Source organism: Pezoporus flaviventris, unplaced genomic scaffold (genome assembly GCF_033815535.1).
Source record: "Pezoporus flaviventris isolate CSIRO_AGI_PZ_B2104156 unplaced genomic scaffold, CSIRO_AGI_Pfla_v1 ptg000007l, whole genome shotgun sequence".
NCBI classification, from domain to species: Eukaryota; Metazoa; Chordata; class Aves; order Psittaciformes; family Psittacidae; genus Pezoporus; species Pezoporus flaviventris.
Genome location: NW_026892555.1, coordinates 877,657 through 947,016, shown reverse-complemented (window position 1 = coordinate 947,016; position 69,360 = coordinate 877,657). Strand labels below are relative to the sequence as shown.

General features: G+C 47.1%; 5 protein-coding genes across 6 annotated transcripts in view; all 5 read right to left on the bottom strand.

Annotated features, from left to right (window-relative positions):
* Positions 1-5,875, bottom strand: part of LOC133266286 (ly6/PLAUR domain-containing protein 2-like) — a 6,627-nt gene extending 752 nt beyond the window's left edge. Inside the window, exons 1-2 of the mRNA XM_061447518.1 lie at positions 5,414-5,875; positions 822-941 (exon numbers count right to left, since the gene is read on the bottom strand). Of these exons, the coding sequence (XP_061303502.1) occupies positions 822-941; positions 5,414-5,465 (172 nt within the window). The 5' untranslated portion in view covers positions 5,466-5,875. The remainder of the gene's footprint in view (positions 1-821; positions 942-5,413) is intronic.
* A 14,889-nt stretch (positions 5,876-20,764) lies between these two features.
* On the bottom strand, positions 20,765-27,120 carry LOC133266451 (lymphocyte antigen 6E). Its single transcript, XM_061447598.1, has 3 exons — positions 26,962-27,120; positions 22,650-22,769; positions 20,765-21,588 (listed from the first exon to the last, which is right to left on the bottom strand). The coding sequence occupies exons 1-3, from the start codon at positions 27,011-27,013 to the stop codon at positions 21,380-21,382; spliced, it is 381 nt and encodes a 126-aa protein (XP_061303582.1). The 5' UTR covers positions 27,014-27,120; the 3' UTR covers positions 20,765-21,379.
* Positions 27,121-41,827: 14,707 nt separating this feature from the next.
* On the bottom strand, positions 41,828-48,068 carry LOC133266463 (lymphocyte antigen 6E-like). The gene is made up of 3 exons (XM_061447629.1): positions 48,017-48,068; positions 43,705-43,824; positions 41,828-42,327 (listed from the first exon to the last, which is right to left on the bottom strand). The coding sequence occupies exons 1-3, from the start codon at positions 48,066-48,068 to the stop codon at positions 42,116-42,118; spliced, it is 384 nt and encodes a 127-aa protein (XP_061303613.1). The 3' UTR covers positions 41,828-42,115.
* A 4,829-nt stretch (positions 48,069-52,897) lies between these two features.
* On the bottom strand, positions 52,898-59,346 carry LOC133266285 (lymphocyte antigen 6E-like). Of its 2 annotated transcripts, XM_061447517.1 has the most exons (4): positions 58,915-59,346; positions 55,244-55,363; positions 53,820-54,067; positions 52,898-53,205 (listed from the first exon to the last, which is right to left on the bottom strand). In XM_061447517.1, exons 1-3 carry the CDS (start codon positions 58,964-58,966, stop codon positions 53,859-53,861), a joined length of 381 nt encoding a protein of 126 aa, XP_061303501.1. In that variant the 5' UTR covers positions 58,967-59,346; the 3' UTR covers positions 52,898-53,205; positions 53,820-53,858. The 2 variants fall into 2 exon arrangements, with proteins under 2 accessions (XP_061303501.1, XP_061303500.1); XM_061447516.1 differs by lacking the exon at positions 52,898-53,205 and having other exon boundaries at positions 53,434-54,067; positions 58,915-59,344.
* A 3,679-nt stretch (positions 59,347-63,025) lies between these two features.
* LOC133266450 (lymphocyte antigen 6E-like) lies at positions 63,026-67,143 on the bottom strand. The gene is made up of 3 exons (XM_061447597.1): positions 66,936-67,143; positions 64,362-64,481; positions 63,026-63,508 (listed from the first exon to the last, which is right to left on the bottom strand). The coding sequence occupies exons 1-3, from the start codon at positions 66,985-66,987 to the stop codon at positions 63,300-63,302; spliced, it is 381 nt and encodes a 126-aa protein (XP_061303581.1). The 5' UTR covers positions 66,988-67,143; the 3' UTR covers positions 63,026-63,299.
* Between the last annotated feature and the right edge of the window lie 2,217 nt (positions 67,144-69,360).

Below are 69,360 nucleotides of genomic sequence, written 5' to 3'. Positions count from 1 at the left end.
ACAGAAAGAAAGGAGGAACAGTTAGGAATGGAAGGAATGGAGAAGTGCCCTTGTCCCTGGTGAAAGACTGGGTGCTTTCACCACCACGGTCTTAGCTCCACTTCAAACACAATTGGTCTACTTCCTATCAAGAACACAAGAAACAGCTCCCACCGAGTGGCCACAAGCTGAACAGCACTTTGCATCCTCTGAGTCTGGATCAGCTTTACCCCATAAAAGGTCAATTAGGCTCTTTTTCCGCCCTGCTTTGACTCTACATACAATCTCCTGCCTCTCCCATGCACAATCAGAGCATGACCATGCAAAGAGAAAGCATCCACCTTCACAGTGCATTTCTTTGTCTGGACAGGTTATGACCAGTAGGGTCACCAGTCCAACTGATGATGCCTTTCTGAGAGCTGTTTGGCCACCAGATGACCAGAAGTTGGTGTCCCTGCTTTACCAAGCCTTGCTCATCTCTATCGGCCTCTCTACTTCAACCAGCTTTCACAAACAGATCTTGGGTCAGGAGAGCACTGTTTAACCCACAACCATGTAAACAGCCTGGAGGGCCAGAACTCTTTGTCTCCATGTCTCAAGCTCAAGTCAACATGTGTTTTCTAACCATGCTCAACACTGAGCATTAGCTATGAGCTGGCATTCACTAAGTATTCATGCACATGAAGACTGCTTTCCACAGCAGCAGAAGGCTGCTCTATGCCTCAAAGAAGTTCTCTTCCCTTATTGAAGGGAGAACAGGGTCTGCTCCCCACATGGGCAGTTTTCACCTTAGAAACACTGACTTGTGTTAAAAATATGGATAAAGAAGTAATTGCCCTTACCATCCTCCAGGGAATACATAGTAGTCTTGCACATGGTTTCGTTATTCTTGCAGGTCTGGATTGTCTTACACTGATCGACACTGACAGGTTCAAGGCAAGTGTAACATTCCAAGGTTTGCCCTGCAAGGAGGAAAAACATAGGTTGGCATTATGTGGACCACCATATGCTGTCTGTGTCCCTTCAGCTACCTCTGGGGAGGGTATCTTCCCAAAATTCTTATACCAAGAACAGGGATGGAATAGACATATATATTTGTACCAATGGGAATGAGAAAATCAGTAGACTGGTGGTCAAAGCGCAGCCTCAGATGTGGGTTCAAACCCATTGTAACAAGTCAAGCAAGACAGAGTCACGCACATAGAAGTCCCCATGATTCAGAATAGACCTTGTAGCTGATATACCTCTACTCTGTTCTCACTTTGCATCTGTTTTTCTTCTTGCTTTTGCATTAGAAGAGCATCAGAAAGAGATCATAGACTCACAAACTCATAGAATCACAGAATGATGAAGGCTGGAAGGGACCTCTGTAAGTCACCTAGTCCAATCCTCGTGTTCAAGCAGAACCACCTAAAACCAGTTACCCAGGTCTGTGTCTACAAGGGTTCTTACTAACTCCAAGGATGGAGACTCCCCAACCTCCCTGGACAACCTTCCTGTTCAGTCACCGTCGCAGTAATAAAGTCTTTCCTGATGTTCAAAGGGAACCTCCTGTGTTTCTGTTTGTGTCCTGTGCCCATTGCCTCTGGTCCTGTCACTGGGCACCACTGAAAAGTGTCTGGCTCTATCCTCTTTGCACCCTCCCTTCAGGTATTTATAGTCATTAATAAGTTCCCCCCTTGAGCCTTCTCTCCTCCAGGTTGAACAGTCACAGCTCTCTCAGCTTTCCCTCAGAGGAAGTGGCTCTTCACTGAATTCTCTCCAATCTGTCCATGTCTCTCTTGTACTGGGAAGCCCAGAACTGGACACAGGACCCCACATGTGGCCTCACCAATGTTGAGGAGAGTGGAACAATCACCTCCCTCTACCTGCAGTGCTTCATCCAATGCAACCCAGATACCAGTAACCTTCTTTGCCACAAAGATACATGGCTGGTTGATGTTCAACTTGGTGTCCACCAGGACCCCCAGATCCTTCTGGCTATATGGCCCCCAGCATATAGTGATGCATGGGTTTGTTCTTTCCTATGGGTAGGACTCTGCACTTGTCTGATGTTCCTGTCAGCTCAGTTCTAAAACCTGTCAATGTCCGTCTTGATGGCACCTCTGGTGTATCACCCGCTCCTGCCACATTTGTGCCATCCACAAGCCTGCTAGAGATGAGCTCTGCCCTATCATCTGGATCATTAATGATGGTGTTAAACAGGGCTGGACCCAGCATTGACTTTTGGGGTCAATACTGGGTTAAGTTACTAATCTTCAAGTGGACTTTGTGCTGCTGATTACCACCCACTGATCTTGGCCATCCAGACAGTTCTCTATCCACTTCACTGTCTGCCCATCCAGCCCATACCTCTACAGATTGTCTATGAGGATTCTATAGGACACAGTGTCAAAGGTCTTCCTGAAGTCCAGATAGAAAATATTCACTGCTCTCCCCTCATCTACCAGGCCATACACTTCATCATAGCAGTTTATGAAGTGGGTCAAGCATGTCTTCCCCTTGGTGAAGGGTCTGGATACACAGAAAAATCAGACTTGAATGTGAGTTACAGGAGAGAGAGGGAGAACTTCATCTGCTGCTGTCCAGTCTGTCAGCCCTTTCCAAGACTAGGAGCTATAAAATAGGAGAGTGTCCCAGAGAGAAGGAATTGTCTCCATAAGATTTACTGAGCCATGAGAACAAAGTAAGCACAATCCTTCCTCTGTGCTGAGATTCTGGTTTTGTGCAAAGAATGTGTAAGAAGTCATTTTAAAAAGATGGCAGTGACCACAGTATGCATGGGGTATGTACTGCTCTCAGCAGAGACTATAGAAGCAGACTTTGGTACCCAAGTCTCCAAAGCCAGTCCAAATCCACCCTGCTTCATCCTTCATCTACGATCTTCACCAGTGCAAAGATGCTCTTCATCACCTCCCTATTAAGCTGCAAAGGCCCATGCAAACCTGCAGGTGCCACTCGGCTCCTAGACACGCAGAATAACCACAGCCCAGGTTTTTCAGTACCTAAAGTCTTTTGAGATGGAGAGATTTTAGACAGAGACACTGAAGAGTCAAGTTGGTTGTTATGCAGTATTTCCAGAGCACTCCAAGCTAAACATATCAAGCCAACACATCACCAAGCCATTTTTGGACAAGCTTTTCAGGGCACTTTGCTTTTCTTTCTGAAGAACCCATCAGCTGATCTGGGTCATCTCTTCCATCACCCTAGCAGATACCTGCATGTGTGCGCCTTACAGGCATAGCAATGCATTTTGGTACCCTCACAGACCAGCAGCCCCTCCTTGTTCTAGAAAGCAGTTCTTACCCCATCTATGTGACATCCCTGCTGAAATCCCTTTAAACCCCATTGAAAAGGAGGAACAATTCAGCTTATCTCAGCACGCCTAAAGCGGGGTGTCACAACAGCAGGCGCAGGCAAGCAAGCCGCCTTATGAAAACAGCAATGCAACTTCACCCTAGCTAGTAAGCCAGAAAGAGCCCTTTTCTAAACAGACACAGCAATTCTCTTCCTTCTATTCAAAGCAAACTTTCTGGTTCTGTTTGCCCGTTGTGAGCTGCTGTTTTGTTTGCATTAATTCTACGTCTGACAGCTGTCAAATGCAGCTTTAAGGAGCAGGCTTCATCATTATTCTCAGATTTCATTATATTCATCACTGGATAAATCAAAGCCACAAAATTTGTGTTCCTCTTTAGAAAGAAAATGATGCTTGTCCCTCCCCTGCAGAATCAGCTTTCAGGCCAAATGGTGGAGGGGGGGAAATGTCCTTACATAAGAAGGAAAGAAAGACAAAGGAAAAGGTCCTAGCATTGCTCCACATCCCAACCAGGGACAGATAAAATCACACTTTACAGTGTGTGGACCTGGAAGAGTTGTGTGGAGCACTCACATATAAAATCATAGAATGGTTTGGGTTGAAAAGGACCTTAAGATCGTCCAGTTCCAAACCCCTGCTATGGGCAGGAACACCCCACACTAAACCACGTCACCCAAGCCCTGTCCAGCCTGGCCTTGAACACTGCCAGGGATGGAGCATTCACCTCTTCTTTGGGCATCCTGTTCCAGTGCCTCACCACCCTCACAGTAAATAACTTCTTCCTTATATCTAGTATCTATCTATCCTTATATGTAATATCTCCATTAACAGTTCCTGCACTGACCCTGCATAGGAGTTACCTTGGCCAACCAGGGTAACACTAACTCTGAGATTGGGATCATCACTATAAAATAAGGGGTTTGTTCAAGAAGTTATTCTGGTGGCAGCATGGAGGGATGGGGAGTCTATGCCATGATGCCCTTTCCACTGTGCAGTCACCTTCCACCAGTGGAGGTTATGGCATCACCACTCATGTGCGTCTGCCTGAAAAGAGGGGATTTCCTGCTTTTTTAGGGAATAAAAACACCAATATCCCAAACATCCTCCCATGCTTGGCTTCATGGAGGTGGTGATGGAGAAGGAGCAACTGAATCCCACTGATGGAAACAGAGGAGTAAGATTTGCATGGCATCCCTAGATAGCCTAAACTCATAGGGCTTCATCCCTACCTCCACATCCTGTATAGGTCACCCTCAATATCAGGGGTGGTTGCCTACCCAACCTTGACTGTGTGCTTCAAGCCTACCCCCTCCAGCAAGGAGATAGGGAGAGAAAGGAGGGAGGAAGGATGGTGGGAGTCACTCCTTGTGGTGACAAACTCTTAAATCCTCCTGCAAAGAGAAAGTCCCTGAGGAAAGCCCATAAAATGCTTCACACTTGATCGTTTCCCAAGCTGAAATTGTCTTTGACTTCATGCGAACCACAGTGTGTTAACTACAGAGCTAGAAACATGAGCCCTGCACTACCTGGGCCACCAGCTTTGTGTCCCAGCCCATCTTTCCTACTTCTAAATGGTTAAAGCTTAATAAACCACACGTACAACATATAACACACACTGCATTAAAGTGGCTGGATGAATTTCAGGGTTAAGTACCAAAACAGGAACAGAAAGTTAAATATTTATGGTTTACATATTTTTATTATGAAATATATATTTAAATATTTCTAAAAATGGATTTCTAATTCCATTTATATTTATACTTCTATTTTTATTTATACTTATATTTATATTTATATTTGGTTTTGTATTATCAATTTATATAATTTTATAGAAAGATGAGAGTGAAATGGAGCAAGAACACAGGAAATGAAGAGCTGAGATTTGTATCAAAGAAATTACACGGTGTAATTACACTTTGCCTTGTAACACTTCCTAAAGAGCCTGATCTAACAATCCCAAAGAGACCATGATGGTCCTTAACACGTGACAGGCTGGAGATATTCCAAAGGCAGATTGCATTGCTGAAAACTGATCCAAATGGGAGGCATGGAGAAGGAAAAGGTCGATCCCATCCCATCATGCTGCATCTCCGCGGATAAATCAGAGCAGGAACTTACCAAGCTCCATGCAAGCGATGGCAACCAACAGAAGAGACAGAACCACCTTCATCTTGCACAGATCCTTGTCTCCTGGTCACTGGGCTGCCACCGCTCTTCACCTGTGGCTTTAACGGCTCACGTCCTGGTGGCTTGCCATATACCGATTCTAACCCCCAATCCAATTCTGCTGGAAGAACGAGTCTGATTGAGCTATAAATGAATCAAATGGGTTACAAAGCAGGCCCCACCTCCTGCCATGCCGTCATCTCTTTTCATGCTCCTTGGAGAAGAAAATGAGGCTTTGTATAGTGGACAACTTGTGAGATGTGTTTAAGCCAGGTGATTTGTGGTTAGGCACGATGCGTAAACCCAGGGGTGTTAAATAATCCCAGTGGCTATGCCTTGCCTTTCAGCTTGGTGATGTTTCTTCTGTTTTGCTGCTGTTTGAGCTACATCAGTGGTTTCCACGAATTCTGGGGAAGAAAACAATCTGTGAACAGCAAGACATTGAATCTCATGTACTTTTCTCCTCTGGGTTTTTACACTCAGTAAGGGCCAGAGGTTATCAAGAGGAAAAGAAGTGGAGAGCTGATTTGCAATCCCTTACTCACTGCAAACACATGCCTGGGGTTTTGGCACTCTAATACCTCTGCCCAAGCTATGGGGTCAGGGGGCTGAGGGTTGGAGTGCACTGCCTCCCTCTCTCCTCTCTCTGCCCTTTACAGACCGAGGTGGTGGGAGTGCTTAGAAGGCAACACAGAATCATAGAATGGTTTGGTTTGGAAAGGACCTCAACATCATCTGTTTCCAGTGCCCCTTCCAGGGATGCCTCACACTAGACCATGCCACCAAAGGCTCTGTCCAACCTGGACTTGAACGCTGCCAGGGATGAAGCATTCACCACTTCTCTGGGCACCCTGTGCCAGCACCTCAGCATCCTTACAGTAAAGAACTTCTTCCTTATCTCCCCTGTTTCAGTCTGAACCCATCACCCCTTGTCCTATCACTCCAGTCCCTGATGAAGAGTCCCTCTCCAGCATCCTTGTAGCCCCCTTCAGATACTGGAAGCTGCTCTGAGGTCTCCACACAGCTTCTCTTCTCCAGGCTCAACAGCCCCAATGTTCTCAGCCTGTCTCCATGCAGGAGCTGCTCCAGCCCCTGATCATCCTCATGGCCTCCTCTGCACCTGCTCTAACAGCTCCATGTCCTTCTTATGCTGAGGACACCAGAACTTCACACAGTGCTGCAAGTGGGGTCTCGCAAGTGCAACAGAGCCAGGCCATGAAAGTTTGGGCCAAGGGAGCTCCTCAGGTTCACTCTCCCAGTCCATTCAGGGAAGACAGTGCATGAAGAATCCCCTCTGTTCTGAGCCAACCCTCTCCACGTGTGACAGCTTGCCAAACAGTTTGGCTTTCCCATTCCTTGATCTTGCTGCTCCAGGCATCTTCCCACTTTTCCTGTGCCTCAGGCCAGCCCCATGTTAGTAAATCCTTCTACTGTGTGTGATGAGCAAGTTTGATTGTGGAACTGCAAAAACTGAGAAAGAAGAACTGTGGTTATGCCAAGTACCCACCCAGAACACACTTTTAATGAGGAAACACAGGAGGGAAATCTGAAACAAAGAGGGTCTTGGAGACATTCCCACCACCTATGCTATGTATTACATCAACTTTACTCGAGGTTAGTATGACTCAAACTCTTGAAACATTAAAAGGTCTTCTGCTGTTCCAAGATAAATAACCCCATCATCATCTCTCCAAACCTAAAGCTCTTGTGGCAGTGGTCTCAACCATTTTGGCAAGTTCAGCCTCATTTACTTCTGTGTGATCTACCTCCTCACAAATTTGGACCCATGTTTTCACACTTACCTCCATAATCACAGACTGGTTTGGGTTGGAAAAGACCTTAAGACCATCCAGTTCCAACCCCCTGCCATGGACAGGGACACCTTCCACCAGACCAGCTTGCTCCAAGCCCCTGAGTCCAACCTGGCCTTGAACACTGCCAGGGATGGAGCATTCACCATTTCTTTGGGCAACCCTTTTCCAGCACCTCATTACCCTCACAGTAAAGAACTTCTTATCTAATGCAGTCATAATGTTGATTATGAATGTTTGCCAGTTATTTCCAGCCCAGAATCATCTAGAGAAAGGCATTTGGTGTATTCTTGGTTTGGAATTTCTTGTGTTTGGCAGAGAACTTCATAATCTTATCAAGAAAGGAGAAATATGCTGATGGTGTCTCCTTTGCTCCTAAGAAAAGAAAACCCTAAACATGCAAAAGGGTGTAGTTTCTGGTTTCTGGTATTAAGTGACCTCAAGTAATATGTGCAAGATGATTGGTTTCACATGCACATCTGAAATGTGATCTTCATTACACTGTACGATTTGGGATGGAAGAATAGATGCCAACACCCTACTTAAATCCCATGACCTCCTTCAGTGTGGAGGGGTGTTTCTGGAGGGGGGGGTGACAGCATATTTCACTTGTTTATAGTTTCACTTGATCTTATCTGAGTCTTTAAGCACGGCCTGAAATGTTTCCTCTTTTATGCACACCCTATGCAATTGCCTTGCAGTGCTGGCAAGCCACCAGAGAAATAACAACAATTAATGGGAACATCCAAACAGTGCTTTGTTGAATTCCTTTTGTTCTTTAGTGGGTAATCACAGCCTGTTGTGTTGGGGGTTTTCCATTAATTACATAGAAGAAAAACCACAAAGACACAAGCTGTATAAATCTGCTTCAACAACCCACAACGCTTAGCAGCCTTTGAGAAAAGAAGACATTTTGCGGTGTATCTGTTCAAAGGAAAACCAGGAGAAGAAATCTCTGCATTTCAGAGGAGTTTATTATAATTTAGAGTTCAGAGTCAAATTTTTACTTTGAGCCTGAGAAACCTGTGCTGATCTCCTCTCCTGTTCCACCTGGCCAGCTGAGACAGTCTCTGATGGAGGCATCTTCATCTGATGTGCAGTTCTGCAGCAGTTCCATCCACTCTGGAAATAGTCTTCAATCATAGAATCATGGAATGGTTTGGGTTGGAAAGGACCTTAAGATCATCCAGTTCCAACCCCCTCCCATAAGCACCTCACACTAGACCATGTCACCCAAGGCTCTGTCCAACCTGGCCTTGAACACTGCCAGGGATGGAGCATTCACCACTTCTCTGGGTACCCTGTTACAGTGCCTCATCACCCTCACAGTAAAGAACTTCTTCCTTATATCCAACCTAATCATTTTAAACTCTCCATTTTCTTGATTCTATTCAGCTCTTCATACATCTCCTAGGAATTCCACAGCTTCCCAGTGCAGATTGATGTAGGAGCAAAAAGCTATGACTGGATTCAAAGGTAGATGTAAACAGGCGCCGACGTGACAGTATCATATGCTAGTGCTGAGCTTTGGCTGCACACCTCCAACTAGGTTAAACCCCAAACCACTCCTGAACGATGAGTAAATATGATTATCTCGTCTCGTATCTTATTATAAAATCAGATATCAGGAAGCTGAGATGCAGAGAGGTTAATTAGGCTTGTGGAGCAAGGCAGTAGTGTCTCCAGAAACAGAGCCAGCATTGTATTCCGCATGGTTTAACCATAGTTAATGCTCCTTTTTCATCACTGCTCTTCAGCTCTTTTGCAACGCTGATAGGAGGTGCATGAGTTACTACAAGCAACAGTGCTGGCCTGAAAGCCACGTACTTAGAGGTTTATCCTAAGCTCTGTCAATTATTTGCTACCTGGCCTTGGAAAACGAACCAGGGTTGCTCCATTCTAGGTATTAAGTTGGTACATGTTGCAAGGTTGATCGTAACTACAATATTAAGATAGGCATTAGAAAGGCTAAAGAGATTTGAGCAAACAATTCATGCTTTTCTCCTAGTGGCTTCAGAATAGTGTCAGTCACAGTAACCCAGACTGGTTTGAAAGGGACCTTGAAGCTCCAAGCCCTCTCCAAGCAATGATGAAAGCCACTTAAAGAAGCCAGCAGCAAGGATGGGTCAGTCTATTCAGCAGACCTGCTGGCATGAAATGTGCTGGGGATTAAACTACCATGAACTTCACCTCTGATGCATCATGTCCCCCATCTATCCCTTATAAAAATCACAATTCTCCAGAGATGAGAGCCACTTTGCACCAAAAAGAGAGAATTAAACACCTGTCTTTGCCCTCCTCCATTTCCTCCATTGAGGAGAAATGTCTTCAATAATTAAAAGAGAAACCTGAAAAAGCAAAGTAAAAACTAAGCAGTGCCAAGCCTGAATGTGGCCTATCCCTATGAATAATGCATCAGGAATCCAACCCTGCAGCTCTTTTAGGGCCGTTTCCACTCAGGCATCACTCATTAGCTCATTAGTCACAGCAGCCTTACTCCTACTAATTGATTTTACTACAGTTCCCTACAATGTATGGCCAAGATCCAGCATGTCTCTGTCTGGCTTTAAAATCATTACATTGGCACAGCTTTGCAAGACACTTCAACCCTTTTTCAAGCCTGTTGAGCATGTAAAGGTCGGGTGATTCCTGTAACTGAGTTGTTGGAAGGTGTCCTTGGGGAAAGGGCATGTGTTCCCTCAATATGAGGAGCAATAGGCTAAATCATCCTGCTGAGCAGAGAGTTGTGATTGTCAAAGTCAGTAGTAGGTCAGTCTGCTATAGATTGCAGCTGCAGGTGGGTACAGGAAGCTTGGCAGCTCTCTCCACATTGGTTTCCATCTTGGTACTGGAGTAGGACATGAGGGATGCTGGTTAGTGCAGGGCCTGGAGCACCGATCAGACCAGACCACAAGTACAAAGGGTTTCTTTAACTCTGATGCTCCTCCTATATTCCCACCAGACCTCACTGTATGTACCCCAGCCATGTGTTGCGTGCTATACCTGACAATTACTGATGCTTTGTATAGTCACCAGGACAGGATGGAAGGAAACAAGATGATTTCTTTCTCTGAGTCCTGTTCTTTGTATGTAATGATTCACCTGCCTTTTTTTTTTAACTTCCCAACCTGTTTTTTCCCTCTTTGAATTCAATGCAGGCACCTCTTATCTCTAGGATGTTATTTAAACTAACTCTGTGTAGCACTGAACTCTTTCCAGGTGGCACCTTCACATTTATCTCTTGCCTGGCCAGTGGCCATCATACGGACACAGTGGTCCCATGGGGGAATCCTACAGGACTTAATAGCTGTTAAAGCGTGTTCTCCCTCTCTGTTCATAATGCAGATGAAAGGATTGATCCTGTATTTATAACTAGTGAGAATTTGTCTTCCCTGTCAATGTCTTCTAGTTTCCTTTGTTCCTTTTGGCTTCCAAGCTGGTATCTTTCCCCTTCCATCCACCATGACTGACTAAGGCAGTAATCACTTGCCTTGAGATTATTTGTTCCATCCAGCTTTCCAAGGCATTGTTAATGGTGAAGGAACTTAAATCACTTGCTCAGCATAGCTGTCACCTGCTTTAATTATCCCCTACCTCCCCTCAAGACTTAATCCAATGAACAAGGGATACTTTCCTACCCGAGTCACTTCTCATTGACCCAGAAAGAGAGAACAAGGACAACACATGTAAAACAGTAAAGGAGGCAGCTTTGCCTCCAGGCCCTTTTCATCTTCCTTTAATACTGCAGTGTTTGGCATTGAAGCTGGAAATATCCACATTTGGACTGGTACGAGCATGTTCTCCTTTGCAGCATTCAAGGCCAGGTTGGACAGAATCTTGGGTGACATGGTCTAGTGTGAGGCATCCCTGCCCATGGCAGGGGGTTTGAATTGGATGATCTTAAGGTCCTTTCCAACCCAAACCATTCTATGACCCTATGATTCTATTCTATGTTCTCAGGTTCACTCTGCCCAAACCAGGAAAGAACCCAAGCATCTTGAAGGTATCTCTACTGCCCATGTGATAGGCTCAGCTTGATTCCCAACAGCAGCAAGACACATTCCAGGTTTGGCCTCCACATGGAAGATGCTTCTGACTTAAAACTTCTGGTTCCCAAAGCATTTGTGCCTGGTGAAGGAAGCAGCCCTATCGTGATGTTTCCCAGTCAGGTGAGCAGTGATGGTCCTGGAAAATGGGCAAAGGATGGTTCATGGGACACAAGAGCGCTTCATGGGCACTTGTCACAAGGAGAGGAGCACAAACGCCCCCAGCCTTGCAAGGACCACTGGAGATTGTCTAGTCCAACCCCTCTGTTCAAAGTAGAGTCAGTACAGCAGGTCAACCACGGCTGTGTCCAGCTGGGTTTGAACATCATCAAAGATGGAAACTCCATGATTTCTTGTCCTGGCACTGAGCACTGCTGGAGTCTGACTCCATCCTCTTTGTACCCCCCCTTCAGTTATTTATAGGCTGGTAAGAGGTAAGATCCTCCCTGATCCTTTTGTTTTCCATAAGGAAAAGTCCCCATCTCTCAGCCTCTCCTCTAGCCCCTTCCTCACCTCCATGGCCCTTAATTGGGCTTGTCTCCAGTATAATGATGTACCTTGTTTGCTAGGGAGACCAGAACTGAACATAGGATTCCAGATGCGGCCTCACAAGTGCTGAGCAGGGATGGAAGGATCATCTCCATTGACCTGCTGGCAATGTTCTGCCTAATGCAGCTCAGTGGCCTTCTTTCCCTCCAAGAAACATTGCTGGCTTATGTGCAACTTGGTGTCCACCATGAGCCTCAATTCCTTCTCTGCAAAGCTGCTTTCTATACTACACAGCTCACAACCTGTCCTAGTGCCTGGGATTATTGCTCCCCAGATGCAAGGCTTTGCATTTATATTTGCTGAATGTCCTGAGGTTCCTGTCCATTCATTTCTCCAACCTGTTGATGTCCCTCTGAATGGCACACTTATCTGGTGTATCAGCCGCTCCTGATATCATATATATATCCTTATATATATATATATCTCTCATATATCTACCCATATATCATCTATACCATATATGTATCCATATATCATCTATACCATATATCATCTGCAAACCTGAGCTTTGCCACATCACCAAGGTCATTAATGAAGGTGATGAACAGTGTAGTCCTGTGGTACCCCACTAGTGACTTGCCTCTAACTGGACTTTGTGCCACTCATTACAAGCCTCTTGGACCAGTTACTCCACCAGTTTTCAGTTCCATTTCACTGCCATTTATCTAACCCATACTTTGTCAGCTTATCTATGAGGTTATTGTGGAAGACAGTGTTGAAAGCCTTAAGTTAGAGATAACCAACATCCAAATCTGTCTCATCATACACCAAGCTGGTCAACTCACTGTTGAAGGCTCTTAGACCAGTGAGGCCTAATTTCCCCATTGTGGGAAACCCATTCTGACTCCAGGGTTGTGATGCTGCCTTTTATCTTGTTCCCCACTCTCAGCATCTTGGACTCCACCACCTCATGGCCACTGCAGTCAAGGCTGGCCCCAGCCTTCATATCCCTAACAAGTTCTTCCTTGTTTGCATGTATGATGTCCATGAGAGTACCTCTTTGTGTTGGTTCCTCAGTGACCCGTGTCAGGAAGCTGTGGCTTCAGAAAACACCTATATAGCTACTGCACTGTTGTGTTCCTCCTCCAGCAGATACTGGGATGGTCAAAGCCTTCCATGGGGACCAGGACTTCTGAATATGAGGCTTGTTCCCGTTGTCTGAAGAAAGAAGACCCCGTCTATTTCTTCCTGATTAGGTGGTCTGTATCAGACACACAGTACAACATCACCTATGCTGACGTGTCTGCTCATCCTGACCCATAAGCTCTCACCCATCCCTAGGCAGAGCTTCATCCCTTCAGCTGAGCTCTCACATATAAAGCAATTCTCCTTCCTTACCTTTCCTGCTTGCACTTCCTAAACAGACTGTAACCAGCCATGGTAGCACTCACTTATCTGAGCTATCCCACCATACCCCTGTGATCCCAAGTTTTCATGTGGTTTGGACAGTGGCTTGACCACAGGTAATACAAGGATTTGTGCAGTTCTGGTGTCCTCAACATAAGAAGGACATGGAGCTGTTGGAGCAAGTCCAGAGGAGGCCAAGAGGATGCTCAGGGGCTGGAGCACCTCCTGTATGGAGACAGGCTGAGAACATTGGGGCTGTTGAGCCTGGAGAAGAGAAGCTGCGTGGAGACCTCAGAGCAGCTTCCAGGGTATGAAGGGGGCTACGAGGATGCTGGAGAGGGACTCTTCATCAGGGACTGGAGTGATAGGACAAGGGGTGATGGGTTCAGACTGAAACAGGGGAAGTTCAGGTTGGAGATAAGGAAGAAGCTCTTCCCTGTGAGGGTGCTGAGGTTCTGGCACAGGGTGCCCAGAGAAGCAGTAAATGCTCCATCCCTGGCAGTGTTCAAGTCCAGGTTGGACAGAGACTTGAGCAACATGGTTTAGTGTGAGGCATCCCTACCCATTGCAAGGGTTTCCAACCCAAACCATTCTATGATTCTATGACCTACGAGCTTGCATTGCTCAGTCTGGAAAACAGGCTGAGAATGGGCTCAGGCAGTCTAACAGCATCTGACATACAAAGGGATTAAGGAGGAAGCTGAGCTGGACTCTCCTTGAAGATTCCCATTGACCACAAGTTGCAGGAAGGGAAATTCCGATCACACGCAATGAAAAAGATTTCTCCATGTGAATGTTCAAAAACTGAAACAGGAAACCGGCACTGCTGTGGTGTCTCCATGCTTGGAATGTAGTGAAGAGCATGCTGAGCTAAAGCACCTCTTCCTCATCTCCAGGCTCCAGATGAACTTCTTTCTGCATCATGTCCCTTAGTATAAGGGGCTTGTTGTCTCGACAGGTCAACACACCCACCCCAGGACATCCTTCAGGGATTGCACTGGGAAATCTGGGGCCTGCCGCTGCCACCTTCCGACAAGAGAAGAAAATGCAAACGCCTCGTCCCAGCCCAATTCCCAACGATGGAATGGAAGAATTACCAGGATTTGTTTAGGTAGGGTTTAATTTCTGCTGTTTCCAAACTTCGGGATCATTTGCTTCCAACCAGCGTTAGGATGAGATGCCTCCATGTGGAACTAAAACAGGGAGAAACAATCAGAATCTAAATTGCCTTGACCAGACTACGAGTTGAATTCCCAACTTGAGCAACTACACCTCGCCCTTACAAAGAACCTGAGCCCTGCAAAGGCTTTTAACACTGTCTCCCACACGAACCTCATACACAAGGCACCATCACCCCATATCTATTCACTGCTCATATTTGGTTCTTTGCCACCTTTAATAGTTGGACCATGATATTAAATGGGTGCTGTTCCTGGAACCAACAGGTTTAACTGGTCTGAGCTCAGCGAGGGGTCATGATGCAAAACTCAGTCTCCTGTGTGAGAACGGGTGACTGAATCCCTGCTATTTTAGCCATGAGAATAGAGAATCAGAGCCAGGAGCACCTGGTCATGAGGGCATGAAAAGATTCTGGGCGTAATACAATACACCAGTTGTTGTGTTTCGTGATTGCATGGAGAAGGAGAGCAAGGCAGCTACTCACACCTCTTCCCTTATGGGTTTGATGCTGTGTGTTGCCAGTCTAACTCGTTTTACACAAAGGACAAGAAGAATTCACTTGTCAAAGATGCCAAGTGTCACAGGAAGCGCCAGATCACCAGTCCCAGGGAGACCAAGGTACATTGTACATTGGTTTAAGTCCCTTTTCCTTCTGAAATGGTGAGCAGCAGAGCCACACAAAGCAACTCCCATCGTTCCACCATCCTCCCTCCCATTTTTGCTGCTGATCAGGTCAGCATTGCAGCCTGGAGGTGGCATCTTTCCCCTTGCTCCCCATAGCATGTGGACCTCAATGCCCATGAACTGGGAAGGAAAGGAACCAGGAGGAAATGGAGAGGGTTAGCACTGGCAGGAAGGTGGAGCTCTTGCTTCAGTCATTTATTTCCTTCCTTTAGCGCCACTCATTTTCACTTGCAAACCATCTCCCCATACACATTTCCCTTGCCTCCTCCACGTCAAAACTAGCAAATAAAGCCGTTTTCTGGAGGCTCACCAACCTATTTCTCCCTCCAGAACCTGTGTTTGCCGTGGAGTCATGACTCCATAGACTGGACGCATGTCCAGAGGGACAGTAAAAGGAAGGGACGGAGAGGAAGGAATTCCCCAGCTTCAGTCCCATTTGCTAGCACAGTGTGTCTCGTACCCTGAGATGATCTTCATGGCCTTGGGATGACAGTGAGAAATGTCCACAGAGCCAAGTGAAACAGAACTGGCAACAGCCTGTGTTGGTTAGTTCCCAGAAAGACCTTCAGGCGTGGGGCATTACTACATCTCTGAACAGGATATGGACCCTAACAAGGGAAGTTATGGACCATAGCAAGGTCCATATGAAAATGGACCTTATATACGGACCTTAACAAGGGAAATACGGACCTTAACCAGGGAAGCAGCTCTATTACCTCTGCGTTCTAGCATCGGTGGTGCTCCCTCTTAGACTGGGAGAAATGGCACCATTTCCCTTAACTTTCTGAACCAGAAATGTGGGAAAGCCCATCCTGGGCCTGCCTAGGGACAGACAGGTCTCCATGGAATAGCAGGAGCAGGGAATAGAAAGGAGAGGAATGCCAAGCAAGAGGGAGGTGTAAGCTCTTAGGAACAGGTTTCTTCTTTGATCACCGCAGTGCAATGCCCTTCAGTCCCCAAAATACTCCCTGTCACCATTGATGCCCTCCCATCCCCAAAACCACTTGCACATTGCAATATACAGATTGCAAGGAAGGAGAGCAATGGAGAAGACCCTTTCCCAGGAAACAGATAATCCAGGCTGGGGTTATCCAGAGAAAAGGAATAAACACCTTTCTGCCTTTATTTCAAGGCATAAAAAGAAACCAAGAAGCTCTTGAGAGCCATCGCTGTTATTCTGCATATGTCTCACATTCCCCAGGGAACATCATCTCCTTCTCCCACAGGATCCAACCGTGCTCCCAGAAATAATAAAGCTTTAAACAAAGATCAGGATGACACATCTTTACAAAGCAGCAGGTATTCTTGCTCCCAAATTCAGGAGCATGGGGTAGGCGGGGGGGTGTCTCCAAAGCAACCAGCACCATATCTGTGCATCCGTGTGTGCATCTGTCCACAGGCAGGAGTGGGAACAGGGAGCCCCAGGGAGCTCAGGAAGAGGAGCAGCTGCCCATGGACACCCACACAGAGGCCATTATGTGCCCAAAATAGCCGCCCTCTCCAACGGGAAGAGCAGAGGCTCGAAGGACAAATCCCATCTCCATTCCCTGTAAGGTCATGGACAAGTCAATGGTATTAATGAGCATGCCTATTGAAGGCAAAGACAATCCCTGTTCTTTATCCATCACCAGGAAGAGACTCCAGTGGCCTTGAGATGGCATGTATGGATTTATCCCTCACTGTATCCTATAGGAAGGGATAACTGTCTTCCTTTTGGCCTGCAACCCCCAGCCCTGGGCTTTGAATCCAACCCAAGTGCTTTGTTTTCACGCAGCTAATCCATAATATCTATAAAACCATCCAAAAACATTGTTCCAAGTGTACCTTTTTTATTAATTCCATATATTTTTATTAGAGTATAAGAAACAATATGTAACATACGCTACACTTATACTGGTGTTAATATATTTAAAGGAATCAATGCTGCTTTATTCCGCTTATTGTGTTACAACAAAGGTAATACACGATTACAAATCTCACATACATGTATTAGTAAAATCGATGTTACAGTGGAGCCATCTCAGTGAAATGAGATCATCCAACAAAGCTGAAATAAAAGGTGTCAATCGTTTTCCTGCAACACTTTATTTGCCTTATTGTATTTTTATGGAGCGTTTCAGTTGTGATGAAAAGGTAGGGTTTGGGCTGGAAAAAAAAGTGTTCCTTCGGAAGATGCTGGACTTGGGAAACCTGTTTAAGCCTTTCATGTCACAATTTACACTATTAAAGCTGGACGAAACATTCAACCTCATCCTGATGTTGCTGATTCGCTGCATCACGTGCAATTATCTGGTCAATGGTAGCTTGCCCTCGGCTCCCTATTCCCTCCTTCATATGCTAAGGGTGCTTCCTTGTGCAATCTGGGCTTCAAAGCTTCTCTACCAAGTCTCCCATAAGCCAGTAGATGGCAGGACGGACCCAAGGCTTGGCTTCCTCGTGCACCACGACACTCTCACAATGCAAGATGGGGTGTGTCTATTCCCATTCCAGGTTGATAGCCTCAGACAGCAGCCTTCCAGGTGTGAAATAACTCCTCCGGGATCAAGGAAGGAGGCATCTTCACCCCAAACAGCCAAGACCCACAGCATGGCAATGAAAGCACATCCCAGGCTATAGAAGCATACAGATTGAAGCTTGTGACAGGGCCCTAAACCACCAAGCATCCAGATGTGCACCACACCTGCCTTTCCCATAAACAGGAGACCACGGATAACTATATCTCATTCCTGCATGAAGGCACAGCCACCCGGACCAGAGCTACCAGGCTTCCCAAAGGCATGGTGGGACCACAGCCTCCTTCATGGCAAACAGGGATCCTGGGTGGCAAGTCATTTCAAACAACCCACAACTTGAGTACATTAACACCAAGCAAGGACATTCTTTGAATAACGATGTGGATCCTTTGAGTAATGATTAAGCAACTCTGCCTTATTTGTTCTGGCTGTTTGTGCAAGGAAGTCACATCAGGTTTGTGTTATCCAAAAGGAGAAAAACAGTTGGAAGAGCCTCGTTTCATTTTTAAGCCCTCCTTTTTGGCAAACAGCAAACCCAATGGACATGGATGGAGAGGGCTGGTGCTGCAGTGAGCTTTGAGCATGTACAGACAATAGACAACAAGAGCCCTTGTAACGCTGGCGTAGTGGTAGACAGCAGCAGCTGCCGTTGAAATACAGCCATTTCCAGGACAGAAGCACAGAAACCATATTCTCATTAGCTCCAAAATAGGCAGATACTTGACTTAAGGTCTTATTTCCCAATGAAAACTGTTCCAGGATATTTTATGCCTGTTTGGAGCAAAGCTGCCTCCCTTCACAACCTCTCATCTTGTCAGGAAAGATGAAGATCTAAGTTCTCTGCTGAGATTTCCATCTCGAATTCTACTGACCAAGTAAACACATTCAAAGCACTTAAGGGCTGTCCCACCATGGTCCTCAAGTTCCAAAGCAGGCATTTCGTTTAATAAGCCACCAGTTTCAGTGCTCTATAAATCCTGGGGTCTTACTATTTATTTCCTTATTATTATTAATGTTTTTAATTACTACAGCTGCATTTTCAGGCCTTTTACTCCTGGGCTTTAAAGGTTCTCACATGTTTTCTGGTGCTGGGCATTTGAGGGAAAAGAAACATCCTCTATAGTAGGACCAGAAATGTGATAGTTGGCAGAAATTATCATAGGATGCTTTGGATTCAATTGCTGAGTAACTTCTCTTGCATTTGACAAGCTGTCATAGCCTCCTGCTCTCTCAAATGTACATGTATCTGTCAAAGAGATCCTTGCCACATGTTTGAAGTATCTCCTCTTCCATCTACGAAGGGCACAGGAATATAGCACATGAGGAAGACAGAAAAAGAGTGAAGAGGGAAGAAAAACACAATCTATTCATCAACTATAGGCTTAGAAACACGTGTGAACTGACCTTCAGATCTGTCCCCTGGCAATAACATGAATATAACTTATTATTCGTATAGGGCAAGTAGCTTGCTGAATGCTCCTCCCACCAACCCCTGCTCCCTTGTATAACCGAGCCCTTGGCATGAGCAAATTTCTAGTGCTGAGATAGGAAGGAGATGGCCATGAGAGGAGACAATCAAGTCTCATAACCCTGCTTGTTGCTTTAGCAGAGGGTTCTCCAGTGTGGCATCCTGAAGAGCCTCATAAAGGCATGAAAAAGCATCAGGACCCAGCTACGCTGAGGCATCAGGACATGGTTACACTGATGGCTTTTAAATTGCTCACAGCAGAGATGTTGCGAGTTCAAAACCAAGATACCTTTTACCAGGTGACTTAGAAGAGTTACAGCCTCATTACAAGCAAGGTAGAGTACTTCAGGTCCGCCTTAGTCTCACTACAGCATCTACTCACAGCTAATGGCAGGGAACAAAATAACCCTGCAAATGAGATTTGTAACCCTCTTGGGAGAAAGGCTCAGGCAGAGGAAAACTAGGGAATATTTACTGCATTTCTATTCATGTATTCCCTAGTCTTCCCTGCTCTCCAGGTGCACAGCAGAGGTTGGTGGCACACCTCAAGCCCTGTGGTCCCAGCAGGCAAGGGAGGATGTATTAACCAGAGGAAGGCACATCCAAGGAACCAAGGAGGCAAGCAATGCATTCTTACCGAGCTCATCACCTAATTGTGGGTCATGTCACGATGGGACCAGTCCCTCCTGCTGTAAAGGCTGTCATTAGTATGTGTCATTTTAATTAAAAGATGGGGAGAAGGAGGAGGAAAAAGCATGTAACCACTTTTGGTGCTAATATTTCCATACATCTGCACCCCATTTTCCAAAACAAGCTGTTTAACACTCACTTAAGCGGGGATAAAGGTGTAATTTATCAGCGTGTGCAGCTTTTGTGGCTTGCTTGACAGAAAACAGAACCACATACAAGGAGGGCATGACTAAAGAGTGCCAATGTTACACCTCATTTTTGCTGTTAGATGAAGCAAAAAAAGCCCAGAGCACCTCTGATCCATCCGTGGAAGTGACAGCAAGCTTTCACCTGGCAGTTTAAGGCTCAATTTTGGCTTGGTTTGTGTTAAGCAGGTCCACAGGTAGGCAAAGCAGGTAGGAAACCAGCAGAAGTGGCAGGACACACCTCCCATGGGATGGCTGAGAACTCTGAGGAGCAACGTTGCTGGAAGACCTGGGAAGATGCTGGGAGCTGAAGGACAGGAGTGGCAGGGTTGGTGGTGAAGTCACCTGCTGCAGTCCATGTTGCACCATCAGCCAGGGACTGCAGGTTGAACCCAAGGATCTTTGCCATTGACTTTGCTATGTTTTGCAGACCTGTTGCCCTGGATCATTTAGGTATCGATGTCATTGTCACCATCATGAGTCCTAAGTGGGGAAACTGAGCCACCAAGTCTTTGTATCATGCACACTGCTTGTTAGAGGCCCTGTTCTTCATAGACTTGCTCCTTTAGGAGTGACGGGGTTGATTCAGACCACGATAACTGGCATTTGCCACTGAATCGCACCTGGAAAAGGTGATTCCCAAGAGAGGTGAAGCAAGGTGTGGATCAGAGACGGACTTGCTGCTCAGAGGTGAACTGGAAGGAATGCTGAGATGAAGCCACTTGAGAAGGTAAGAAGCCCTCGTGCCAGGCATAACATTTGGGTTTTCCATAAGGGCTTTTCTAATCTCTGTGTCCGGAGCAAGGAAACACACACAGCACACGTCCCAGCTCAGGTAACAACAGGAGCATGTTTATTCAGGTCTGGTACTTACAGAACTTGGAAGGACAAAAGGACATGTCATTTTCCAGAAAAGTCAGCCCAGGATCAGAAGAAACAATAGGATTTTATAAAAAAGAGACTGCAGCTGCAAGGGGCCGGGAATGTGTCTCCCTTTGGGTCATGCATTCCTAATCCCCGGGCCATCCATGCGCTGGAGCACGCCGGTGCCAGGCACCTCCATAGAGGTGAGAGGCAGGAAGGTCTGAACGCTTTGACCGGGTGGTGTCTGGGGTTCAGTCGGTCCTCAGCGAGTCCCAGCTTTGATTTAGCCAACCTTAGAAACGAGGGTGAGGGGGAGTATTAGGTATAAAAGCAGAAACCCTTCCAAAACGATCCACCTTTGCCAAGGAGGTGTGAGAGTGCAGTGGAGTATGTCCACAGAAGAGAACAGCTTGGCCAAACTGCCCAGGTCTCCAATGCTGGAAGAGCATAAAGTCTGGGAAACAATCACCTTGGAAGCCTGTTGAGAAGTAGAGGATCTCCTTGCAGACAGCAACAGAGAAGATATTGGCTAATGAGACCTGCGACAGCCTATGGAAGACGGCTCTTCCTCGGCCAGCCCCATCACTCGCGAGCCCTGAGGATATAGATGAAGCTAACGAGGACCCCCAAGGCCAGGACAGTGTAGCTGGCTTTCACGCTGCTGGAACCACTGATGTTGCAGAGGAAGGAGTCGCAGCAGTACACGGAGGCAGCCGCTATGCCGAGGTTAATCCCGGCACTGGGGCAAATGGGAGAGCATCCTTTCGAGATGGACTGGCCAGACTTGCCTCCTGTATTTAGGGTGAGGTAAGAGGAGGAGAAAGAAAAACAGGAGGAGATTGGGTTTAGAATGTTTCACTTACTCTGCAAAGGAAGTAACAGCACGGAAATAGCCAAAGCATCACATGAGCACAGAGAGGATGAAGTGCTTCTAAGCATCAGGCTATGACAGTAACCTCAGCCAGCTCAACACCCGTGATAACCTCCCTTACAAACACTAGAAACCCACGCAGCACCCCAGGGACAGCCCTTGCAGGCCATCAGCCAGAGTTTGGCCACAACAGCTCCAGTGAAGAATCTCAAGTATCTCAAGCTTCACCCTGGGACTCCTCAAGCGAGACACGGGGCGTAAAGCACCAGGGAGGCAGAGTAAAGTCCCTGTTTCAGTCGTTGGCTGCGAGAGGCACAGCCTACACTTAGCAGCAAGAAATAGGAAACCATTAGCACTGCGCTAAGAAGACAGGTTTATAAAAGCTCCCTGCCTCCATTTGTACACGCACAAGCCACCCACATCAAGGGCTGCGCGACTCAGACGTGCAGCATCCCTCCCTCTTGCAAGCTGGGCTCTGAGCTCTGCCATGGTGCTTCCTTAGGAGCAGCATTCAGGAAGCACAGACCCCACCAGATCTTTCCTGTCTCTTAAGGAGGAGACCTGCAAACCTCCCTTCCTGGCAACCCCACCTCATCCACAGGCAGCGAAGAAGCAAAGGCGGGATTGAGGGATGAACTAAACCCCAACACAGGGCAAAAAGCAGGAAGGGCAACCCCGGAGCTTCCTCCAGAGGAAGCCAGCAGCATCCTCCACGCTTTCACTTACTCATCAGCAAACTCCCTGCCCCCATTCCGGAATTCCCTTTGGATTCCCTGCATCGGTGCAGGCGTGTGGACTTTAACATGACTCCGTCTGGCAGCATGTCCCTCCTAAATCCCTTGGGCTGGTCCGACACTCAATCTGACCACAGAACTTTTCCCCTTTTCCCACCCAAAGGAAGGAAAACCTCCCCGCAGCTCACAAGGAGACCCGGGAGAGCAGCCAAGAGGGGCAGAAGATGCCGGTCCCGTCAGCACTCACCGATTCCTACTCCGACGTATGTTGTCACACAGTGGTTTTCATTCTCCCCGCACTTGACAGGCTTCAGGCAGGCCCAGTTGGAGGATGCATCCGAGCAGGAAAAGCAGATGAGTGTGTGGGCTGCAAGAGAAAAGCACACAGCAGTCAGGGGATGAAGGCAGGAGCTCTTGACATGGTGGTCCCCATCTCTGACACATGGCACACGGCCACAGCCACACTTGCTATTTCGGCTGTATCAATCTACCTTAGGTTTTCCCCCCCAAAAAAATGGCCAAGTGAAGGGTTCAAGCACAAGCAAGGGGTGATGGGTTTAAAGTTAAACAGGGGAAGTTCAGGTTGGAGATAAGGAAAGAAATCTTTACTGTGAGGGTGCTGAGGCACTGGCACAGGGTGCCCAAGGAAGTGGTAAATGCTCCATCCCTGGCAGTGTTCAAGGCCAGGTTGGATGGAGCTTGGAGGAACCTGCTTTAGTGGAAGGTGTCCCTGCCCATGGCAGGGGTTGGAACTGGATGATCTCAAGATCCTTCCAACCCAAACCATTCTATGATCCTATGACAACAGATGCATTTTGAGCTTTTGCAGGATCAACTGTCAGCTAAAGCCTCAATACAACCACAGGTAAACCTTTATGGCACGCTCCTGTTTGCACCACACATGGGTTCAAGGTACAGCTACCAACCTGAAGCTAAACAGCAGAGGTAAGTTCAGGCTTGTAACCTAGAGCCTGAGATCTGGGTTTATGCAGCTCAACTGCCACGGGCATTGATGGGAAATGCTGCAGGCATGACCACAGGTCTGAGCTTCCCATGACTTTCTTTTGGCAGCAGGGTACAAAGCTCAGGCTATGCCTGAGTTAGTGCACGTGGTGGAAACAAGTAGCTAGAGCAAGGCAGCACTGCAGCGTGACCTTCAAGGACCTGCCCTGTCCTGCTCCCCAGGGAGTTATAACACTATGAAGGCAGCATACGCAGCCAAGCTTTTAAGTTGGAGTAGAGGGATAGCAAAGAAACCCATTCCTTCCTCTATGGAACTGGCTTATCCTATGCCAGCAGGACAGACTAAACCAGCTTCTTCCCATCCCTCAGATCTACCCAAGGAAGAGAAAAGATTGGAACATCCCATTCAGAGGTGGGAAATGGTTGCAGAAGGAGCCTGGACCTGTGACTCAGCAGGGACATGTGCACTCTGCAGTGGCCGGATGCTCTTGTCTGCATTTTACATACAAGAACATCACAGCCATGCTGCAGTTGTTGACCTACATATGAAGACAGATCAGGTTTGTTTTGAGCACTCAGACAAGCCCTCCCATGAGGCACTGCCTTTCTCTGCTGTGTTAACAGGATGCAAAACAGAATGGGGGCTCATTCAAGATAGGAAGTGCAAGGCAGCATCATTCCTGCTCTTCCTATCTCTTCTAGCCCCACCACAAACAGATTATCCTAAGCCCTGGGAGAGCTCACTGCGGCTCAGCAGTCCCTGTCATGGAGTATTTGGAAGAATAGATATACTGGTCAGCATGACCAATGGGACTGAATGACCTCTTGAGGGTCTCCCGATTACCATTCCTATTGGGAAAATAAAGCTTTTTATTGGGAAAAAAATATCAATATTTTTTGGAGGAATGACTTTTGGGCAGCCATGGCCAAGGCAGGGAAAGAAGACTTAAAACATAATCTTAAGGAAACAGATTAAAACAGGTTAATGGGAGATCCTGAACATCACATCAGGACAGGCAAACGACTCTGCTTTGGAGACAAGGCCAACAGCACAACCCCCTGAGCAAGAATTTCCTGGGCTGTCCCATACATATTCCAATGATTATCAGTGTGCCAATGACCCTTGCAACAAAACCGGAGCATGCCAATGAAGCAGCCACAACCCACACACAGCACCAGGATTACAGGGCCACCCGTTGAGTCAAAAGCCCCAGGAAAGATGCATCAAAATGAACCTTGCCTCTGGATCTATGGCAGAAGAAGGAGGATAGAGCCAGGCATTAAGTCTACAGCCTGTCATTGTCCCTGGGTGTCACCGCCCATGGGTTGTCGGGTTGTCGTTGTCCATGGGGTGTCCAAACCTCAGTTCGGAACCTCAGAGCGAAGGCCAGCTCCCTGCTGCTCCATTGTCCCCAGCACGTTTCTGCTCTCCAGTCTCTGGAGTGACCTATCCCAAACCCTTCTCCTTGCAACCATCCTGAGGGCAAACTGAGGAGGCAAATTGACTCATCCCATTGCACAGGAACCCCGCCTGCAACCAGGAATGAAGTGGATTACAGGCTTCCTGTGGGCATTATGGCAGGACATATGTTCCCATATGCATTTGCTCACTACGCTGAATGCACGCATCGAGGGGTGCAGGGCTATTCATTGAGGCTTAGACATTCCAGATACAAACACATCAGAAATACTTGTACATGCACACAAAGGCACCTTTAGGCATGAAATTTGCTGCCACGTGACTCAATCTACGCTCCTACCACAGCATCTCCTACCTATCCCCATGTTTTCCTTTGTCACCCTGCACATTACCCCTTAATATAGACAATATCTTCCCAGGAGAAGCAAGTCCCTCAACATCGTTAAAGAGGGAATAACTCAGAACCAGTGCCACGTTCTGCCCCAGCAAAGCACACCACTGCATAACCCACCGCAGAGTTAAAGAGAGCAAACAGGCTGAGTGCTTTGGACAAAAGGCACAAGAGGGGTGGGCAGGATTGTGCCCCAGCCGGAGACAGAGCAAAGAGCTGGAGTTCAAGGCTATAAGGAGGAAAAGAAAAGGGGGGAAATAAAGGCCCAAGACTGAACAATGCGAAAGGGAAGCCTCATATCCACCAAGTGCACAAGAATCCATGTGTTTATTCCTTTGCTGCTCGGCTCCTCCGAGGAACAAAGAGCTCCCAAAGCAGAGCGGATCAGTTGGGGGAATTCCTCAGATAAGAGTTTGGATCCATTCTCGCATAGAGCAAGGAGAAAAGGGAAAAGAAAAGCCTTTAAAAGCCCGCTCTGAAGCTGAGCAGCAGTGAAAAACGCTGTTGCTTCGGGAGCTCTTCCATTCAGTCCCTGCGTCGAGAGCTCTTTCCTTTTCCATAGCTCTTAGAAAAAATCCTTATGTATATGCAAGATCTTTAGGAGACTTGGAGCAGGGGGTAAAGCTCATCTACAATAACTTTGGATGTGCTGGAAGCGTTTGGGGTTATAGCTACCTGGAACCAACTCTCTTGCCTGGCTAAGAACTTACTTTCAAGCTGAAAGGGGTTTTTGGAAGGGGGGGAAATGAAACCTTTTAACAGCCTTGGCCTGGACAGCCCATTCTCCCTGCTGGAACTGAGCACACGCCAGCTGGCCTCAAACCCAGACCCAACGCTTGGATTACCAGTTGCTTCCCGGATCCCAAAGGGAACGGGGCATGGGAAGGGCAGCAAACAAGTAGTTTCTTCTCACCGGTATCCTCAGGAGACAAGGGGAAGCCCGTGTTAGAGCAGGGCCCAAAACTCTCCCGTTTGCTCTTTGTTTGGCTTCTCCAAACATCGACATATGGAAACAATATGGGGGTTTAGACCGCCCCATGGAGTTTGGATAGTCAGAAATGGAGTCGATGGGAAGGCGGGGATTGCAGACCCTGCAACTCGGATAACTTGCGGTTTAACACCCAGCAACAGGAAGCACGTTCTCCCCAGCGTGGCTGGCAGCCCCAGGATGCTGCTCCACGGGGCATGGTCCCTTGGGGGTCATCGCCCCACATGTTGGCCACCACTGCCTGCCCCGAAGAATGATGGGGGGGGGGGGGGTTGGCAGCAGAGCCAGAATCGCGACCGGCTCTGGCCAGACTTTGCTCCATCAGCCATTGCCGGGGCTGGGCTCCATATCCCCTCCACCCTCCTTCCCCTTGGCTCCATCTCTGCCCGTTCCGGCGCCGTTATATCCCGGCTCGCTGCACCGAAAAGGGGGAGCGGAACCGGCCCTGGTCTTTGTTCGAGCTGCAACCGGGAAAAGCTCCAAAATACCTCCATGCACAGCTGGAGATGCGCACTTACACAGGCACAGGAACCCTGAAGTTCCTGCTTCAGGAGGGACCCTGCTGCGAGGCAGGTCTTGGAAAGACACCCCCGAACCCCGCGCTAAACCCCAGCACGGCTCAGCTCCATCCCCCGCAGCTCCTTTACAACCCTCAACTTCCAGCACCCACCCTTTAAGACGCAGCACACAAACACAGCCCCATCTGCTCCCAGATCCAGGGTTGGGGAAGGACTGGGGCACCTCAGGAAGAACTGATGATTGTGGGTAGGTAGCGTGAGCATCCCTCTCCCCCTTACCTCTCTCCACGCACAGCACCGCAGCCAGCACAGCGAGCAGAAGCGCCTTCATGGTGCGGCGGTGGGGCCAGCGAGATGCGCAAGGCAACGAGCGGCGCGCAGGGCTCGCAGCAGAGGGCGGGGAAACGACACAGGCCCCGCCCCGCGGGCCGACCCGCGGCCCGCGCCACCTCCCCCCCCGCCTCTCCCGGCCATTCCTGGTTTCGTTTACCCGCTCCGGAGAACCGGGGCTGGAGGACAGCCACCCCCTGGCTCCGGGTCGCCCGAGGCGGCTCGGCTTGGCAGCGCCTAGGCCTTCAAAAGGGAGGTTAGAGCCTCGATTGAGCAGAACCAGCTCTCGTCTCGCCCCGAAGACTTTTTCCATCCCCATTTTATGGAATGATAGAAAAAAAAAGTAGGTTGGAAAATTATCTTTAAGCTCATCCAGTCCAACCATTCCCTGCTAAGGCCACTGCTAACCCATGGCACTGAGGCCTCGTCTCCACGGTGTGTGAGCACTTGCAGGGACGGTGACTGCAGCCCTGCCCTGGGCAGCCTGTTCCAATGCCTGAGAACCCTCTGGGGAAGGAATTGTTCCTCAGCTCCATCTAAACCTGCCCTGGTGCAGCTTGAGGCCGGTTCCTCTTGTCCCATCCCTTGTTCCTTGGGAGCAGAGCCCAGCCCCTCCTGGCTCCATCCTCCTCTCAGGCACTTGTAGGCAGCGATCAGGTCCCCCCTGAGCCTTCTCTTCTCCACACTGAACCCCCCAGGTCCCTCAGCCCTTCTCCATCACACTTGTGCTCTTTCAGGTCCTCTCTGTTTGCCTCAGGGAAGTGACAGGGGTAGGAGGACTCCCTGCATGCTGGACCCCAATCATGCACAGCCCTTTTCAAATGCATCCCTAATTCGCTTCACCTGCAAGTGATGCGCGGATTGACTCCACAACTCGTTAAAAGTTGTAAAGTAGGTATGCTTTTTATTCAGCGCTGAGGCTCACGGGGATAATTCCTCAAAGTCATGCGTACCTCAGTGTCGTTTCCCTGTACATTTATTCTCTAAAGTTATATATATTCATAAGGTTGCACAATACGCCTATACGTATTCATGTCCTATCCCCGCTTCGTATTATAATGAGACAGAAGGTCCTCTGCGCCTGCGCAGTGCCCCCTCTGGTCATGGGCAGGGGTCTCAAGATGAAGTAAATGAGTCTTCCTCCTCTGGGTAGGGGTCTTCAAGATGAAGTAAATGAGTCTTCCTCTTCTTGCACTTTTCACCTTTTTACTCTTTATGTGTGGCCTTAGAGTTTGGTCAGTGTCCCAGCCGTAAATCCTCTACTTCTCCCCTTTATCAGTAGAGTTTGATCAGTGTCCCAGCCGTAAATCCTCTGCTTCTCCCCTTTATCAGTAGATTCAGGCGTCTGCTTATTAACAGGACCGGAGGTCTCTGTTCTGCTTAGCAGGCATTTACAACAGATAGTCCTTTTGTTTAAACAAATTCCTCTAACCCCCTTGTACAACCCCCCTGTACAACCCCCTTGTACAACCCCCCCGTACAATGGTCAACCCTCTGTATCACAAGGATCTGCTGCATTCATGCCTCTTCTCCTCCTCTGTGCATTTTCATTCACAGATCCCTCGAGCACTACCCCATCATACATTAACAACCACCCTGAATGCACACATCCTGCATGTACAAACCCATGTGTGCAGGACTCCCTTTATGCATGGATCTCCTACATGCAAGCCCCCTGCATTCATAACACCCCCTCTTCATGTGTAACCCCTCTGCATGCACAGCCCCATCTAAGACCTAAGCACACAGAGAACCAACTTCCCTAGCTGTTTACCAGAGCCTAAATGGGATTAGACATACAGGATTGGGAAAGCTTAAAGATACAAGGGCTGTGGTGCATGGGGCAGCCTGCGCTGCTTGGTAGGATGAGTTTCAGAGTGTAATACACCAGGAAGCTTTGTTGAAGAGGCCCAGGTTCAGTAGGTCCCATAGAAATAGCTGAAGTCCTCTAGGAAATGAGCTGCAGGGCATTGAGGGAGGGACCTTGGCTGTCAAGGAAGCCTGGGAGTAGAGGAAACGGCTGGTGAGCCAGCAAGACACGAGCAGGTTTGACGAACTGCATGCCACAGATGGGTTTAATTCTGCATAATCAGCATTCCCTGGCAAATGCATCTGTCAGAAGAAATCCCAGCTCCTGACTTGTCAGAGTGCATTCAGAGTCCTCTACGTGGAAAACAAATCAGTGCCTGCACCCCTCCACTTCCGTTTGTTCTTCTATGGCTCAGTGTTGTTTGCCATTGCCAGGTATTCCCAGCAGGAACTGACTGTGAGTGTTTCTGTGGTCTAAGATCACTGGAACAAGCTGCTGGGCCCATTTCATTCTCTGGTTTACAAATCAAACACCAAGAAACTGGGAAGTTTCAGCTTTGTGGCGCACTCATAGGACCCCGCTTTCAGACCAAGGTTGTGCCCATAAGAGTCAGTCTGGCTTTTTGTAGCCTATATATGAGCAATGACACAGGATTTATCTCAGCTTTGAGGTGCAGCGCCTGAGATTTAACATCTGGGTATGAGGAAAGCATAGAATCATCGAGACATGGAATGGTTTGGGTTGGAAAGGACCTTAAGATCATTCAGTTCCAACCCCCTGCCATGGGCAGGGGTGCCTCACAGTAGAGTAGGTTGGTCCAAGTCCCATCCAGCCCGGCCTTGAACACAGGGATGGAGCATTCACCACTTCTTTGGGCACCCTGTTCCAGCACCTCAACACGCTCACAGTGAAGAACTTCCTTATCTCCAACCTGAACTTCCTCTGTTTCAGTTTGAACCCATCACCCATTACATGTTCCTTCAGCTCTCCTGCTCCTCCAATGTCCTGTACACTCCCCTCATCCCCATGAGATGCGAACAAGGGCCTTGAGCTTTCTGGTTTTCTCCCCAGCACAATTTAACCTTATCAGCTCCACTGTTTCCTGGAGAGGACCTGTGTGCTGCTAGCAAGGAAAAGAGAGGACCTAAGATTGTCACAGGGGACACAGCTGGCCACGGGATCAGGAGTCATCCCGATACTGCTGAAATGGCTGGGTGGGGACAGCATTAATTACAGGATGCTGCAAGAAGAATGGGTGGGCAGAGCAACTGGACTATGGTAGAAGATGCTCCAGGTAAAGGAAGCCCTTTGAAAGCTTGCTGGTCTAAGCATGCATCTCCCACCTCCTTACCAAGGCTATGGTACAAAGCTCAACCCCCTGCCTCTGATGTCTTTCTATTCTATTCTAGACCATCACACAGCAAATCACTGCACTGAATGCTCCAGCCTTTCTTCTTGCACTTTGCTGGAGGGCTTCATTGAGCCATTGGCTTCATAGTGTGAATGCAAGGCAAAAAAAGGTCTCTTCACAAGAAAGGGGAGGCAGCAGGGGTGGAGTCCAGCAATAGGAATGTGGGCTGTGCTGGGGAGAGGTGGACACAGGCACATAAACACGCTTAAGGGAAAAAGGGATAAGGAAACAGCTGGATCATAAAGCAGACTGGTGCTAGAGTGAATCATGCAAGGTTTTCTTGCATGATGAGGTGAAATGGCTTGTTCTAAAGTCAGGAGATGAAGAATATGGCAGCTCCATTCGTGGATCAAGTAAGAAGGGCAGCAGAGGGGTACAGCAATTAAAATTAGGCTTACTAGGCCTGCAAAGCTTCAGTGCTGAGTTTGAGCTTGAAATATGGGCCCACTAAAGGCTTGGTCAGCTTCGAAGGAGGTGACTCTGCCCCTCTACTCTGCTCTGGTGAGACCCCACTTGCAGCACTGGGTGCAGTTCTGATGTCCTCAACATCAGAAGGACATGGAGCTGTTGGAGCAAGTGCAGAGGAGGCCATGAGGATGAGCAGGGGCTGGAGCACCTCCTGCATGGAGCCAGGCTGAGAACACTGGGGCTGTGCAGCCTGGAGAAGAGAAGCTGTGTGGAGACCTCAGAGCAGCTTCCAGGGTCTGAAGGGGGCTACAAGGCTGCTGGAGAGGGACTCTTCATCAGGGACTGGAGTGATAGGACAAGGGGTGATGGGTTCAGACTGAAACAGGGGAAGTTCAGGCTGGAGATAAGGAAGAAGTTCTTTACTGTGAGGGTGCTGAGGCACTGGAATGGGTTGCCCAAGGGAAATTGTGAATGCTCCATCCCTGTCAGTGTTCAAGGCCAGCTTGGACAGAGCCTTGGGTGCCATGGTCTAGTGTGAGGTGCCCCTGCCCATGGCAGGGGGGTTGGAACTGGATGATCTTCAGGTCCTTTCTAACCCAAACCATTCATGATTCAGTGCAGCCAGGTGCCACGCAGTTTCCTCTACCACCACGTTTCTGTTTCAGGGCTTGGGTGAGACTTCCTGATCCCGGCCAGGGCTGTGCACGTGGGTCTCTTTGGGGCACCAAGACCCCAGCTGAATTTGCAAATGAGGTGTTTCCCCCGTTAGTGGAGCAGAGCTGGTTTGTGGAGTAAACCTGCTGACACAGCCGTGCAGAGATGCCATGGGGAGGGGACAGATTCAGTCATTTTCAATAGTTACATCGTTCTCTGGAGATGAGAATCATTCAGACTCTGCTTCTGCTGGAGAAGACGGGGACTGCTCTATGGAAGAGTCCTGTCCCACCTCCCAAAGCTGTCTCACTGTGAAATGTGGGGTGTTGTTTCTGCAGAGCAGAGGAGCAGGAGGACATGTTCTTCTCCAGCCTGAAAGAGCAGGATCCCAAGATCTCCGTCCCTGCTGTGAGGTGTGTTTCCTCTCAGTCTCCTATGAGCAGAGCAGTCTGCTGCAACGTACTCATGGCCTGAAGGCCCTCACTACCCCAGGTGTGGCATAGCCTTCTACACAGCAAAGAGTGCTGGAGTTGTGATGCACCATCCCTGAACCTCCTGCTCATACTGTCCTGCTCCATCTGCCTGAATGAGAGGGCTGACAATATGCCATCCCACCCCTGGATGTTTCTCCTCCTGAAGCCTCCTCTCATTGCTCTGGATCAGTGTTGCCCAGAAGAGCTTCAGGAGCAGTCTTGGATCACCCAAGGATGCTCCAGACACAGGTTTTTTCATGGGTTCCTGAAAAAGTGGGCATGTTACCAAGTGTACCTTTGGGCTGCACCCTTTACTGGAACAGGGCTTTCATCTGCCCACTTAAAGCACAACCTCCAGTCACAATCAGGCTCTCAGATTTATGTACTTTCATTTCTGTTTGACATGAATGCTTTCGTTTTCCTTCTCTCCCAAGAGCTGTTAAGGTGATGGCAGTTCACTGGCTGGTGCATGCTCAGTCGGTACCCAAGACATCCATATTCTCACACCTCCTCTGCATGACTCATCCTGTCCTACTTGTTTATTCCAGGCTTTCAACAGGAAAATGATTATGAAGCTTTAAGGAGGGGTCATTAGGCAAAAGGTTAAACTCTGGTTGCTTCTGTGATCTCTCCAGGCTTCTGGAAGTGTGCTGGAAGATCTGGATTGAAAGGTCGCTGAGTGTGATCCAGCATTATAAGATTATAAGAGATAATCGCATATAAACTGGCTCCTCTATGAATGGGCTCATGTGGATCCGTAGACCTTAAATGCCCTGACCAAACTCACCAGGGATCTCCCTTCAGATTATGCCCATGGGTCCAGGAGCCCCATTTAAGCTCAGCTCTGAGCCTTTTGTCCTTGCAAGGACTATGCTATAAACGTGCCCATCTCCAGCCACCTCCTGGATGAACCTTGGACCTGTGCTGCAGGTAGCTTGTCTTCAGGCTCTGTTTCTGGCCTTGTGATAGCCACCGGACTCTGGTTGTGACCTTGTCTGCCATCCTCTCAGCTGATGGCCTTTGAACTATACAGTGGGTATACCTGTCTCCAGTCCCATCTCCATCTCCTGGGTGAACTTTGGACCCATGTTGTAGCCCTGATTCCTGTTCTGGCCTCTTTTGACCCATCAAAATCATTTTGCATTGACCTGCAAAGGTTCCTGTGCCCAGGGGCATCTCTCTCACAGCAGTGACCACTAGGTTGTTTTGGGGGGGAAGAGGCTTTTCAGGCCTTTTCCCATCCCTTCCATCAGTATATGTGCCTCTCTGTAAACAAGGAGCTCACCAGGCTCCAGGGAAGCTGCAGGCAAGGTATTTGTAGTACAAATGTTAAGTTTGGCATGGAAGACATAGGAGTGGGAACGTGCAAGTATATTAAAGCATGTGGAAGAACCAGCAGAGCAAGGGTTAAAAGGAAAGGCATGTGTTGGGTGCTGTAGAGCACCCTCCATCTGACTTCATTCAAATAAAAAGGAGGAACAAACTGACCTTAGATAAGAGTCTTCAGAGCACAAAGAACAGGGTGAGAGCCATAAAAATCGTGGAAAAAGGAAACAAAAGGGCTGGGAGAGTCAGGAATTTCCCCGAAGAGGAGCAAAATTAAAGGGAAAGAGAGCCAAACCAGCATCCTTTCTGTAAAAGCTGTGGAAGACAAGCCCAAAACAAGTTTGTTGTGCTCTGCCAAGCACCTCGTGATGAGAACCGCTTAGCTTCTCATCCTGGCTACCTGTGGCATAGAAGTGATACTGGCCCGATCTTGGTGCTTGTGAGAACAGGGGTCAAATTAAGCCTGTAAGGATGAGTGTAAAATGAACTTTGTTTGAGATTTGGTAGGATCAAATTGCTTTCTGCTCCCGGAAGATACCGCAGTCAGTTTTATTGCACTCATTTCCTGCAGGCTGCAGAAGGGAGTTTCTACTTCCCAGGAGCAGTGTCTGCACGTTATCTAATTGCTGATTAATGTCTAATGGTGGAGCAGGCCCTGGAGCTGGAGGAAGGTTCCAGATGAGCTATCCTGAGCACTGGGCATAGAGCCAGTGCCTGTTACTGGCCTTTGTGGGCTAAGGAAGATCCAACCCCTGTCACCCCTTTGTGTGGTGCCTGGGGACTTCCCTGGGTAAGAAATATGCTGGAAAGGGAGAAAACCATTTATCACTCATATTGCACTCACTGCCTCAGCACTACTATTGCTTTTACTGTTGGCTTGAGGTGTTCTGGAGGTTGAACAACCTCTGGTGTAAGGTTCCTACATGATGTCAATGGAAAAGCATCTTTGGGTCACCTCTGCTTCAAGACATTGCAATATATTTGACTTTGAACAGCCCAGGCTAGTGGAAGGTGTTGCTGCCCATGGCAAGGGTTGGAACTGAATGAGCTTTAAGTTCCCTTCCAATGCAAACCATGCTGGGATTTTATGAAGTGGCAAAGTCAAGCCTGGACACCACAGTTGTGCTCCAATGAAGGGAATCAGCAGGGGTTCATAGGTATGTAAGGTACATAGGAATGAAGCACAGGAGATGATCAGGAGAGAACTGAGTTTATTCTCCAAGCCCTAGTGGAGACATCAATGAGAAACTGAGGACCTCATTTTAGCCTACATAGAAGCTTCCCCATTGCAACTCTGAGATTCTTCTCTCACTCATTTACCTTATTGTGCTGGTTTTAGCTGGGATAGTTGTTGTCTTCATAGTAGCTTGTGTGGGGTTATGTTTGGGATTTGTGCTGGCAACAGTGGTGATAACACAGGGATGTTTTCATTGCCACTGAGCAGAGCTTACACAGAGTCAAGGCCTTTTCTGCTCCTCACGCCACCCCAGTAGTGAATGGGTTGTGGATACAGAAGGAGTCAGGAGGGGATACAGCCAGGACAGCTGACCCCAGCTGACCCAAGGGATGTTCCATGCTTTATGACATCATGCTCAGCATATAAAGCTCAGGGAAGAAGAAGGAAGGAGGGGACATTCAGAGTGATGGTGCTTGTCTTCCCAGGTCACCATTACACGTGATGGAGCCTGCCTGGAGATGGCTGAGCCCCTGCCTGATGAGGGGAAGAGGTGAATGAATTCCTTGGTTTGCTTTGCTTGTCTGTGCAGCTTTTGCTTTACTTATTAATCTGTCTTTATCTCAGCCCACAATTACTCCTCCGATTCTCTCCCCCATCCCACTTGGGGCATGGTTAAACTATGACAGTCCTTTTTGGTACCCAGTGTGAGGCTTGAAGGGTTTGAGATAGTGACAGATTTGATTGGAATGTGCTGGTTTGAATTTATAGCTGTTATTGCTATTTAGCTATTAATTTCCAGGCTTCTCTGCTTGACATGGGGCTTGCTTGTCTTGCTGGATATTAGAATCTAGTGTTTGTTAGTGGCTGCTTTCCATTTTAACTGTTTGCTGTACCATTGTACTGCTTTATCATGTTACTCTGCGGTGCCTGGGAACATTGTGATTAGGGCAATGGCCATGTGCCTGGGCTGGGAGATGGCCAGGCCATCGCTGCTGCTTCTGTGCTGCTGTACTGGACAGGGTGGAACTCCATTGATCGAAGGGAATGTGACCTGTGGATGAGTCCATGCAAGAGCAGGACACCCCAAAGAGACTGTGGTTGTTATCTATGCTGCAACAGATGTAAGGATGCTGGGGAGGGACTGTAGTGATAGGATAGGGGGTGATGGGTTCAAACTGAAACAGGGGTAGTTTAGATTGGGTATAAGGAAGAAGTTCTTTACTGTGAGGGTGGTGAGGCACTGGAATGGGTTGCCCAAGGAAGCTGTGACTGCTTCATCCCTGGCAGTGTTCAAGGCCTGGTTGGGCAGAGCCTTGGGTGCCATGGTCTAGTGTGAGGTGTCCCTGCCCATGGCAGTGGGGTTGTAACTGGATGATCTTAAGGTCCTTTCCAACCCAAACCTTTCTATGATTCTATGTACCTTTGAAGGGATTGTGGTCCAAGGATAAGTCCATGCTGGAGAAGCTACACCTCAAAGCATCTATGGTTGTGGATAAGTCCATGCTGCAATAGGTACACCTTGATGCATCAGTGATTGTGCATGAGGCCAAGTTGGAACAAGTTAACTTCTGAAGGGACTGTGGCGCATGGATAAGGCCACACTGGAACATGTACACCTCAAAGAGACTGTGGCTATGGAGAAGTCTACACCACAGCAGGAATAGCCCTGAAGAGACCTTGGCTCATAGATAAAGCTTCACACAGAGCAGGTACAACCCTAAGAGACTGCAGTCCATGGATGAGTCCAAACCAGAGCAGGGGCAAGAGGAGGAGTTCATTGCAGTGTTAGACCCAATGGTCTGATCCTAAGGGACCATGGGTGGAGATTGTCATGGAAATACCTTAAAATTGTATAACCTGGGACTCGAGTTGCATGTTACAGGAATTACTACAGCAGGGACCACCTGAAGCAGTGGAGGACAAATCCTACATGGAACAGCACAAGTGCAGCAGATGAGCTGGCATTGGTGCCCAGTAACTCCACACAACACATCACCTCTCCTGTCCTAAGTGACCACCATAACAGATGGAGCCCAAAGTCCCACCATGGGGGACTGAGGAAGAGACTGTGTTGGTTAAGGTTGGTTGCTGGTTAGGGCTAAACCAGGGCTCTAGTAAAGCTCCACCCCATGAGCAATGCTGAGAATGTAGATAGAAAGAGGTCAGTGGATTTTTTCCATCACCATGACATGAGCTGTTATTAGTGCTTCACCTGCAAAATAATGCCACAGACCCACAGATGGAGTCTTTGTCTATGAGCTAACAATATTCCTACCCAGCCACGTCCTCAGAGGCTGATCTGTTCTCAGAAGCTGAAGATGCTTTGAGGGCAGCAGCATCCAAAACAAGTGCAGTTCAGCAGAGGTGTCTGAGCTATTGCCGTGTCCTATCAACATCATGAACGTAATGTCAAAGACATCTGAAATGAGCTGCTCTTCTGAGACCTTCTTCTCCATGTCCTTTTAAAACCCATTCCTCAGTGAGTCCCAGGAATGGATATGATTTCCTTTACCATCAGCTACTCAGCTCCTTGTCAGAAATAGTTGTGTTTTGTGGGGACATTTGATCTTGTACCATCCAAGCCATCAGGAAGTGACTTTTTACGAGGGCCTGTAGGGACAGGCCAAGGGGAATGGCTTTAACCTACCAGAGGGGAGACTGAGATGAGCTCTTAGGCAGAAGCTCTTCCCTGTGAGGGTGCTGAGGCGCTGGCACAGGGTGCCCAGAGAAGCTGGGGCTTCCCCATCCCTGGCAGTGTTCAAGACACAGGGGCTTGGAGCAAGCTGCTCTAGTGGAAGGTGTCCCTGCCCGTGGCAGGGGTTGGAACTGGAGGAGCTTTAAGGTCTCTTCCAACCCAATTCCATGATTCTGTGATAAGAAGTCAAGCCTGAACATCCCAATTCTACTCTAGTGAAGGGAGCCAGCACCAACAACAGGTACATGGGAATGAGAGAAAGGAGGCTGAGAAAACCAGGAGAGGCAACTGAGTTCATTCTCAACCCACAGTGGAGACACTAGTGAGATGCTGAGGACAGTATTTTTCTCTCATGCTTTGATGCATCTTGGTAATGATGCTGAAGCTGCTGATGCTCGAGGCAGTTCTCCATCTCTTTACCATATATTAGACACTAGGAAGTCTTTCTGATCCTATCTAAAAGCTCCTTGGATGCTGTGTGAACCCTAAAGCAAAAGGTGGGGAGAATGGAGATGCATAGGCCTTCCCTTTGGAGAAGAGACTGGGAAGATCTCACCCCGTCACACACAAGTTTACACCTTCTAGTTTAATATGTAAGGCTTTCCAATGGATTGTAGTACTCCAAAAAGGAATTCTACCTTCTTTTTCCTAGTTTTTTTTTCCCTGTTTGACATGTTAAACCTGTGACCAGTTAAAACTGCAGCTCCTTTTTCTGACAGCTTGCTGCAAGGGGGATATCCTCCTCCTGCATTTGTGCCCATGCACGCTAGTGGTAGCGATCTGTGTTTGTCCTTCCTGAACTACATCCTTCTCAAACCATCGCTTCCATTCACCCAGAACTCTCCTCTTTTCAGATTCTCTCCCTTTGTCACCCTCAAGCTCCATGAACTTATTCTCTAATCCATCATTCAAGCTGGTAATTAAAACATTGCATCGTACCAGAGTTGTGCCAAGCCACAGAAGACCTTGTTTCATAGATCATTCCAGCTTGACAGCAAACCGTTGACAGTTATTTGCTCATGATTTCAGCTAGACAGTGTGTTTAGTTGTGCTGATGAGACTGTCATCCGATACGGTGCCAAAAGCTTTAGTAACACTGAGCTATGTGACAGGTACCACTTTTATCCTAACTAAGATTTTGCCAGCTTGTCACAGGTGGGAATAACACCCATCTGTCACTGAGTTCTTGCTGTTCAGCCCCATCTCTTTGATAGCCCCTGCACATTGTTAATTGTGTGATGATATATTTAAGAGGTTTTTTCCAAGACTAGGGTCTGGGTTGACCCCTCTGTATGTCCCCAGTGTTTCCCCCATCCCCTATAATGATGGCAGGGAGTTGGAACTGGTTAGTCTTAAGGTCCTTTCCAACCCTAACTATTCTATGGATCCTGCACTTGGTGGTATCCGATCTTCTCAGATACCCAGATTGCCCTATTGCAAAGGAACAGGAGCAGGTGAAACAGGATGGGTTTGGTGGCTGCAATAGAAGCCAAATATTCCTTATATCAATATCTCCGTGCCTAGACACCACTTAGTTTGGCTGATATCCCTCATGGATGTGCATATTCATAGTGAAAACCCCACCTTTGATTTGCTTACATCTGGGTCTCGATTCATTTTCATGTTCTTGCTTTTGATGTGTTAGTTGGCTCATCCATGTTAACCCCAGGAACATCTGCAGCAGCTAAGTAGCTCTGTTACTCTTGTTTTAGATGTGGTTAGCGTTTCCATACCTGTCTACCCTTTTACTCTGCACGTAATCCAGGCTGGAAGCAGAAGCACATCTTCTGACTCTCTATGTGCAGCTCAAACATTGTTGTGAGAATCCTGTGTTGAAGTTGCACCTCCAACCATCACCTGGATGTCTTCTTACAAGAACAACTAAGTCTGGAGAGCACCACCAGTGAATCCTCACGTTGCAGCTTCATTTGAAAAGGCAAATGTGACTGATTCTTCCCATGGAGGAAGGAGAGAGTTGGCTGTGCCTAAGCTCCTACACCACAGGAGCTTTGATCTTCTACCTAAACCTTCCTCTAGCCACAGCTGCCAGTGTGGAAAGGGAGCTTTGACCCTGTAGTCAGACCAACATGTCCCCCGTTTCTCACCCCCATCAAGGACAGCTTTTGAGTGTCCCTATTTCTTCTTTATTTGAAAGAGTTTCAGTGATTTCCCACTCAGAACATCAGCTCTGACAAAGTCCATTCCTAAATTCTACCCCCATACTCACTGTCAGACACCTTCAGCTCCTCGTTCACTGTGGGCTTTCAGTCCAGGAACCGGATGGATGATGGCGTGACTGGCAATGCAATGAGTAAATCCTTTTAAACTCAGTGCAAACCTGCAAAGAATCAATCAGCATAATCCTGGTATGATCAGGTGCTTTGGCATCCAGAAACTTCCAGAAAAGGAAGGGTTCCTCTATATTTCTGGATGAGGAGACCCAGGAACCCTTCTGTCCATTTTATCTGGTGGGAGGCAACATCCATTTGGGTGTTATCAGCAGGCAGCACTTGCACTGGTGTAGTGAAGAGGAGGGGATGGGCTAGGGAGGCAATAAGGGCCTGCAAGGGGGTATGATGCATGCAGTAATCTGCAGGCAGGAGAAAGTCCCTGTAAGCAGAACCAAACAGCTTCCTTAGAGTGCCCAGTTGCCATGGATCCCAATGGAGAAGTGGAACATCACAAAAGGGAGTCCTCAGTCATGGCTGCTGGTCTCACCTTGACTCAGAGCAGAGCATCTCTCCTTCCAAACCCTGCAGCAATTCCCACTCTGCTGCTCTATGACACGGATGAGGTTTGCTCTCCCTCATTTTCTCTGCCCATCCTGGTCTCCAACATGCCACCAGCCTCAATGGGCTTCTCTTGACTCATTTCCTCCCCACCAGCTGGTCTCACCACCAAGCCTTGCGACATCCACTGAAACTGGTGGAGATATCAATTGCTCCTTCTGCTTCCCCTGTCCTGTGCCAGCTTGCCTGGTGGTTAAGACAGCAACGGCTTTGGCCCTGAGCCCACCTTTCCTGGAGGTTTCTGAAAGCACAGGGTGTATTTTCAGAAAAGAAGTGTCTTCCTTCTGTGTGGAGTATTTGTGGAGCACGTGCTCATGGCATTGGGATACAGCATGACCGTAGCCCCTACCAGTGCTGCCAGCCCATGCCCTTAGCAGCCAGACATCTCTACCTTCCTTTTGGTTTAAAAAGTCTTTTACTTCCCCTTCTCCTTCCCTTTTGTGTCTGTCTTTGGTGAGAGAAAATCACTGTGTTCTGCTAGCACGTTCACACCTGGCCCTTTTGACATCTGTCATCTCTGCATATGGGTCACCACTCAGATCAATGGGAGTCAGCATCTTCTTGTCCCTGCCCCACACTGTGGTGTCACCTCCTTCATTCGCTTTGTTTCCTTCTTGTTCACTAAAGATAATATGTAAAAACCAGGCAGCAGGCTTCAGGGTTTACAATACGAAACATGAAGCTGATGGAGCATCTTTGGCTGATCAGCCTCCTGGGAAATCAGTTGCTTTATAATCCATGTGAAACAACCCAAGGGGGCCTACAAGGATGCTGGGGAGGGACTTATTGTGCCTCTGGAGTGGTAGGATAAGGGGTGATGGGTTCAAACTGAAACAGGGGAAGTTCAGGTTGGAGATAAGGAAGAAGTTCTGGTTGGAGATAAGGAAGAAGTTCTTTACTGTGAGGGAGCTGAGGCACTGGCACAGGGTGCCCAAGGAAATTGTGAAGCCTCCATCCCTGGCAGTGTTGAAGGCCAGGTTGGACAGAGCCTTGGGTGACATGGTTTAGTGTGAGGTGTCCCTGCCCATGGGAGGTGCTCGGAACTGAATGATCTTAAGGTCCTTTCCAACCCTAACTATGCTATGATTCTCTGTGCCTCCTTCCAGATGTGCAACCAAAAAGACAGCAGAATTCCAAGGCGGTGCTTCAGACAAACCACATTTAGCCATAGCCCCCCCATGAAAACTAAAAGGAAAACCCCCAAACAGACAAAATACAGCACTAACAGCAAGGATGCCCCCCACACACGCAAGAAAAACACACTCTGATTGTTTGGACAAGTTCTGATTTCCCTATAACACAGCTGAGCTACTGATGCTGCCAACTCGCTTTGTTTTGCTTTCCAGAATAAGAGCTTGCACAGGGATATGATTGAGAAGCTCTGGGCTCTTTGTGTTAGTCACTGGCTGCCTGCCCTTCTTCTTCTCTGTAGACACCCTTACGTCTCCTACAGAGCTTTTCTGCCTTCACCTCAGGTACAGCTCTCTCAGGGAGAGGAGGGAGCAAAAACCAGACAAAGCCCAGCACAATCAGTCATTTCTAGGCCAGGAACGTGGTTTTCTAGAAGCCATCTCACTAAATGGCTGGGCCTGGCAACCGCTGTCAGGTTGGTTTGGCCCTGCAGGAGAAGAAGGAAATAGATACGGGGACATCATTTCCAGCTGGACCAGGCCCATGAGGAGCCAGTGTGCACGCAGTTCCCAGCACAGTGCTCACCCTGCTGCTGCCCTTCTCCCTTCCATCTCCCTACTCATACCCTGCTGCTGCCTTTTCCTCTCTCTCAGCCACGTCTGCTGCTCTCTGCCTTTTCCCTAAGCTCAGCCAACACATTGGAGCTGGGTGATAAAGGATGCTCATTGCAAAATGAGAGCAAAGAGCCAGTGGAGCCAGAAATTGCTCCCCACTGGGGCTGAAGGAATGTCAAAACTACTACCAGGAATAAGCTTCACCTTACTTGGTTTTGACCTGCTTGACTGATGTGTGATAGCCAACTGACTGTGAACAGAAGATACGGAAGTGCTGACATAACTGTTGAGCTATTACCCGTGTTTCAGGCAGGTTGGGTTGTTATTCCTTACAGTGCTTTGAAACCTTAAGAGACAAAAATATGTCTTAGAGCATCTTTTCAGAGCTGTAACGATTTAAAGCCCAAACATGCCAAGAGGTCTGTCTTTTCTCCGTTTCCTTCGGTGACTTGAATGTCTGAGGACACTTAGGATTCAAGCAGGCTTAGGAAATCAATGGGAGTTCAGCACCCAACTTGTTTAGATTCTCTCAAAGCACAACTCTTTGATAGCAGCAGTTATCCCAGAGCAACACGCTTTTATTTCAGCCAACAAAGCCATCACGGAGAGTTTTTCCTAATCCATCACAGTCCACATGTAAGCGATACTGGCTAGGGCACCTAGGGACATCACTCCATAGCTGCTTTGCATGCTGCTGACTCCATTTACATTGCATAATGGCTTCTCACAGCAAGAAACCCTCTGATAGTGTGGGGTTTGCTGCTGGCTTGTTGCAGGACACGTTGGAGAACACATCTTAGAGATGACGTATTTAGGCTTGTTGGGCTCTAATGCAGAAGAGAAGGGTGAAAAAAAGAAAGGGTAGAATGTAAGAATCATGGTTAAATGTTTCCATGGCTAAATCTGCATTGGTGAATAAAGGAAGGATAGACACAAGTCCCCAAGGCAAATATATCCTCTGCTCAGGACTAGCAACAGCCTGGCCATGTCTACATTGCTGCAGCATGATGCTGGTTTCCCTGGGCTCCATGTTTCATGTGTCTCCGTAGTGGATGCATGAATGGGTGGCTTTTAGTTCAAGTTGCCTGAAGTGATGCTTGTGCTGGGTTTCTGACTTCTAAGATGGTTCTTCTTCAGCATAAAACCAGGGGAAATGTACTGCATGATCTGAGATTTGTCCTGAGAGCACATGGAGGTCTTTGAGGGTGCAGAGCCCAAAGGAGAGATCTGAAGGATTTTACATGGCAGAGAGTCAGCCATGGTGCAGTTTACATAGAATCATGGAATGGTTTGGGTTAAAAGAGACCTTAAAGCTCATCCAGTTCCAACCCCTGCCACGGGCAGGGACACCTTCCATAGAGCAGGGTGCTCCAAGCCCCTGTGTCCAACCTGGCCTTGAACACTGCCAGGGATGGCGCAGCCACAGCTTCTCTGGGCACCCTGTGCCAGTGCCTCAGCACCCTCACAGGGAAAAGCTTCTGCCTAAGAGCTCATCTCAGTCTCCCCTCTGGCAGGTTAAAGCCATTCCCCTTGTCCTGTCCCTCCATCCCTTGTCCAAAGCACCTCTCCAGGTTTCCTGCAGCCCCTTGAGCCACTGGAGCTGCTCTCAGGTCTCCCCTTCAGGAGCCTTCTCTTCTCCAGGCTGAACCAGCCCAGCTCTCTCAGCCTGGCTTCAGAGCAGAGCTGCTTCAGACTCCTGAGCATCCTTATGGCCCTCTTCTTTTGCTCAAACTTCTTTGGAAACAACCCTGAGAATGCATATTGCCATGGCAACCTTGGATGACATGATTTAGTGCCAGGTACCCCTGCCCATGGCAGGGGATTGGAACTGGATGACCTTAAGGTTCCTTCCAACCCTGACTATTCTATGATTCAATGATTCTATGGTCAGGGTCAGCAGAAAGCTGGGAGGAAGCTAACAATGAAGCAGTGCACAGACCCCCAGGCTTGAGTTCACTCCGTTCCTGCTATGTATCTTCCATTTCCCCAACTTCTGGTAATGACATCAAACATAATGGCACTGCAGTGACTCTAATAGTGAGCAGCAAGGTGGATGGTTCCTAACTGTTGGTGCTCATGGGCTATTGTTTCAGTATGTGGCCAAGGCTGGGCTATTGTTTCCATATGTGGCCAAGACTGGGATGACAGCCCATTCCTAGGACTGTTCTTCCACAGCACAAACAAGGCAGTGTTCAGTAATGTACCTGTTCCAATGTTGTTCCGGATAGTCACGCAGTATTTGTCTTCCTTTGAGCACATGGAAATGGTCAAACAGTCCTTGTTGGACTCCTGTTCTTGGCACACATAGCACATAAATGAGTAAGCTAGGAGAAAAAAATAACAGAGAAAAGGCACATTGCATGGTTTAGGACCCACAATCCCTACAATCTAGATATCTTCATTTTTCTTGTTATAGACTGATGAATGCTTGTGTGTGAATGACCAGTGACTTTCTTTATCCCTTGACCTGTGGCAGCAGTTAAATCCCTCTCTGTCTCGTATGTCTCAGACTGCGAAGTGTTATCGATCTGTTTGCAACCTCTAGCAGCAGTAGATGTGAGTGGAATTGAAGGACTTGGGGTCTTTTATGATGGAGATTGTTACTGCAACAGCATCTCTGTCCTAAGGGCTCTGCCACGTGAATTGCTAACTACTACTCAGTTGCTTCTCCTTTACAAACTTAGGCAGGGTTTGCTAGGGAGAACTTGAGGATACCTGGAACATTTCAATGTGGATAATGCCCAGTGTCCTACTTGTCTTTCATTTGGCTCAGAGATTACTGTCACGTATCTTTTCTTGTGGTTGAACGCCACTACCTGAACTGGCCTAACCTCGGTCCTAGGAAGTCTGCTGAGAGTAGTCAGATGCTTCGCTGAACTTCTGCATACTACTGTGAGATAGAAAATAAATGGGAAGTCTTAACCAAAAGGATGGTTTAACTGGTAAATAGAGGTTTGCTGAGACAATTCATACATCTGCAATAAAGACAATGAAGGGCAGCAGCCATGAGTTGTCTTTCCTGTCAAGAATGTATATACTTTCCCTCAAATCCAGAAGGTGGTAGGACAGACCTCTGTAAAGCAGTGATAAAAAGGAAGAAGAGCAAAAACGCAGTCTGGATGAGAAACCACACGACAGCGTCTGCAGAACACTCCCCAGCAAGGCAGATTTAAAGGTTTTATGGTGGTGGTTTGATTCTGAGCTTGCGAAATCACCGAGAGCAAAAGCATGTGTTTGTGTGTGTGGGAGAGGGGCTGAGTTACTGTAAGAACACAGATGTTTTTGGAAAGGGAAGCAAACACAGTGCTGAATGCTTGCTAAATTCCTGGTAAGTCTGGGGAGAGTCTGCCAGTATGGAAAGGGCAGAAAGCAACTAGAGGACACCTTCCTGTCTGCGCAGTTTTGCCTGATAAGAAGTTGGCAGTAAGGAAGTTGAATCTTCATGTACAGAATAGAGGAGATGCAGCGTTTTGCCAAAACTTGAATGACATTGTTATGATCAAGCCCAGGAAACAAGAAAGTGAAAATAAATACAACAGAATGGGGGCAAAGCCAGACATGAAAACACCCTCACAGGGTATTTCACAATGGTTATTGGTCCAACCAGCTGAAGCAATGCAACTCGTAAAGTTCTCCAGAGCTCTGCTTGGGCTCAGGTTTGTATAGTGTCATCACTTAGTGAGAGTAGGGATGGGATAGAGGATGCACATAGAATCATAGAATAGTTAGGGCTGGGCCACAAGGGTGATCAGGGGCTGGAGCACCTCCCATATGGAGACAGGCTGAGAACACTGGGGCTGTTGAGCCTGGAGAAGAGAAGCTGCGTGGAGACCTCAGAGCAGCTTCCAGGGTATGAAGGGGGCTACAAGGATGCTGGAGAGGGACTCTTCATCAGGGACTGGAGTGATAGGACAAGGGGTGATGGGTTCAGACTGAAACAGGGGAAGTTCGGATTGGATATAAGGAAGTTCTTTACTGTGAGGGTGCTGAGGCACTGGCACAGATTGCCCAAAGAAGTAGTAAGTGCTTCATCCTTGGCAGTGTACATCATATTTTCAGATGATGCTGCAGCCAAAATAGCTGAAAACAGACTGCAAGTAGAGTTCTAAGTGATTTCGACAGATTGATGCAATAAAAGAAGGAAAAAAAAGAATGGATTCAGTTCAACAAAAAGAAATATTTTGCAATACGATAAAAGTGAGCCACTTAAATGTCAGATGACGAACAACTGTTTGAGTTGGAAGTAAGGACTGTGGTGTAAACAGCAGGAGTCAACCCTGTCACACTGCAGCGATGAAAACAAACGTCACCCAAGAGAACATGAGCAGCAATGTCATGTGCAAGATATGCAAAGTGGCCTTTCCACCCTGGGAAGGCCTCGGCTGGAACGCTGGTGACCAAATCTGTACGTAGCACTTCAAAAACTATGCGAAGCATTTGGAGAGAGACCAGAGGAGAGGGAGGAGAAACGGTCGGTGATCATGAAAATGTGACCTCGTAGAAAAGGTTGGAAATGTTTAGTTTGCTTATTAAAAGTGATAAAATGCACACAAGCAAAATAAGCTGCAAAGAAGAAAGTAACTAGAAGAAAGTGTTCTACATATCCTATGGTGAAAACGCTGCACTGGACAAAAAGAGATGTTAAGATATTAATTTTCTAAAAGATGAGTCTGAGCACTTCCAGGCTGTGGAATCTTTGTTGAAAACTTCCAAGGACACTTTAGACAAAGATCTGCCTGATTTGGTCCAGCATTGAAGCAGGGAAAAGGATTAAGACCTTTTAAGGCTTCTTCTGGATATAATATAACCATAGAATTAACCAGGTTGGATAATAACTTTACGATCATCAAGCCCAATCATTACCCCAGGACTGACAAGACCACCACTAAACCATATCACTGAGGGCCTCATCTACATGGTAATGGTGAATTCCTGGATGCAAATGGCAACAGATCCTCTTTGGGAGGCTGAGAGACCAACAGTTTTGATCCAAAATTACTTATTAGGGTCTTATCAGGGATCCCAGATACATGAGAAGGATCAAATAACCGTTATCTCCAAGTTTTCCTTTGTCCCTATGCTAGGCCAGATAGCTGCGATCTCTTAATCTTGACTATGGAAGCCTTGATATTAGAATTACCAGCTTTCTGTGATCTAGACTGAGCTGTAGAAAGGTGCCCAGTAAAACACTGCCCTTAAGTCCATTTGGAAGCTGATACCAACATAAAATGTAATCAGCCCACTATAGCAACAAGGTATCCTGCCATGAATAATGGGTTCAAACTGAAGCAGGGAAAGTTCAGGTTAGATCTAAGGCAGAAGTTCTTTGCTGTGAGGGTGCTGAGGCGCTGGCACAGGGTGCCCAAAGAAGTGGTAAATGCTCCATCCCTGGCAGTGTTGAAGGCCAGGTTGGACAGAGCCTTGGGTGACATGGTCTAGTGTGAGGTGTCCCTGCCCATGGCAGGGGGTTGGAACTGGGTGATCTTAAGGTCCTTTCCAACCCAAACCATTCTATGATTCTATGAATCTATGTGCTACCAGAGTCTTGGATCTCTATTAGCTTTCTACTTAAACCTGGGTAACACTGGGGTCGTTGCCTTTGAAGATGACTCTCTTCTGTCCATGTTGTGTCACTGCATCCAGGAATTACAGGCACAAAATCATTTCCTTTTTTGAGAACTGAATACTTTTCCCACCCCAAAACTGGCCGAAGCCTCTGATCTTCCAGACGTGCTGCAGAACCATCTGTCCATAAAATGTAGGAGTAGGGGGTTGATACATCAGAAAGCAAGAATTAATTAGATGCCTCTTTCTCAACCCCTGCTAGATATGTATCATGGTTTCTGGGATACCATCAGGTGTGGGGGAAATATTGGCAATCTGGTCATGATTCCTATGTGCAAGTAGCGATGTAGCAACACACACGGATCAGTCCCAGAAGGAGGACAACATTCTGAGTAGCTCGGACTTCCCTTTGGGAGAAGGATGCCTTTAACATGACATATGCATAGAAAAGCAATTTCACCTCTGCCTCTGATTTCATCTATAAGAATTCTCACTGTTGTGTTTCCTAAGAAGCAAGGCACATGGCAAACCACATGGAGGAAGTAGCAGTACAGAAAATTCTGTACAATAATACTATATTCAATACTCAAAACCTGACATGGATAAATAAATCTGTAAGTAAATCCATAAGTAAATCTATGTTATCCTTTCTGACACTTCCAGCTTGCACCATTTGGGAAGATCCCATAGACTATATGGATTTAACCTGGCATCTGGTGCTGTACCATTAGTGCTCTTTCACTCAGTACTACCTGCTGCAAAGAAGAATTAGTCTATCAAGTTCTTTTAGTTCTGAAGCTAATCATCAAGGTGCAAAAGGAAGCTGATGACAGCATGGCTGTAATGATGCAATACTGCAAAGTTGGGGACAGCTCACTAAATTTCTGCCGCATTAAACCCTTTCACCGTCTATAACCCTTATCTGAACTAGTAGCAACATGAGAGGCTCACCTTGCTCCACACACAGGACAGCAGCCAGCAAGGTGACAAGAGTAGTCTTCATCTCCACCAGATCCTCTCAGCTGGACTGGGAAGATGTTTGGAGGGCAGGTTATATACCTTTTGAATGGCAGCAGTCTTACAGGTTCCAGATGGCTCACAGGTGGACATGAAATCAACCCAAGGGTGTGTAATATGTATGTGGGAGTTCATGCTGGTGCCCATGGAACCTTGGGGAAAAGTCCCTTTAGCAGCTCATTTCTTGCTTTGCCGGTTGTATCAGTGATGGGAAATGAGGATCTGCTCTCTTCTCTTCCAAGCTTCTTCCTTTCCTTCCTTCCAGAAGAAGCAGCAGCTGCTCTGATGAAATAGCAGAGCCCGGAGGCATGGGAAGATAGTCCTAGCAGTGCATTTTCCTTATCCCTTTGGATAGACAGCATGGGATGTAGCAGGATCTATACCATTCATTTGCTTTCATTATTCCATGGCACCAGAAGCTCAGACTTAACAGGCCTACATTGGTTTACCCGCAATGAAATCAATGTTGTTTACACTAAGAGATATTAGCTAATGGTTAGTTAAACAGATTTCCCTCAAATGTTAATGTTGATCCTCAATTCTTTCTGTTTTTCCATTACTTGTAGTTGATCCCTCTGCTTGCTCTTCTCCTGGTTATAATTCTCAAATACCCTAAATAACTTTTATTTGATGAAGTTTTGCCTCTATTTCAGGGATCCTTTAGTGACTCTGCTTTCCTCCATACCCAGTGGTTTCTGGAAATCACCCCTCCATTTACAATACCAACCATTGGCCTCCTGGAATTGCTTTTCCACTTGGAAGAAAAGCCATCTCTCAAACTGTCTCCTTTTCAATCTCTCCTCTTAAGTCAGTCCTTTTTATTCTATTCTTCTGTGTTGCTCTCCTCTGGATTTCTTGCAATCTCTTTCTGACAGTCTTGGAAATAGACCTTAACACAAGATGCATCTTGTAAGCCCTTGAGCTGACATCTCAATGGGGCTTCTTCCAAAGTGAGATTAGTCCTGGACAGCAGGTAGAGGAATGTGTAAAAGCAAAATACGCCAAACCCTCTCTTTTGCTGGTAATTACGGAATAACTTCACAGGAACTTCCCTAGAATTAGCCATCAGTAGGGTATTTTGGTCTGCTTCTAATATGAATCACTCCAACACTGGATGATTTCCTTATCCATGTGAGTCTTGACACTTTATCAGGCCCTCCTTAATCTGCTCCTAGAATGACATCACCAGGTGGTAAATTCCAGAGTTGTTCAAGCTCGATGTCAAAATAGACATCGAATCATAGAATGGTTTGGGTTGGAAAGGACCTTAAGATCGTCCAGTTCCAATCCCCTGCCGTGGGCAGGGATGCCTCAAACATCCCTGCTCTTGTGTTCGGGAGTTTCTGTGGTCAGCAGGGGATGAGCTGGTGCTGATCTTCTGCTTCACAGAAGGCAATCCAGTTTACTGCCCAAGTGTCTTATAAACAGGTTGCTCTTCATAATTAGTAGGTGTGTTTTCTTGCTGGTATTTGGCAATGAGGATAAAAGGAAGCAACCATCTTCTTTCTTGTGACCCTATTAATTATCCCATAGACTTCTGTTATGTATGTTCCTTTTCCCTTCCTCCATGAATGAAAGAGTGCTCTAATTATTGCCATATCCCCCCTCATGTTGACTTTGCCAACATCTGTTTGTTCTTGCATTAACCTTCATGCAATAGGATGTTGGCTCAGTGCAAGTCAGCTTTGAAAGAGGGGTGAGGCTAAAATATCCTCAGCACTGCAACAAACGTGTTGAGGAGAGAAGTTTGAGTAGAAATAAAGCTTTTCTGTGTCAAAATGATCAGAGGGCTGGAGCAGCTCTGCTCTGGAGCCAGGCTGAGAGAGCTGGGCTGGGTCAGCTTGGAGAAGAGAAGGCTCCTGAAGGGGAGACCTGAGAGCAGCTCCAGTGCCCAAAGGGGCTACAGGAAACCTGGAGAGGGGCTTGGGACAAGGGATGGAGGGACAGGCCAAGGGGAATGGCTTTAACCTGCCAGAGGGGAGACTGAGATGAGCTCTTAGGCAGAAGCTCTTCCCTGTGAGGGTGCTGAGGCGCTGGCACAGGGTGCCCAGAGAAGCTGTGGCTGCCCCATCCCTGGCAGTGTTCAAGGGCAGGTTGGACAAAGGGGCTTGGAGCACCCTGCTCTAGTGGAAGGTGTCCCTGACCATGGCAGGGGGTTGGGACTGGGTGATGTTTAAGGTCCCTTCCAAGCCAAACCATTCAATGATTCCATGAAGTCATTATTTGGGGGCTGTCCCCAGGACATTAATATCTTTGTTAGTACCTGGATGCACTAACGCTGGAACATGACCTCTTCCCAGTATCTGGAGAGGGGTAATTTTGCAGCGCAATGACTGGGTCGCAGCGATTCCTTCTTTCTCAAGAGGACAGATTATGAAACTCAAAAGCAGACAGAGGTAACACATAGCAGCCAGTGTGGGGGGAGCTGCCCAGCATCACAGCCTTCAGCCTGGAGGAGCCCTTGGAGCAGGGGACACCAATTGGGAAGTGTGGTTGGACTTGATGGTCTTAAAGGTCTTTTCCTACCTAATCGATGATACAATTCAAATTAAGATTGAGAACGACTGCAGAATAGCCAAGGAAGCTGAGCCTGAGTCGTCTCTGAAGAGCAACCTCATTGCTACTCATTTGTGGAAACTAGAATGAGACCCAAACTGGATCCATGAGGTGTCTGTATGACACCAGAGCACCAGTTAATTTTGAGGAAGGGATGCTTTTGTCACTTTCCATGGATTACAAAAGCTTTCTAGACCCAGCAAACATCTTGCTTTGACCTTTTGCATTCATGTTGTCTCTTGCTTTGTCATTGAATCACTGGGTGTTAATCAGATCTGTGCAAATAAGGGAAGAGAAAGGGAAAAGGTTTCATGTTGTGAGGGAAAAGACAGCCAAATTATTCAAGGAGAGCAGAAGGTCCTTCAGAATCAATGGGGATAAAGCCTTGAGTGAGGGAAAAGAAAAGCCAAAGTTCTACCACCTCCTAGAGGTGCCTTATGTAGACAGAGAAAGGGCTGCTTGGCTGGTTCAGGTCCTGGTGCAGTGACTCAGAGCACTGAAAACCAAGCTCTTAGATAACCCTCACAGAGAGATCCAGCCACCTCCCAGGAGCAATCCCAACTGTTTGAATGAGATGCTCATTTTCCTCCATAAACCACAGATGTCTCTGCAGGGCAGCTCGACATTGCCATGCATGGAACATGCAACCATGGGAGCGAGCAGATACTGAACCCTGGGAGGAGGGATGTGGAATTAGGCAGCAGCATCTGTGTGGGAGATGTCACATCAGGGTTTCTCAGGGAGGCTGGCAGAGATGAGTCTCTTCTTACACAACACCCATTGCCAAGGAAGGGTTTATGGGTTTAGGACCTCCTGTGCCTCAGGGCAACTGATGCTTTTATGTAAGGGTCCTTATCTTGAGATGCAGGTCAGTATTGCACATAAACATGCACGGGTTGTGTTGCTGGGCAATAGGGAATGCAAAACCTATGGGATCAGGAAGAAACCAGGCTGGGGCCCATGGATTGAGCTGCTCCCTTAGGGATAGAACTCTTGGCTTTCCAGCTTTGTTCCTAAGTTAGTGTAACAGCCATAAGGAGAACACTTTCCGCAGCAGAAGCAGGCTCTACCACATGCCTTCATCTCCTTTGCCCACACATTTTAATACCTTCCTTCACATGCCAGGTTCCCTCCCAGCCCAAAACAGAGGCACCTGCCAAGCGCAGGTAGCACAAGACATGACCTTTTAAACCTAGATGGTAAGAGCAGGTCTATATTCACAAGCTCAGCAGGACAAGACCTGGACACATTCCTGTGTAACATTATCTAGGTGTTCCTGCTCCGGCAGGAGGATTGGACTAGATGATCTTTCGAGGTCCCTTCCAATCTCTAACATACTGTGATACTGTGAAGACCTGTGGCAGTACTAGCCCCAACTCTCCTTTGCCCACCAGCATTGTCCCTAAGACATCCTAAATCCATGGATAACTACGCCTGAAGCCTGTTTCAAATAGTTCAGTTGTTTCCATGTTATGATTTGGGTACAGGGCACAATACAGCCATCCAAGCCCACAGAACAGTTCTTGGCTCATTCAAGGTGTTTAAATCCGTGTGTGACTTGAATATCTCTAAATCTGGCAGGAGAGGGAGAAAACTGGACTGGGCAGAAGACTGGAGCCGGCTCAGCTGGGCCATGGCAGAGCAATAGCAACCATGGGGACAACAGAGAGTCTCATGGCTAAAGATCGAGCTCTGGCTCTCATGACTGAAATTCTTGGCCAACCTCACAGTTGCACCAAGGAGAAATAAATGAACTGAGGCTCTAGTGGGAAAATAGAGGTTGGAGGTGAAGCCCAGACTAAGGCTGGATAACAGAGCCAAAGAGGAAGGCTGGGAGAGAGAAAAGAGCCAGGGAATGCACAGCTGGGGTTGAACTGGATGCGAGTAAGGGTGGATAAGCAGGATAAGAGCAGGTCGATGTGAGCTGAAGCCATGAGACCACAAGAGATTGGGCTGTTTCTGAGTGGTGTTCCTCTGCTCTCAGCAAATACCCAGCAGGGTGAGCAATGCATGTATCTGCTCTCCCTGTGCAATGAGGCTATAGAGAGAAAAGCAGTTGGGTGAGCTGCACCCAGCTAATTACCCTAGGAGATCTTTGCTGGGGTATAGGAGAGCTTCTTCAGCTCAGGAGAAAGCTTTTCAGCCTCCTGTGACTCACTCGGAAGGGTTTGAATGAGCAAATCTCTCATTCCTAAGATTATCCATAAGGAAGGTCAATGCAGGGCAATGATTTCCTTCAATATTAACCACGCTGAGCGCTTGATTTGCAGACACAAAAGATTTATTTCCATTGTTAATATTTTGTTATAAATGAAGCTGGAATTTCCAGATTCCGCAGTAGAAACCATCTGTCTTTTCTGATGGTTTTCCTTTAAGCACCATGCAGGATACTTCTTCCCTTTCAAGATAATCCATAATGCTTATAAAGCAATTTCCACTGGAAGATCTCCAAAAGAAGACTTAATGCTCAAGATGCCTTCACGTTGGGACCCACCTTGTCCCCCTCTGTTTGCCTGCTGGAGAGCTCAACAGCCATTTCCTTTCAGCCTGCTGACCCAGAAGAGAAACTGAGAGCAAGTTAAATAGAATAGAACTGGAGTCACAAAAATGACATTTCTCCTAATGCAAGGGAAAAGAATAATCTGGGGAGAGGCTTCCTGAAGTGAATGCAAAGCAATTGCAATGTATTTCAGCATCATATCAATTCCACTTGCAGACTAACTCCTCTGCTTCTGTTGCTACCATGGATGCATCCAGCCGCTACACCCGATGTACCGTACCACACAGTCACACAATAGAATAAAATAACACTTTATTGTGCTCAGCTTCTGTTTAGCAACTGTAATATTAAAGGCTTCCGCAGAGCAAAATGGTACAGAAAATAGTATAAAGGGAAAAAATGGCACAAAAGAATGGCAGGGATAAAATGAAGGGGAAAAAATGCATGGAGCTATAAAGGCCAATAGTAGGAGAGATGGTGACTATATAATGCCCTTCTGTATACACAGGGCTCCACATCATGCCTTTCCCTTCCAAACACCATTTTGAGGTAGGGCTGTGCTCTTATGCACTGTTATCAGAGCATGGAAAGAGCAAAACTATTTGCTGATGGGATGTGACATTCCAGGTAGGAGAAACAGGGCAGCATTCAGACTGTACAGATGAGAGCTTGGTCCCTTACAACGCAGGGCCAAGCAACCTTTATCTCCCTCTAACCTCTTTAAAAACCCATCCGGAGAATGCAGGCGAGACTGGCCAAGACACCCAGTGCTATCATGGTGTAGCTGGTTTTCACACTGCTGGCACCACTGATGTTGCACAAGGAGGTCTTACAGCAGCTGGTGGCAACACCAGCTATGCCGATATTCAGGTCAATTGTTGGGCAAAAGGCAGAGCATCTCTTGGTGATACGCTGGTTACGGTCACTGCCTGAAGGGGAGAGAGGAAACAAGAAGAAAAGTTGGGGGGGGTGTTATAATATGTATTTTAAATATATTTTATATATTTTTTACAGATTTCAATGATAGACTGGCTGTACGATATCCAGTGGGGAATAAGCTCTTCGAGTTCATTTTCTCTTGGGCTTTATCACACTGCTTCATTAATTGTATATATGTGACCTATGGAGAACATCTCCAGGCCTTACAACTCCTCTGCTGTTTTCAGTGCCAGCGGAGTGCAGCCTAGAGCAAGAATTTATAGAATCATAGGATCATGGAATGGTTTGTGTTGGAAGGGACCTTAAAGCTCATCCAGTTCCAGCCCCTGCCAGGGGCAGGGACACCTTCCACTAGAGCAGGGTGCTCCAAGCCCCTGTGTCCAACCTGGCCTTGAACACTGCCAGGGATGGGGCAGCCACAGCTTCTCCGAGCACCCTGTGCCAGCGCCTCAGCACCCTCACAGGGAAGAACTTCTCTATCTCTAACTTGAACATCCCCTGGTTCACTTTGAACCCATCACCCCTTGTCCTATCACTGCAGTCCCTGATGAAGAGTCCCTCTCCAGCATCCTTGTAGCCCCCTTCACACAGTGGAAGCTGCTCTGAGGTCCTTATGCAGATTTCTCTTCTCTGAGATCTAATTTGGAGATCTAATGCATTTGTGCAGTGCAATATCACAAGACGTCACCGTTACCATGCCTTGGGATTGCTCCTTCCACAGTACCTGGCCCTTTCCAATTCCACCTTCTCATAAGCATATATTTGAGCTTGGAGATGAGACTGGAGGTTTTGTACAGAGAAATCCTGTCTCTTCCAGTCTCTCCCTTTCCTGAGTGTGTTTAAGCATCAGTATTGTTATGACATACTGCAACAGAGATTGGCTATGCTGAGTTCCCACTGACTGCAAGATTTGCTCGCTGTGTGCTATGATCCTTATTAGTCCACAGAATCCCTGATTGGTTTGGATTGGGAGGGACCTTAAAGCTCATCCAGTTCCAACCCCCTGCCATGAGCAGGGACACCTTCCACTAGAGCAGCTTGCTCCAAGCCCCATCCAGCATCACCTTGAAGACTTCCACCACACCTCATGGTGGGAGAAGGCTCTGCATTCAGCCTAACCTGAACCCCATCCTGTCATCGGTACCTTGGAAAAGCTCCACACTCACCCATTCCCGTGGTAGAATAGGTTGTGAGACAGTACTTCTCATGGTCAGAGCATGTGGTCGTACTGAGACAGTGCAGGTTGGAAGGTGCATCCTTGCAGGAGAAACATGTCAAGGAGAAAGCTGCAAAAGAAACACACAAAGCCCATCAACCACATCTAGAAATATCCATAGGAGCGCAAAACCGGTGCTGCTGGTGCAGATGGAGGATGTCGAGCCCAGTGGCCCCAGGCAGACAACCTCCTGGGTGTGCAAAACTTGGCCCTAAATCACTAGAAGCTCAGATGCCTGGCACTGATGTGGTTTGCTCGTTTAGTAGCCCTCCAGGGATCTTCCTTCTGGATACTTATTGAGTCTCCCTTGCATCCATTTAAATGGACGGCACCCCCAGTGGGCTTTTGGAAAGCACACCCCAATCTACAACCACTCGCAGCAGGAAGCTCTTGTGGGTTCTTTCCAACCTGTTCCTCCAAGCCTCAGTCACTGGCTACTCATTTTTGTATGGAACCAGTAGATTCCTGTCCATATCCTTTCACATCCTCTTCAAGTCATCAACTCTGCACATCCTTTCTCAGAGCACACAGACCATGCCCCCCACAATGTAGTGACCTAAACCTGCTTCTCTGCGTTAGGTGTGAAGATGGATGGTTCCATTTATCCAGCTCATTTTCAGAGCTCTCCTCTGGAAGACAGGGCTCAGCAAACCTCTCCCTGAAACAGATCCCTCTTTACAGCCATCCATGGGCGATGACTGCCTGACACAACAAAATGTGTACATCTCTAACGCTGCATCTGCAGAGTGCCGTGCCAATAGGAATGAATGGAAACAGCCTGCACTCCAGTAAGCTAAAGCAGTCATTCATAGCAAATTGATCCTTGGGGAAGGTTTCTTTGCATGATAAGGGGAATTTCCTACTCCTCTGTTTATCAGGAGCAAACACTCCTGCAGTAATGTCACCCACTGGGGAGCAGACTCATGTTCTCATTTCCAGGATATCTCTATCTATGGACAATTAAGCCCCATCTTATTCTTGTACCAGCTCTGTTCTTTCACTTTGCCATACTTGATCTTCATCTCCCTCACTCTTCTTCTCCTTTGTCTGATCTTTTTTGCCATCTTTTCAATGCAATAATTTGCCATCATTAGTGCTTTTGCCAGCGATGTCCCAACCTCATTGCTGTCCCTGTTTGACCTTAGACAAGCTCAGCTGGCCCAAACAGGCTCTGCCCTGCTTAGCTTCCTGCCAGTGCAGACCTGTCCCTAGGTCAGACTGTGACCTGAGTATGACACAAAAATGCTTTTTAGGGTGCTATTCACCCTTCTCTGTGTGTCTTCTCTCCCCATTCCATCTAACAAACAGCCCCTTCTCCCTTTCCATGGCCACCCAGCACTGGCCTTCATATTCCTCTTGCGGTCCATAGTCCTCAGAGCTCCTAACCTCCCTCTGTTGTCTCTCTCAGGACACAGAGACCAGGCAACTGGGCTTGCAGTGGCTCAGATCCTATCTCCCTCTGTTCCCGTGCTCAACACCCTAATGATTTCAACAGCCTCAGATCTGGCAGTCTGCTCTCACTGATTTAATACCAAGACCATTGTAATTTGGTTCCTACCTTGGTCATTTCCATCTCCATAACCTCTCAACTGTCCTGCCTGGCTCTGGTATTCAATGTTGTTCTGATAGTACAGGCTATATTTATATGTATTTTAAAGTCTGGGACCCTCCTTTACACCATCTGCACACAAACTTGTGTGGTTTCATTCTCATTCCTTTTGCAAACTCCGCATAAGAACATTCCTGTTTCACCCTGCTGGGACCCACCCAGAATAACCATGCACCAGAGCAGAGTCCCCAAACTGGGTTTTCCAGACATGCAGCTCATTTTATTCCTTAATTAATGCAGCTTCTTTAATCAAGCCTATTCCAAGAACTTCCTTAATCTGTGCAGGAAACAGTGGCGCTTGTTGCATGCCCAAGTCCTGTTTCATCCCAACCTCCCAAAGATGCTGATTTCAGAGCCCAGATGCCCTGGGACCCTTCAAGCCAGGAAAGGGGGCACGCTCTCTGTAGGGGTGATTTTGCCAACCTCTCTCTGTGCACAAGAAATTCCTGACTCACCGTTTACTACAGAGGACTCTGGATGTGTATGGATGTATATGGATGTATATGGAAGTATATGTATATGTTAAGAGATGAAGTCAGATGATAGGACAATTTTGCTCATTTTACTGAAAATGACTCTGATTTTATTGCATCTATTGAGATATCTGTTTCAATAAGGACTGAGTGGGGAAGGGAACAGCATGTCCCACTCAGGATGGTTAAACCAGACTGCCTCCGGGTATCTATCTCCTCTCTGTACCTAGCAAGACCTCTGCTCTCACTGAATAAGAACATTCCTCAAGGAAGATCTTCATGTGAATAATTCAAGCCAAATAACTTCAACTTGTAAAGCATTAACAAGTGCCAGCACATGTAGGATTTACACCGTTAAAATCAGCCAGGTTCAGGATTAATTGGAACAGTAACCAGCCTTCTGGCTACATTGCACAGCAACGTGGTGCTGCGAATGTGCTCATTTCCACTGACTCCTTTGCTAAGTTTGCTGCCTCATTACGTGATCTCTTCAAAATACCTGATTATAGTTGATGATAAGCTGCAGGAAAAGAATCCTTTTATTGCCCTCGACTTTCTCAGCCCCATTGATCACGATGATTTAGCACATGCCAAGTTTAAAGCCTGTGAAGTCCCACAGTAAGAACATTTACAGCCTTAAATTAAGTGCGAGCCTCAGTGTTCTATTAAACCAGGACCAGAATGATCAGTAATGTGCAGGTAAAACCCTGCAGCAGAGCCTGACAAAAAGCCAGCTTGCAACAAGGCAAAAGCTCCCCTAGCTTAGGGCATTAAGCGGATATTCCATATCCTCTGGAATAACCATAGGGATATTCGTGGCTGCATCCTCTATTCCTTGCCTGACCCACAGCCCAGGGCAAACAGGGCATCTCCTAGAGGCACAGGCAGCGGTCTTTGGCAGACCCCAATCATGTAAAGCTAAAGTGCAGGTTCCCAGTGCATCCTGATTTATGGAACAGAACTTCACAACTCACACAGAGTTATAAAGCAGGTGTGCTTTAAAAAACACAGCTATCAGAATGAGAATGGGAAATCTCCATCCCAGACCTGGGATCAACACTGGCAAAGTTGCACCACGAAGTAACAAGCTGCAAGAAAGAGATGGGAGACAGAATTGCATCTTCTTATGGCACAACCATCTCTACCAGATTAGGTAATGATGGTTTGCTCTTGCAACCAAACAAGCAAGTGAAAATATGTCAAATCTGCAGCTTTATGGTATATATTGTTCATTCCTTGTTATATTTCTCAACTAACCCACCTTGTCATGGAGCTGCACTAAGGAATCTCAGCTGCCTTCTCTGAGCCACTCCAAGGGGAATGAGGGGAGGTGGATACCTCACTCCCAACTTCAGCTCCTCAGCATCCTTCCAACTTCTGATGGGGATATATCCCCTGGCTTTTTACCCATTCTTATTATCTAAAGCATAATAATCCTTCAGCTTTGCCATTCACACTGCAAAATCCCCTCATCATCCTGCAATATCAAAGACGTGATCTGGGGATCTCACTAATGCAAAGAAATCCTTGGAGACTCACCACTCTCGGTGCACAGGGTTATGACAAGCACGACAAGAAGAGAAGTCTTCATCCTTTATAGGTGTCGCAGCCTCCAAAACAAGCAGGTCTCACGCAAAGCAGGTTTTATACCTCTGCAGTGCTTGCTTTGATGCGGGGATAATAAATATAGGGTTGCTGTGTCAGATGATGGATAATTGAGAGGAGCGTGTCAGCACTTGTATGTGGAAGTATGTAAATCTGAACAGGCAAATGCTCTCCCCCCTTGTTTTTTCCCTACTTGTTTCACAATGCAGCTTGTTCATCTGATGCTAACTATGCACCAGTTTCTAATTCTGGAGAAGTGGAGGAAAAGCAAAGCACAGAAACAAAACAGTGTCCACGTGAGAAGAGGAATGTTTCCCTTTCCAGGCCTGCCTGGGTCTCAAAGCAAGCTGCATCCGGAAGGATCCTATCGTCACACGCTGTTTTAGTTCATATGGAAATGGATTGAATTTGAAATTGGGATTGAAACAGCTACCGAATGTCTCCCAGGATTGTCAACACAGCTAGATCAGAAGAGAGTATTCTACTGCTTCTCATAGGGGAACAGGCATCACTTTCTATGGATATTTTAAGAAAGCAATTCAAAATCGTAAATGTTCCTGTTAAAACATTGGATATTTTATGGATATATTCCCATATGAGGGAAAATGTTTTCTTATTAGAAAATCATTTGCCTGAGCAAGGAAAATGACCACTTCAATTAAAAAATAGAAATAACAAAATAACACCCACTCCCATCATATTGAACAAGCTGGGATTTCTATCTCACAAATTACGAAGAAAGAAATGTCAGGGACAAGAACCCAAACCAGTTAAAGCATGGAGAATGAAGGGTTAGAATCATAGAATCATGGAATGGTTTGGGTTGGAAAGGACTTTAAGATCATCCAGTTCCAACACCCTGCCATGGGCAGGGACGTCTCACAGGAGACCATGTCACCTAAGGCTCTGTCCAACCTGGCCTTGAACACTGCCAGGAATGGAGCATTTACCACTTCTTGGGTTTCTGAGTTGCCTGGCAAGGATCTGAACTCATTAAGTCTTCAGAGAAAGAAGTTATAGCCAAAACCATGTGAAATGCCAAATAGGAACATTCCACTGGATTTCCACACGGTGCTCTTTATTCCTCCTTTTTTATCTTGTTTCATCCTATCTCTCTGCATAAAACCAGAATCTTTCCCATTTTCTCCTGGTTGCTCTTGCTTTTTCCTCCCACCATTGCCTTTCTGCTATCTGACTGTGGGGACGGAGGAACAGTCCCAGAAATGGTCCATCTGGATCCCTTTCACATGACACTCATAGCTGCAGGAGCAACCTGAATGCCCCAAACCTCTGCCAGGGACTCTGCCCCATGCTGCTCTCCATCTGTTTCATTTCCCTTTCTTTTTAGCCTCAAAGTTGCTCACATTTCCGTCTCCCATTCAATATTTTGGCCTCCACCTACAGTCATTATCTCATCCATAAGGCATGTTAGTTCTTGAGGTGATTAAGTCTTTCCAACACCTCTAAATTGGATGCATAAATACTGTTCGTATGGAGAACCTGCATGACTAAGGTGAGGAAATTTGTGCTTTCTCAATAGGTAGAGCATGAAACTCAGTTGGAACAGAGGTGGCAATTAACCAAGAAAGCTCAAAGGAGGGGCGTTGTTTGGCTTTGAAAGGCCAAAGCCTTTGTAAGGCACCAAGCAGGAGGAAAACAGAAGCTGGCACCTTCCATGCAATGCAACCCTCTCTTGCTTGTGTAATGTTTTGTTTTCCCCTCTCCAGAAGAGATTTCATGAGTCTTTATTAGTAAATCATCTTTTATTGCCTGCTACTTGAGGTACTAACAGGAAAGGGGGCTCTAGTGACACGGCGATGCCATTCTGCAGCCGTTGCACTGCAGAGGCAGCCCACATTCAGCTTTATTTCAGCCAACAGCATCCATTAACAGGTACAGAAATAGCAGCTCAGCCAGGCACTTGGGTTTTTTTTCCCTCCTCCCTCGTAGTCTCATCCAAGCAAAACCTAAAATATCTCTTGCCTCCTGCAAGCTGCTGAGATTTGGAGATGACAAGGCTCTATTTCTTAAAGGAGTTATTGCAGGATTTCTGACAGTTGAGATTTTCCATTACATGGTCCTGCACTCTTCCAGCTGGTCCCATGTGCCCCTCTGATAAAGTTATCTTCATCCCTCACCGGTGCCTGGTAAGAGAAACCTAAAAGAACACATAGGGTGGAAAGGATGCAGATGATTGGGACATTAAAGGGACTGAGGAAATAGAAGATAATATCAGGGTTTACAAGTATTTGGAAGTTACGAACGTCAGGAAGATTTGGGAAAGAGTAACAGGGGATTTAAGTGGAGGTGGAGAGTGTGGTGTAAAGATTTAATTCCTTGACACTCGCTGAGTGGAGAAGGAAGGGGAGTGTTTTACTCGTCTTGCTCTAACCCTGGCTGAAATTGTCATGTGAGAAGGGCAGATGATTTCTTTTGGTGTAAATATGTCATTTTCAAGCTGAATTTGAACAGTAATTATGAAAATCAGGGGGGTTTACTAAATGTGGATTTTCAGGTTGGCTAAATGCTTTGGGAATCATTTCAGAAATTGTTCTGATTAACAAATAAGAAAAAAAAAGGGAAAAGTGATTAAAAGTTAAGTGCAAAAAAAACCCCAAGTTTCTGCTGGTCCTTCAGAACAGAAATAGAATCACAGAATGGTTTAGGTTGCAAAGGACCTGAAGATCATCCAGCTCCAGCCCCCTACCATGGGCAGGGACACCTCACACTAGACCATGTCACCCAAGGCTCTGTCCAACCTGGCCTTGAATACTGCCAGGGATGGAGCATTCACCACATCTATAACACTACCATTCTTCAGTTAGCCCATTTTGTATTTAAATAAATACCAGAATACCGTTCTTACCAGAAATTAAATCTTTATAGGATGATTAAACCTAACAGCATCTTCACAGCCTTTGGCCAGTGCTACCGTTTATCCCCATTGCATAGAAGCACATGTGCTTTGAAGCCCGTCCTGAAAACTGATGGAGCAGGATTCCTCCTCAAATCCAGCTGGGCTGCAAATGTGAGGTGCCACTTCCATACAAGCCCTCCCAAAATGAAGAGCTGCACTTTAAGCTGCTCGATTAGGAATTACTCACCATCCATTTCCAAGTGTGCATGTATTTTGCCCATCTTACCTATAGGTTTGTTCCAAGAGCTGCAGGGGATCTCCACCCCGAGAGTTGCAGGGGATCTCCACCCCACGTCCTCCATCCCCAAGCTTAGAAAGACACCAGTGACAGAGGAATCATAGATTCAGAGAGCACCAGGTTGGAAGGGACCTCAAGGATCATCTGCGGCAACCTGTCTAGGCAAAGCATGACCTAGACTAGATGGCCCAGGACCTTGTCCAGATGAATCTAACAATGTCCAATGTTGGGGAGTCCATCACTTCCCTGGAGACATTATTCCAGTGACTGATAGTTCTCATTGTGATAAAATAAGGAAGGGAAGGAGCAGATAAGCCATCTACCTCTGCCAGGCTCTTTCAGCCCATTTTCCCTGTCCCTGTAGGGAAGTCATAAGCAATCACTCAGACAGTAACGCATTCTCCAAGCACAGTTCCTCTTTCCATGAGGACAGATTCCAGCAGCACCATCCTCATCTGAACTTGCACACCTCCAGCATGTTGGGGTGGGACTTTTACCTCTTTTAGACACCAAAATCACCCACCCATCCGAGAACTTTGCAGCACAGCCAGGAGCACACCCAATACCTGCCAAACCCCCAGTCCCGTGTGTTAGCAGTTACAAAACAATTCTTGCCGTTGCTTGCAATGGGAACAACACAATCATCTTTGACATTTCCAGATTGACAGCTTCATTCCTTAGCACTGAGTGATCGGGCAGAACATCTGGCTTTATGGAGTATCTGCCTTGAGCTGCTGGGTGCAACGGAGCCAAATGAGAAAGGCAGCCAGGAGAGGACTCCCAGGTGCTAAAAAGAAGAATTGAACGTGAAGTAGAGATTCAGACAAGAGCCCTTTCTGGTAGAGCTGTTTTCTCGGGCTGATCTTAGTGTGGATATAGCAAACACACTCTAGAATAACATAAATCTTTATTTTGCCTGGCGATTGTCACACACATGCTATCAAAAGAGCATTCCCAGGGAAAATCAGTATAAAACAACGTATGATAGCGAGGGGAAAACAGGAGCTACACTGCTGTGCCATTTCTGTGGATGGAATCTGAAGCAGTGCCTTGGAATAAGCAAGGTAGCATAGACCCTGTGGGAGACACTTGACAGAGGATGTTGGTTGGTACCGGGGAATACCTTGTAGGTTCTTGGGTTGCCACATCTTCTCCCACCCCTTATCACAATCCTGCCTTGATGACACAGATCAAACTAGCCACAGCTCCCAGCAACATCACGGCGTAGCTGATCTTGATGCTGTTGGCACCGCTGAAATTGCACAGGGAGGTACTACAGCATTTGGTGGAATAAGCTGCCACACCGAAGTTCACGTTTGTCTCAGGACAGTCTACAGAGCACTTCTTGGTGATGCGGTGTCCCATGTCCTTGCCTGGATGGGGAATAGGCAAGAAAGGAGAGCTGTGATTTAAGGTTCTTTAGCAAGAGCTGACCAGAGGATGATAGGAGGAGGTATATTGCACTATGCTTAATTGCAATGCTGTTAGTGCATGTGATGAGGGCTGGATGAGTATCCACACAGCCTGAATTAAATTCATGACACTAGAAACTCCTTGACAGAAATCCATACCCTGTTTCCTGTAGGACAGCAAAAAAATCCCTGCCAGGACATTTTTCCTTTTCTTTTGCTTTTCCTCCATGACAAAGCATGTGTTTGCAATAGGGTTTGCTCATGAAAATCTGTGTGCCACAGAGTGGTAAGAAATGGACCCCAGAGCATCAGTGAGGAATTCACTCACATGTTGTGATACTTCAGCCTCAGTGCTCCATTCTTTCCAACGAGACCAACTACTGCCCTAAAGAACTATTGCCCATCTGTCTCTGGAAGAACAATTTTGGAACTGCAAGCCATCCTGTTCCTGCTGTGTGGATAATTAAAGAAGAAGAAGAAGAATTGCTGATAACGCACCTGGGTCTTGAGCAAGCCAGGGAGTGTTTGTGTGCATTGGTGCAAGGTCGGGCTGGGAAACAGCCTGAGGAGTGATTGTTTATAGAATGGAATTTAGAGTGACTGAAGACAGTCACTGTGATGGATGTGGTCTCTGTTTGGCTTCATAGCTCAGACCCATATCTGTATGCTATGTCTTACCAAGCTGGAGTGAATAAAGTGGAACTAGTTGTGGAAGCACGGTGTGTGTGTGTGTGTATGTGTGTGTTTAGCCTCTTTCTTTACAGATGCCACAGACCAAGGAAACAAAAAGCCTTGACATGTTGCTGGTACTCACCAAAGCCAGCAGAGCTATATGTGGTTGTGCAGTATTTCTCATTGTCTTCACACTTGTAGGTTTTAAGACAGTTCCAGTTGGAGTGCTCGTTTTCACACGTGTAGCAAAACAGCGAGGAAACTGGAGACAAAGAATGCACATGGCACTTGTTAGTGGTTTCCAGCAACGTCCTCCTGGGAAGGAGGTGTCAAAAGCCATGTCCCTTCTTGGAAAATACAAGGTGAAAAGCATGTTACAAACAACTTTTTGTGACGAGTGAAATAAGACGTTGGTTTCGATTCGTGAAGCTGAAGAAGCCAAACGAACAGAGCAAGTTTTCTTTCTTTACTCAACGTTTGCAGTGATTAAAACTTGAAAACCCATTTTTCAGCCCGAGCAGCACTTCTTCCCTTCCTTCTCCCCTGGGTCCACGTTGACCTGGTTGAGAGCCAAGCTGCAAAAGCAGACCTGCCCTGCAAGGTCTAGTATGATTCTGACAAGGAGAGGATAGACACTGTTCTCAAGTAACAGCTTGGGTTTTGGTGTTATTCAGACAGCAAAACGCTGTAGAGACATGATCTAATTAAAGCCTATGACACCCCTGTGAGCTAAATCATTGAGCACAGAGCCACATTAAAGGGAGTTCCCTGGGAGAGATTGCTCTGGACAATAGAGAGATTATATTTCTACCAGTGCCTGGAAGGATGTGTTCTCAGTGATATTATTAGCAGGGCTGAGCCAGGCCTATTACAAAGCCAGAAGGAGGTAAGGCATGAGCAGCACTGAAGTGAATCGAGTCAAGCTTCCAAGCTAGGCAGTTGGCCATGCTGGAAGCACAGGCATGTGCCATCCTGTTCCCTGGATGTGGATTCACAATTGATGGGAGCTCTGTTCAGAGTCCCATGAAATGCTCCTTATTTCTGAGCAGGGGTGATAGATGCAGTTGAAGTGCTCTCAGGAAAACCTGTACCATTGTCATGAGCGGTGGAGAGCTCTAGGTTGATGGTGACCAAATTGCAAACCAAGGAGGATCCTCCTGAAATTATCCCTGTTTCAGTTCCTCTTGGTTTTCTCAATGCAGAAGCACTCTTATTTCTGCACAGACTAGCCCATTTTGGTTGAATTTGAACCTATTTTTAACACAGGAACTTCCCCCCCCCCCCGGAATTCTCCAAAGCGTAGCTGCTGTTGATTCAAATTCACCTCTGAAGTTGAACCTGCCCATACCACTTGGTTAGACAATTCCAGAAGCAGTTTTAAGTCATCTTAGGCTCAAACTACCCCAAGTAGGAGAAGAAAATGCCTCTCCTCTATGATATGGGGAGCTTGGGTGCCTTGGGTCCAGCTCAGATGCCTTGGGTGCACCTCTGAAGCCAGCTCTGGGTGCCTTAGCATATGACTGACCATCCTGCTCCGAAACCTACCCAGATGCTCTTTTCTAGTGCCAAGTATTGCAAGTGCACATGTTCTCTGCATCATCAGATAAAATCATCCTTGTTCCATCTTGTTTTTACCGTCTCTTTAACCATTCAACACTCGCTGTTTCTCCATCACATGGATAAATTAAACCTCTCACCTCTCCTCATGGTTCCCTAAACTGAGCTGTGAGCTACGTCCTTTCATAGCCCATGCCAGAGCTATCCCAGACACGCTGCCCAGCAAGAGTGATTGCATTTACAAACCCTGCGGTTCTCTCCGATCCGCTTTTCTGCCAAATCTCACAAAGTTCAAACCACTTCCTGCTGTAGAGGGAGCCGAGACCCCAGCATGTGAACAACAGCGACTGAAATGCACTCCTGATGCAAGGAAAATCCCTCCCAGTGAGGAAACAATAACAGCTTAAACCATTATAGATGTTACAAAGCCTTGTCTGCGTCTGGCCTCCACCCTCCATTAGCTCTAGTTTTGTGAAGGCAGCCAGGAATAGCTTTAACGGTGCAAAAAGGCTTGCAGTGCTCCTTGGGATTGTAAATACATGCACAGAGTCAATGTTTCTCAACTGGGTATTTCTACACTATGATCTAGTTATATCTGCATCTCCTTTTGAATGAGGAACGAGCTTTGAGGTTCCCATTGCAAACACCAGACACTTAGAAAAGCTCTTCAAACCTATGAACAAAGAGCTTTCAGGCTTCCAAATATCTGCCAACAGCCTGGCTTCTTAATTGCAATGTCACTGTGGGGAATAAAGTGCAATGCTGGCAGAGGATGCTGTGTCGATGCCAGCATTACCTTTATGAACAGCAACTCAAGTTTCATTCAGGAGCAAGAATAAAACCAAAGGCTCAAAACTGTGAGCCCAGCATAATTCCTAGTACAATCATTCAGTTGCCATGTCTGTCTTCAGATGTGAGTGGTCAGAGCTTGATATTTGAGGGTGTCAGAAACCGAAGCGGCGAGCTCATCTTCTGTGGTTATGGCTACATTAGCAGAACTCACCCAGAAGCTAACACTGAACCACACTAAATATCACTTCTGACACCAAAGAACTGTACTACTAACACCTCACCAAATGCAAGAAATGCTGTCCCTGTGTTATCCCTAACTCTTCTTCATCCTCTCCATCTAGGTCTTCCAGCCTCCACAGCTCCTTACCTTGCTCAGCACACAGGACTGCAGCCAGCAGGGCAATCAGAACAGCCTTCATGGTCGTTGTGCCCTCAGAGCCTGAACAATGTGGGATGGTGCACCACGGGATGGTTTTATACCAGGACCATGGTTACTCTAGCTTCCTTTGATTACAGTAATTTGAGGTTTGGGGAGTGACAGCACATGAGATGTGATCAGCAATGGGTGTGTTTGTGCGTAGGAACCTCTTACAAGACTCCAGATAGCTCTTTTCTTCCCCTACATTTAATTCAGATCCAATCTTTTTTTCATTCCAAGGCCTTCTCCTGCTGCCTATGTCTGCATTGCTGGTCTGGGGAGCAATTTATCTGATTCAAACATCAGAATCCCTTCTTATTTCATTGGGTTGAACTGCGAAACCTGAAGCAAAGCAGAGGGAGCTGTGCCAGGCTGGGCTGGCTCATTGCTTGCATAGCAGGCATCACCTGGCATCCTCCACCCTTTCTCTCTGCCATGATATAAGAGCTTCATAACTATGAGAAATGGGAGAGGAGGCAAAAAGGGTTTTTGCTGGATTGCCCACAATTATTCAGAATGACATGGTTTAGTGTGTGGTGTCCCTGCCCATGGCAGGGGGTTTGGAACTGGATGACCTTAAGGTCCTTTCCAAGCCAAACCAGTCTGTGATTTTATGATTCTATGATTATCTCACTTGTACTAAGGAAAGTGCTTTAAGTAGGAAACCAAATGGTATTGTTTCTGCAATGAAACAATATTTATGCCTGGAGACTGTCACTCAGAGGCTGCCATGGTCCAGGCAGGGGTATGGCCTGATGCTCTTGTTTTGTTCTGTTCCTCCATCCTCCAGAAGCATCCAGTGTTTCCAAGCGACAGTGTTTGTTGTTACCTGTAGACCAACACTGGACTCTGTCAGGTTTTTCCAGTCCCTTGTGACGTTTCCAGTCCTTCTGGGATCCCTTTCTGCTCCCACAACCACCTCTTGCCAAATGATTCAGGATGCAGCAGTATTCACATGGGAATGGCTGCAGGAGTTCCACTATGAATGGGAGGGAAGATCACTGAGAAATAAAACAAGTCAAGAAGACATCTCAGCAGACCAGAACTCTTCTTCTTTAAAGAGAGCAATGACCGAGGGGTGCTTAAAGTCAACACCTGTAAGGTCACAAATGATATGGAAACAGCATAAAGAACATCCAGTTGAGGTTTGGTTTCCCCAAGGAGTTGGTTCATAAGCCCTTCCTTTGACCACTTGTCTGCAAGATGCTGAGCAGATGGCCCCGTGCTCAACCCATGTGATGAGTCTTCTGCTTCCAGTCATTCTTCCTTTGACCAGGTCCTCCTTTTCTACAGCAGCTTCATCCCCCAGTGGTTTCTGTCTGTGCCTGTGCTCAGAGCAGGATGAAGGGGGTGAGCATCCAGCTTTCAGGGCCTTTTCTGTTCTCTGATTTGCCCTGATCTTGAGCATGGATCTTTAATTTATCTCCCCTTTTAGCAGGGGAAGACCCACGTGACAACTGATGTAGCATCTATACTTGGGAAATAATCTGTGGAAAAGCCATGCTTTCCAAACAAGACGTTGCACAAATACGCGCATGAATGTCATCAGGCAGGAAACACGATCTGCTGGAGCATGCAGGGATATAGTAGGTATTAGCCTGTGTGTTTGTTTTAGGTATAATAGCCAGGCTTCTCTCAGCCGGCTGGAGAAATGGAAAACAAATCTTCCTTCCCTTCCATCCACATCAGAAATCCAGACAGGAAACTGAATTATCACCCTGAATTCAGCTCATCTTGGAGCCAACCGAGCAGCAAAATGCAGCTCTTCAGCAGGAAGGGAAGGAGCAACTCATGAACGCAGCCCACAAGGAGGAAGAAGAAAGGCTTGGAAATCCAAACACATAAAGGAGCAGTAAATAAATGACACTGTTTAAAGCAAAGTGCAGCTGAATAGAAAACCCGCAAGTGAGAAATGGGCAGTAGGAAGTGGAAATGTGAGAAAGCATTTAAATAGATTGGAAAGAGGGAGGGCTAATAATAACAAACAAGAGAAATATTTCACCCAGCACTGGGAAGAGGGAAGGAGGGAGCTGAGAAATATGGGTGCAAAGCAACATAAATCAAAGAAAACCCATAAAGCTTGGGGGGGGAATAATTAAAGACCCACAAAGTAAGGGTAAGAAATGGGATGGGAAGGAAGTATCAATGCTTCACTGCTTCTACTACGATGGCATTACTTAGTGCAAAATGTATGTGTTGTTATGTGCAGACACTACTCAGGTAGTAATCACAGAGCGTTTTCTACAGCTCCCTACATCCCAGTTTAAGCAGTCATTCCATTGCAGGCTCTCCTGTGGAATACATCAAGGGCATTGCCTGACCCCTATCCTTGTGTCCTTGAAAGAGAAGACTGGAAAAGCTTTGGGAAGCAGAC

Excerpts from the sequence above, each read along its gene's own strand:
- LOC133266451 (XM_061447598.1), bottom strand. The coding sequence starts at position 27,013 with ATGAAGGCGCTTCTGCTCGCTGTGCTGGCTGCGGTGCTGTGCGTGGAG. Across the intron at positions 22,770-26,961 it reads GGTGCTGTGCGTGGAGAGAG|CCCACACACTCATCTGCTTT; the intron begins GTAAGGGGGAGA and ends TTTCTCTTGCAG. Across the intron at positions 21,589-22,649 it reads ATACGTCGGAGTAGGAATCG|GAGGCAAGTCTGGCCAGTCC; the intron begins GTGAGTGCTGAC and ends CCCTAAATACAG.
- LOC133266463 (XM_061447629.1), bottom strand. The coding sequence starts at position 48,068 with ATGAAGACTACTCTTGTCACCTTGCTGGCTGCTGTCCTGTGTGTGGAG. Across the intron at positions 43,825-48,016 it reads TGTCCTGTGTGTGGAGCAAG|CTTACTCATTTATGTGCTAT; the intron begins GTGAGCCTCTCA and ends TTTTTCTCCTAG. Across the intron at positions 42,328-43,704 it reads CCGGAACAACATTGGAACAG|AGCCCAACAAGCCTAAATAC; the intron begins GTACATTACTGA and ends CTTCTGCATTAG.
- LOC133266285 (XM_061447517.1), bottom strand. The coding sequence starts at position 58,966 with ATGAAGACTTCTCTTCTTGTCGTGCTTGTCATAACCCTGTGCACCGAG. Across the intron at positions 55,364-58,914 it reads AACCCTGTGCACCGAGAGTG|CTTTCTCCTTGACATGTTTC; the intron begins GTGAGTCTCCAA and ends TTTCTTTTGCAG. Across the intron at positions 54,068-55,243 it reads CTATTCTACCACGGGAATGG|GCAGTGACCGTAACCAGCGT; the intron begins GTGAGTGTGGAG and ends TCTCCCCTTCAG.
- LOC133266450 (XM_061447597.1), bottom strand. The coding sequence starts at position 66,987 with ATGAAGGCTGTTCTGATTGCCCTGCTGGCTGCAGTCCTGTGTGCTGAG. Across the intron at positions 64,482-66,935 it reads AGTCCTGTGTGCTGAGCAAG|TTTCCTCGCTGTTTTGCTAC; the intron begins GTAAGGAGCTGT and ends CTTTGTCTCCAG. Across the intron at positions 63,509-64,361 it reads ATATAGCTCTGCTGGCTTTG|GCAAGGACATGGGACACCGC; the intron begins GTGAGTACCAGC and ends TTCCCCATCCAG.